Source organism: Phyllobates terribilis, unplaced genomic scaffold, assembly GCF_046119375.1.
Source record: "Phyllobates terribilis strain yellow unplaced genomic scaffold, ASM4611937v1 Scaffold_61__1_contigs__length_8056638, whole genome shotgun sequence".
In the NCBI taxonomy this organism is placed as follows: domain Eukaryota; kingdom Metazoa; phylum Chordata; class Amphibia; order Anura; family Dendrobatidae; genus Phyllobates; species Phyllobates terribilis.
The window spans coordinates 567076-639164 of NW_027362821.1; the positions used below are offsets into that span (position 1 = coordinate 567076).

Consider the following 72089-nt stretch of genomic DNA (forward strand, 5'->3'; position numbering starts at 1 on the left):
CGATAAAGGATAAGACAAAATTACTTGGAGGGTGAGGGCTTTTTAGCTCCTTTACTTTAACCGGACAAAACCATCGGTCTGGAGGGATTTTTATACCATATAGATGTTTTTTTAGACTTAGATGCTTTTTAAAAACAAATAACATAAATAATGATGTAAATATGTAAGGCGCTTTCATGAATCTCCAGTAGATTGACAATTGAGATCAGAAGCAAATATTTAGCTCTTTTGGTCAGAACGGAACATGCATTATGGTTGTAGGTTTATTTTCTCCCATTCGATTAAAACTTGTGAACATTCGTCTTTTTTCATTCGTATTAACTATGTAAATATGTCAGATATTATTATTGTGCGATAACATGGAGGTATACAGCCAAACAACAGAAGATTCCTAGGAGGATGGAAGGTCAGTGCTATGGGTGTCGAGAACGCTGCTCACCTTCCTTCTGCTGCAGATTTACTTCTGTTGAATCTGCTCAAAATATTCATCTGAAAGAGATTAAATGCTGGAAATATCTTCTGGTTTATCCAGCCTCAGAAAGCCTTTAATAATTAATAATAATAATAATTTTTATTTATATAGCGCCAGCATATTCCGCAGCACTGTACAATTAAGCGGGGACATGTACAGATACTAAATTCAATACAATTTAAGGACAGTTTAAACAGTTACATCAGGAGTGAGGTCCCTGCTCGCAAGCTTACATTCTACAAGGAAATGGTGGACACACTGGGTGAAAAGTGCTCGTTATTTCAGGTCTGGCAATTATAATAAATAGGGATATTCATGTAAAGCTGTATGATCCGGTCATCAGCCCATATGTTTAAGTGCAATACTCAAGTATTGAGTGCAGTTATCTTGTGCATGGAGGGTGTAGAGACAGATGAATAGTAGGGAGCAGATTCTGAATGATATTTAGAAGGAGGGAACAGGGGAAAGTTAATTTACTGAGTAGTTAAGGTGGTAGGATTGTTTAAAGAGATGGGTTTTTAATGCGCGCTTGAAGATGTGGTGGCTAGGCATCAGTCGGTTCGTCTGGGGTAGATTCCAGAGAACTAGCGCAGCATGGTAGAAGTCTTGGAGACGGAGATGCGAGGTTCTGATTATGGGGGATGTTAGTCTTAGGTCATTTGTAGAACGGAGGGCACGTGTAGGGCGATAGATAGAGACGAGAGAGGAGATATAAGACGGTGCAGAACTGTGGAGAGCTTTGTGGGTGAGAGCGATGAGTTTATATTGGACCCTGTAGTCAATGGGCAACCAGTGTAATGACTGCCACAAGATGGAGGCATCGGTGAAATGACTGGACAGAAATACGACCCTGGCTGCCGCATTCAGGACGGATTAGAGAGGAGAAAGTTTGGTAAGAGGGAGACCGATCAGAAGAGAGTTGCAGTAGTCCAAACGAGAGTGAATCAGAGCGACTGTAAGACTTTTAGCAGTTTCCGAAGGGGTCGGATTCTGGAGATGTTTTTAAGATGCAGTTGACAAGAGCGAGTGAGTGATCGGATATAGGGAGAAAAGGAAAGGTTAGTGTCGAATATGACCCCAAGGCATCGGGCGTGCTGCTTGGGAGTTATGGTTGAACCCTCCAAGGTAATTTCGATGTGAGGTAGAGTTGGGTTAGTAGAGGGGAGAAACACAAAAAGGTCAGTTTTGGTGAGATTCAGTTTAAAATAGAGAGAGGACATGATGTTAGAGACAGCAGACAGACAATCCTTGATATTTTGTATTAGGGTAGGGGTGATGTTAGGGGGAGAAGTGTATAATTGGGTGTCATCAGCATAGAGATGCTAATGAAACCCAAATCTGCTGATAGTTTGTCCAATAGGGGCAGTGTATAGAGTTAAGAGGAGGGGGCCTCTTCTCTCTGTACGTCTGTTTAAAGGGGGCTTTTAAACAGATGTATAGTGGGGAGAATAAGTATTTGATACACTACTAATTTTGCAAGTTTTCCCACCTACAAAGAATGGAGAGGTCTGTAATTTTTATCGTAGGTATACTTCACCTGTGAGAGACAGAATCTAAAAATAAAAACCAGAAAATCACATTGTATGATTTTTAAACAATTAAATTGCATTTTGTTGCATAAAACAAGTATTTGATCACCTACCAATAAGCTAGAATTCTGGCTCTCACAGACCTGTTAGTTTTTCTTTATGAAACTGCGCTCATTACCTGTATTAACTGCAGCTGTTTGAACTCGTTACCTGTATAAAAGACACCTGTCCACACACTCAACCAATCACACTCCAACCTCACCATCATGGCCAAGAATAAAGAGCAGTCTAAGGACACCAGGGACAAAATTTTAGATCTGCACAAGGCTGGGATGGGCTACAGGACAATAGGCAAGCAGCTTGGTGAGAAGGCAACAACTGTGGGTACAATTATTAGAAAATGGAAGAAACACAAGATGCCTTTCAATATTCCTTGATCTGGGCCTCCATACAAGATCTCGCCTCATGGGGTAAGAATGATTTTTAGAAAAGTCAGGAATCAGCTCAGAACTACAAGGGAGGACGTGATCAATGACCTGAAGAGAGCTGGGACCACAGTCTGAAACATTACCGTTAATAACACACTACGCCATCATGGATTAAAATCCTGCAGGCCACGCAAGATCCCCCTGCACATGCCAGCACATGTCTGGGAAACATCATTCTTTGGGGTTGCTTTTCTGCAGAGGGGACAGGACTGCACCGTATTGAAGGGAGGATGGATGGGGTTATGTATCGTGAGATTTTAGCCGACAACCTCCTTTCCTCAGTAAAAGCATTGAAGATGGGACGTGGTTGGGTCTGCCAGCATGACTTGATCTGAAACACACAGCCAGGGCAACTATGGAGTGGCTCCGTAAGAAACATTTCAATGTCCTGGAGTGTCCTAGCCAGTCTCCAGACCTGAACTCAATATAAAATCTTTGGAGGGAGCTGAAACTCATGTTGCCCAGCGACAGCCCCGAAACCAGAAAGATCTGGAGAAAATCTGAATGGAGGAGGGGGCCACAATCCCCGCTGCAGTGTGTGCAAACCTGGCCAAGAATTACAGGAAACGTCTGACCTCTGTAATTGCAAACAAAGGTTTCTGTACCAAATATTAAGTTCTGTTTTTCTATTGTATCAAATACTTATTTCATGTAATAAAATGCTAATTAATTATGTAAAAATCATACAATGTGATTTTCTGGATTTTTTTTTATATTCTGTCTCTCACAGGTGAAGTGTACCTGGGAAATACAAGGAGGCCTTGTGTAGTAAGGTTGTAAGTCCATACTCTCAGTTTTGCACCGATTACCGCTGACCAATTCTTATTATTCTCTCTTTTCATGTTGTGTACATTATAATATTTAAGCCATATGACAAGAGCCTTGGGGCAGGGCCTTCATAACCCTTATCCCTTTTGCTGTATGAGGAGAAATTACTGGAAACCTCCGAGTATGGACCACTACTTTCAGAATGAGTTCCATCATTTAGACTGAATATAATTAGTTTGTCTCCTCTCTTTGTGTTATCCAGCAAACAAATGCAGGACAATTGTGACCTCTCTGCACACAGGAGCGGCAGTTCAGTTTATTCAATAGTTTCATTAGGAAAGAAAATCCTCAGCTCTCACCGAATGTTGCAAATTATCCATTATTTTTTTAGTTAAAAGCCAGGAGTCGATTATAAGGGAAGGAAATATATGAAAAGTCCCCTTTTTATCCACTCCTAACTTTTTCTACATTCCCTTTTACAATTTTCCACTGAGGATTTAACTAGAAAAGACTGACGACGGCCAGCACTGATATATGAACCTACGAAAATAGTTTTGATTCATGAAAAATAAACTGCAGGAAAGTAGCATGGGGCGAAGTGTCATCTTCTGTTTTTGTTTTAAAGCCTACTGTTAGATTGTGGTCAGCGTTGCATCACTGTTTTTGTTAAAAAGCTAATTTTTCTGTATGCTTTGTAGTTTGGATGAAAACTTTTACATATTAAGGTTCTAAAATATCAGTAGCAGAGGCGTAGCTAGGGGTTTTGGTTCAGGGGGGGCGAAACTTCTGAGTAGGCCCCTAACCAGGTAATCCTGATTATAACTATGGTGGCGCACCCTAATAGTGGATGTAGGAGAACCTCAGCAGATGACAGCGCTGTTACTAAAAATAATCTCTGCACTGATATTACCACCATATGGTGACATATATTGATAGATGCCAGTCCTGCAGAACATATAAGAGATCACAGTACAGTTATATATGGTGACTTACAGCTGACGTTCTTTCTGATTAAATTGTTCACTTTTCTCGTCTTTTCCATCTGGTCCAGACTGACACGACGACTTCTTCATCCAGGACTCAGAGTCTCAGGTCTGCAGAGATCACAACAAAGATACATTTGACTCCTTACATTTCAGGCACCGTCCCCCATCTATTCCGAACCTGCACAAACACCTCTTCCTGCTGATACCCCAATACTGAACCGCTGCTGCTGTTTGTGTCCCTATAACTGCACCTACTGTGTGCTCTCTAGATGGTAAAACAAACCTCTAAAATATAGTAATGCCGTATGCAAGTGCCCTAGAAAACATTGCCAACATTTTGCCCCTAGAATGTTATAGTGCCCTTTGTGTGCCCCTCTCACTGTTATAATAACCTGAGTTCCCCTATAACGATAAGTGCCCACTTAAGATTTAATAATGTCCTGAGTCTCCCCCCATATACAGCTCCCTCTACACAGTATGATGCTCTCTTATACACAGTATAATTCCCCCTTACTGTATAGTACCCCCCACAGTATACTGACATCTTAGTAGCCTCCAAACTGATGTCTCCAACACTGTATGATGGCCCCCACACTGTGCAAAGACCCAACATTATCTCCCACACTGTATGATGGCCCCCACACTGTGCAAATACCCTACATGTACGACCCAAATGTAATCCCCACACTGTATAAATAGCCCTCACATAGTATAATGCCCCTCCCATAGGCAGAGTCTGTAGTATAATGTTCCCCCTCATAGGCAGAGTCTGTAGTATAATGTTCCCCCTCATAGGCAGAGTCTGTAGTATAGTGTTTCCCCCCCATAGGCAGAGTCTGTAGTATAATGTCCCCCCCCCCATAGGCAGAGTCTGTAGTATAATGTTTCCCCCCCATAGGCAGAGTCTGTAGTATAATGTTTCCCCCCCATAGGCAGAGTCTGTAGTATAATGTCCCACCCCCATAGGCAGAGTCTGTAGTATAATTCCCCCCCCCCCTCATAAGCTGAGTCTGTGGAATAATGTTTCTCCCCCCACCCCATAGGCAGAGTCTGTAGTATAGTGTTTCCCCCCCATAGGCAGAGTCTGTAGTATAATGTCCCCCCCCCCATAGGCAGAGTCTGTAGTATAATGTTTCCCCCCCATAGGCAGAGTCTGTAGTATAATGTTTCCCCCCCATAGGCAGAGTCTGTAGTATAATGTCCCACCCCCATAGGCAGAGTCTGTAGTATAATTCCCCCCCCTCATAAGCTGAGTCTGTGGAATAATGTTTCTCCCCCCACCCCATAGGCAGAGTCTGTAGTATAATGTTCCCCCTCATAGGCAGAGTCTGTAGTATAATGTCCCCCCCCCATAGGCAGAGTCTGTGGTATAATGTTTCTCCCCCCACCCCATAGGCAGAGTCTGTAGTATAATGTTCCCCCTCATAGGCAGAGTCTGTAGTATAATGTCCCCCCCCCATAGGCAGAGTCTGTAGTATAATGTTCCCCCTCATAGGCAGAGTCTGTAGTATAATGTCCCCCCCCCCCATAGGCAGAGTCTGTGGTATAATGTTTCTCCCCCCACCCCATAGGCAGAGTCTGTAGAATAATGTTGCCCCCCTCTCACCCCCCGGCAAAAAATGACTAAGCAAATACTCACCTCTCCTCCTCGTTCCTTCACTGCTCCGAGTGCCGCTCCTGGCACGCACATCTTCAGAACAGCGGCCGGACGCCAAGTGATGAAGTCACTGATGTCAGACGCAGAGGGGACTGATGAGAGAGGGAGCATCGTGAGAGGGAGCCATATACATGTTTGGAATGGGGAAAATGTTTTGACTGGAAATCAAAATTTATTCAACATAAGAGAAGTCACACAGGGGAGAAGACAATTTGTTGTGAAGATTGTGGGAAATGCTTTAGCGAAAGATCTTTTCTTTTTAGAGAAGCAACACAGGAGCAAAAACGTTTTCATTCTCACAATGTGGAAAATGCTTTAAATAGAAATGAGGCCTTGTAAAACATAAGAGAAGTCACACAGGGGAGAAGCCGTATTCATGTTCAGAATGTGATACATGCTATAGTGATAAATCGTTTGCATGGATTTATATAGTGTGACCTAGTTGTCAAGTACTTTCCAAGTGATGCTAAAATGCTTGGAAAAGCGCTTGATAACCCGCATGCAGAAATGCATGCAAAGACGCTGCAAAGACGCCTCATAAACGCTTCTACCTGGTGGGAAAAACACATGTAAAATCCGCATGCGTTTTTCCTGACAGGGAGAAGCGTAAAAAATATGCAGCATTCAACAGAACAGAATATTCACCTAGATTTGTTGACCCCACTGTAACCCCGTGGGAGTTTAATGGTTTTGCCTTTCAGTAAGTTTCAGTAATGTTTTTCATAGTCGGTTGGTTAGTCTTTTTTCCTGCAACGCAATTCTCAAAAGGAGTGTTAGTGTTCACGATGCTTAGCTGTCACTTTCCCCCTGAAGGGACACCGCCAGGCGATCGGGTACCCCCATACGCTTGGTTCTACTTAAAATGGTTACTTATACCCCGAACAGTAGTTCTTTACTTACTGTTTCTTTTGTTATGTTTGTTTCACCCTGTTGTCTTTTTCCCACAGTTGCTTCAAATGTCCATCGATGCTTGCAATCATTTCACTCTGAGGGGAGCGGACCGCCAAGAGATTCAACCCAATGGCGACACTTAAGTATGCCTCCTTCAATGTGAAGGGGTTTAACATCCCGGAAAAAAGGGCCCAAATTCTTAGACTACTTCACAAAAAAAAGGTACAGATTGCGTGCTTACAGGAAACACACTTTAAAGAACATCATACCCCTACCCCTAAAAACAAATATTATACCCACTGGCACCTGTGTAATAACACCCAATCTAAGAGTAAGGGAATTGCTATCCTCATTCACAAAAGCCTGACACACGAGTTTGTCGAATGCATTAAAGATCCAAATGCAAGGTATATGCTCCTAATTTTAAAAATTGAAGGCAGACTTTTCACAATCATCAATGCTTATACCCCTAACCAGGGTCAAACTCAGTTCATTCTCGACCTAATAGACAAAGCCATTCCCATTGTCCAGGGTACCGTCATTCTGTGTGGAGACCTCAATTTAACACTAGATCCTACATTATATAATTCAACAGGAAAAGCATCTCTATCTTATTCAGCTATCAAAAAAGTAAAGAGGGCATTTCTCCAACTACAGCTCTGTGACGTTTGACGCCTCACACACCCGACTGTCAAAGATTATACCTTTTATTCCTCCCCTCATGATTCTTACAGCAGAATTGACTTTATCCTGGTGCAACACCGAGCCCTATCTTGGCAGCTGGAGACGGAGATAGGGGCTATGCTTTGGTCTGACCATGCTCCCATATTTTGTTCTCTCGTTATTCCCAGTCTACCCAAGCTTTCAGGGTCGTGGAAACTAAACGAATCCTTGTTACTGGACCCGGTGTGCACCCAGGATGTAACCAACACAATATCAAACTTTAAGGAAGACCACAAATTTGACGTATCTCCCCCCACAATCAAATGGGAGGCACTGAAATGCGTTCTTAGGGGTCTATTTATTAAACATGGCTCCCGATTGAAGCGAGAGAAGGCACATAACCTCAATCTTGCTCTGCGTAAAGTAGAAACCCTTGAGGTAGCCCACAAACATGCCCTCTCCACAGCAACACTCCGAGACCTATTAGCAGCCAGACAGGAAGCCAAAAAACTATTAGACTTGGGATATAGACGCTATCTCCAGGTCTGTAGCAGTAAGTTCTATGAATATAGTAATAAATGTGGACGCATGCTAGCGAGAGCTCTAAAATCCCAACAAGCCCAAAATCACATCCCAAAAATAAAAGACAACTCGGGTCAAATGCTAAACAAAACGGAAGATATTACAACTGAATTCCATAAATATTATACTCAACTATACAATCTCGATGGTATACCAAACAACACATCCCCTGTTAATACTTCCTTGATTGGGACCGACACGCCTGAAACACAAGCACAGAACCCTTTAAAAATGTCTCCCGCCACATCTCTAGATGAACCCTTAACAGAGTCCGAATTGCAGTTAGCTACCCAGTCGTTAGCGAGTGGAAAAAGTCCAGGCCCAGATGGATATACAGTCAAATTCTATAAAACATTCCTTCCGCTCCTTTCACCTCTCCTGCTGGGAGGATTTAATCACGCATCCTGCACAAACCACTTCCCTCCCCAAACTACAGAGGCACATATCACTGTTCTCCCAAAAAAGGGTGGGGACCCACACTTATGTTCTAGCTATAGACCAATCTCTCTGCTGAACGTGGATCTGAAGATCTACGCGAAAATATTGGCGTATAGGCTGCAACCTTTCTTAACCGCACACATACACTTGGATCAGGTGGGATTCCTCCCTGGGCGGGAAGCTCGGGACAACACTTTAAAGACAATTGACATTATTCATCATGCCCAATCAAGAGGTATCCCTCTACTGATACTCTCTTTGGATGCTGAGAAAGCATTCGATAGAGTCTCCTGGCACACCATATATTACTCTCTTAAAAAGCTTAGGGTAGGGGACCCTTTTATAGCCAAAATCATGGCCCTGTATCGCAATCCGTCAGCTAGGCTGAAGATAAATGGAACATTATCATCACCTTTCATAATAACCAATGGGACAAGACAGGGATGTCCTCTGTCCCCTCTGTTATACATCCTAGTGATGGAGCACCTGCTCTCATCAATCCGCGATAATCCCAATATTAGGGGGATTGGGGTGGGAGGCACCGAATACAAGTGCTCTGCATTTGCTGATGATGTCCTGCTATATATCACTCAACCACATATATCCATCCCTGCTGTTATGGCTGAAATAGATCACTTTGGTACATGGTCAAATTTTAAAATCAATGCAGCGAAGTCTGAGGCCCTCGGTGTCTCCCTCCCCAAATCCATATAGGATTCCATCCAGTCCAACTTTCCCTTTGCCTGGCCCTCACAGGGTATCAAATACTTAGGAATTCGTATTCATAGAGACCTCTCCCGTCTATTTTATCTTAATTTTGGGCCCTTTATTGAACAACTCCATAGAGATCTTACTTCTTGGACGGTGAAGGATTTTTCCTGGTTCAGCAGAATAAATATACTAAAAATGAACGTCCTACCTAAACTCTTATACCTCTTCCAAACCATTCCCGTGGTAATTCCCTCAAATTTTTGGAAAAGACTGCGCAGTAGCTTTTGAAGATTTATCTGGGCAAGTGGGCGTCCACGCATTCGGGGAGATGTTCTGATCAGACACAAACAAAAGGGGGGCCTTAGCCTTCCGGATTGTAGAAGGTATTACATGGCAGCAGTACACGCTAGAATCCTGGACTTCTTCCATCATTCGGAGGGGAAGTTATGGGTCAAAATAGCTCAATCCATTTGTCCTAAAGCTCTTACCACTCTCCCATGGTGCGCCCATTTAACTGTCCCCTCTCTTGGCCTTATGTCATATAGTACTTATGCCACTGCTCTGGCTTTGAGATCCCATAAAAAAAGCTTATCCTTAATCGACCCCCAGGGCCCCTTGCTCCCGATTTCAGATAATCCGGATTTCCCACCAGGACTATCTGCAAATAGATTTCTCGGTTCAAACAAATCCCATCCGATATTCTTTTCTCATGTCATCTCCAACACTTCGCTGCTCCCCCTCAATGACTTGTTACAGGGAAGAGCCACTTCCCCGAAGGCTAATTTTGAATATAGTCAATTACAACACTTCTATTCAACTGTGAAGAAGCGCACACATCTTCATAGAGATCTCACAAACTTTGAAAAATTGTGCCTATCATTGTCACCCCCTACACACTCCATCTCCCTACTATATAATCTCCTCATTGCCCAGGTAGCTGACAATAGGCCAGGATTCTGCGGTGCATGGGAAAGGGAACTGGGGAAGTCCTTCTCTGACTCACAATGGGATAAATGTTTCTTCCTAACACATAAAACCTCAATAGGGTCCAAAGCTCAGGGAACCTCCTTCAAAATTATCTCTAGATGGTACCGGGTACCAGCAGTCCTTCATAGATGGTACCCAGTGGTCTCAGACAGATGTTGGAGATGTGGGGAGGGGGAAGGGACAATGTCACACATATGGTGGGGATGCCCTATAATAAATGCATTTTGGGCAAAGGTAGTTCCCATGATTGAGAAAATAACTGGTTTGACTATCCCTAATACGCCAGAAGCCCTCCTTTTATCAATGTTACCAATAAGTAAACGTAGTTATAAAAGGTCATCAATAGGCTACCTAATACAGGCGGCTAAGAATGTCATTTCACGACACTGTAAAAGCAGAGACCCACCCACTGTGGAGGAATGGTTTGCGGAGATCTCCCTCCTTAATAGGATGGAGCATCTGATTGCCATCTCACCGGCTGATGTTGATAGACACTGTGTGACTTGGAGGGATTGGATGGATTTCCAAAACTCTGACGCCTACCATCTAGCCCCCAACTAAAGTTATCCGGGATGTCGTCACAACAATGATCATAATCACACTCTATTGATTGGTGGTCTGCCCTGGTCCGCTCCCTCTCTCTCTATCTTTCATATGGAAAAATACATGCTTGATCTGGTTATTGATGGAAAACCCTCCCTGTACCCCCCCAATGTACTGTAGTTATGCATAGATTTATAGTTACGTTACCCCTTTTACTATGTATATTGTATTTTCTTGTACTTTTTCAACACAAAAAATAAAAAAAACTTGAATTTGAAAAAAATGTATATAAAAAAGTATTTGCCTTTTTGTAGTTTCTTTCAGTTTTACTTTTTTTGTCACATGTAAATGTTTGTGATCATCCAACTATTTTTACCATAAAATAAAGTTTAAACAAGTAACTACAAAATGCAGCTTCTAATAGATCATTCCATTTACTGAAGTTCAAAGATTTATACAAACCCTAAAAATCCACCTTGTAAAAAAAGAATAATTGCTTTTCTAAACAAATAATTGATCGTGCTATCCATTACAGTAACAGATGCAAACCATTAACTTGCGATAACCTGTGATGAATTTTTTTACATCAATGTGGAGGAATTTCGGCCACTTGTCTTTGCAGAATTGTTTTTATTCGGATACATTGGAAGGTTCTCAAGCATAAACTGCCCGTTGAAAGTCTTACCACAGCATCTCAATGAAGTTCAAGTTAGGACTTTGACTAAGCCACTCCAACACCTTAGTTTTGTTTCTTTTTAGTCATTCAGAGAGAGACCAATTTCTGTGAATTTGTGATAGGGTTCAGAATACATATTTCCGTCAATTCTGGTAACTCGGCAACTTCTTGTAGAAGCAGCTGCACACCATCACAGTACCTCATTTGTCTCATTTTCTCCAGGTGTTCTCTGTTCTGGAGATTGCCCAGCTACTTAACTGAGCTGTCTGCCATTGATCCCTGCCAGATGTAGTTTGTGCTTCCTGGTGAGTGTTTGCCTGGTTCTGTTGTGCTGAGTTCTGATCTTCCGCTGCCTGACCCTTTGTTATGACTATCCCTTCGTTTTGTCCATTTGCCTTGATCCGCTCTCTCCTGGTATTTTGACCCCGGACCATGACCTGACTTATGTCTTTGTCTACTCCCTATGGTTTTCTATGTGCTCTCTTGGTACTGACCCCGCGACGTCTGACTTCTCTACCTCACGGTCTGTCCGTAAGTAGTGACTAGCGTCACAAAACCTTTATGTTCTTTTTGGTCAGCCACGGTTTGAAACTCACCCATGCAATTTCTGCCCATCATCTTTCTTATTGTGAAATTAAGGACATTTTACATTAACTGAGGAGAGAAACGAGGCCTTTAGTTCTTCAGATGCTCATCTTGGTTGTTTTGTGACATTCTGGATAAGTTCTCTGTGAAATTTTGGTAGGTTGGATCCTCCAAGGAAAATTCAACATGGTTCCAATTTTTTTTTCCATCTCACCATCACTTTAATTCACTAGAATCCCCAGGGGCAGGCTGGGCCAGGTGGCAGAGGGGCAATTGCCCCCCTGACCGGTCCTCCAGCAGCGGTTTTGGGCCGCCCGGCCGTCAGCCATCACCTCAGCCAGGCGACCCAACCTGTGCCACCTGACTGCAATACTGCTGCGGCAACTCTCCTCTGCACGCACCCTCCCGCGTGGCCTGACAGGAGCCGCGGCGCTAGTGAAAGGGGGATGGCTCGTCGGCCCACAGGTAAGTAGAGATCAGCGCTGGAATGGCAGAGGTGAGTATTTATTTATTTTTTTTAATCTGGGGCCAATATAAAAATACACTATGCAGGGCCATATATCCAATACCGAGCACTCTGCAGCGGCATATATACAGTATGGAGAACTATGCCGGGCCATATATACAGTACAGAGCACTATGCAGGGCCATATATACAATACCGAGCACTTTGCAGCGGCATATGTACAGTATGGAGCACTATGCAGGACCATATATACAATACGGAGCACTATGCCGGGCCATATATACAGTACAGAGCACTATGCGGGGCCCTGTATACAGTATGAAGCCCTATGCAGGGCCATATATACAATACGGAGCACTATGCAGGGCCATATATACAATACCGAGCACTCTGCAGCGGCATATATACAGTATGGAGCACTATGCCGGGCCATATATACAGTACGGAGCACTATGCAGGGCCATATATACAATACGGAGCACTATGCAGGGCCATATATATAGTACGGAGCACTATGCAGGGCCATATATACAGTACAGAGCACTATGCGGGGCCATATATACAATACAGAGCACTATGTAGGGCCATATATACAGTATGAAGCACTATGCAGGGCCATATATACAGTACGGAGCACTATGCAGGGGCATATATAAAATATGCCGCACAATGCAGGGCCATATATACAGTATGAAGCACTATGCGGGGCCATGTATACAGTAAGGAGCACTATGCAGGGCCATATATACAGTACGGAGCACTATGCGGGGCCCTATATACAGTATGAAGCACTATGCAGGGCCATATGTACAATACGGAGCACTAAACAGGGCCATATATACAGTACAGAGCACCATGTAGAGCCATATATACAGTACGGAGCACTATGCAGGGGCATATATAAAATATGCCGCACAATGCAGGGCCATATATACAGTATGAAGCACTATGCGGGGCCATGTATACAGTAAGGAGCACTATGCAGGGCCATATATACAGTACGGAGCACTATGCAGGGCCATATATACAGTATGAAGCACTATGCAGGGCCATATATACAATACGGAGCACTAAACAGGGCCATATATACAGTACAGAGCACCATGTAGAGCCATATATACAGTACAGAGCACTATGTGGGGCCCTGTATACAGTACGGAGTAAATTTACTCAGCCTCAGAGCCAACACCTCGGCCAATATTTTGATGTCTGTGGGTAGTAAAAATATTGGCCTATAAGAATCAGGTACAAGTGGATCCTTTTTCTGCTTCAGTAATGCTACAATAATGGCTTCATGCAATGAGCTTGGTAAGCTATTGGCATCAGCAGCTTCATGGAAAGTGTGTAATACAAGTAAAATTCACTCGAGTGAGGCCCTGAATATTCTGTAACAACTCTTACTATGACAAAGCAATCTGATCTAAACAGATGCAATATGCACCTCAGTATATGGAGCTTCGAACAAGCCAGGATGCATTGAGGTAGAAGCTGTTGTAGCGTTTACCCTCCGTTTGCAACTTCCATCCATTGGTAAGGGACACGGCAGAAATTGAGTCCTTTTTCGGCAACAGTGTAATTGGCAATCACGGTTTCTGGATCCAACACCACCAGACTTCTTCCTTTTGGGGTATACTCAAAGGAAGTTTATCAGAACAAGCCTTGCACTTCGGAAGATTTGGAGGAAAATATCCAACGATAACTTACTGCTATACCCCCGATATTCTTGCCGATGCCTTCAGGAACATGAAACACATCTTTGAAATGTGTCTGGCGAAAAACGAGTATCACTTCCAGCATGGCAAGTGACGCAATCAATTATACATACGTCATGGCATGTAGCATATTTTTTTTGATTCAGATTACTTCATCCTAATGGGAATTACAACAGAATACACTGTTCTACATATTTTCAAAAGTTGTCAGGTTCATTTATGAAATGAGCCATTTGTTAATGATTTTGACCTCCTGAATTCAATTCTCACAATGAGAATTTTTAGTTGTCTCTTGTTTCTCTGAAATCAAAGAGTTTTCCTTTTATGGCTACATATAATGAAAGCATAAAAGTTTCAGTACTTTGAAACATTATTATTTTTGCAAATATAAAAATGCAGAATATTTTGCTATGCCAATCTTCTGATATTTATGTAGAGGAAACTTAGTAACAATTCAAATAACTAAAACCTGTCTAAACACTATTGCGAATTATTGACAGATACAGGAATTGCACTACAACATTTGCTCCTCATTCAGTGACCACTTTTTCTTGCTTGTCTCTTGTACTCCTACACTGGATCATCTCTTACAATTGTATTACAGTAATGTTCAAGCATTGATGGCTTCCATTTTTCTTGATATCTTTTCTCCATAGCCGTAATATCTTGGTGAAATCTCTCACCGTGCTCTTCAGTCACTGCTCCACAGTTTGGTGGAAAAAAATCTAGATGCGAATGTAAGAAATTAATCTTTAAGGGCATGTTATAGCCAAGATCATTATATGTTTTGAGGAGAATTTCTCCCAATTTTTCATAGTTATCTACTCTGGAGTTTCCCAAAAAATTAGTTACCACTAATGTGAATGCTACCCATGCAGTCTTTTCATTGTCCTGCAATGAACAAACTGCTCATCTTGAAGCTTACGAATCTGAGGTCCAATAAAGAGTCCTTCCTTTATCTTTGCTTCTCTCAACCTTAGAAATGTATCAATGAGATACTTTTATGCTTTTGCATTTTTATCTATTGCCTTTACAAAGTTCTTCATTAGGCCCAACGTAATATGCAATGGTGGCAACAAAATCTTATCTAGGTCAAGAAGTGCTGGATGCAGGACATTTTTACTCCCTGGCTGAAGTGACTGTTGGAAAGGCAAGTCTTTTATTGTAGTGATATTCTCTTGCACGACTATTTCACTCAGAAAGAAGCAGTACTTTGTGTATCCAACCTGGAGACCAAGTTAGAGGGCAACCACCTTTAAGTCACCACAGAGGGGCTGCAAATGTTGGTCATAGTTCAGGCACCTCAACAGCTGTTTCATGTTGTTATAGGTTTCTTTCATGTGGACTGCATAACCTAATGGAATTGAAGGTAGCGGATGTTTTGGACGTTCGATGAAGAGCCTCCACTCCTCTGAATTATGACTTATCTTCAGAGCTTCCATTAAACTGTTCATGTTGTTACATAGACTGAAAAAAGATAATTAGCTCATATCACCTGATACTCACAGGAATCCCAGGCTCACGGATTAGTGTCCAGCATACACTTGCAAGGATATATAAGGAAGATAAAATCCGGTGCCACATGCGATAAATCCTTTTATTCCAAAATTAAAAATCACAACATGTCACTAGGAGGGGAACAACTGGACGCGTTTCGACGACACAGCCCCTTATTCATCAGTATCTTTTTATTTGCTAGTGTTTGTCTGAGAACGACGCTTACCACATATATGGCAGCCTCAGGCCACAGGAGATTGCAGAAGGCATCCGATCTCATTTCCTATGCTGTGGCTGCCATAGCAGTAGGGGAGCAAGGCACCATTTAATTGTATTATCACTGTATGTTATAAAATGATACATAGCACTTCAATAACACTTGAAAGTTCATCAGTCTGTGACATAAAATGTCAAAGACAAAGAAAAGCTATATGATTATAATAAAATTTTAATTTTATTAAATTACATAATAAAAATTATAAAAGTGCAGACCATTAGATTGTGACTTTATCAGATTAGTAATATGCAGAAGTATATGTAAAATAAGAAAGAATTAATAAATTCTTAAATGCTAGTGCAATATATTATCCCTATATCTTAATAATCACCCGCAGTTTATATATCATTATTTAACCACTATTCCTATTTCATCACAGTTAAGCACCGCATAGGATCCTTATCAGGTAAACTTATTTCACTTGAATGAACATAGGGAATAGGAAATTTGTATACAAGTCAGTCCCCTTTTCCCCCCGACGCGCGTTTCAGCGCTCTGGCTTCTTCCTTGCGGGCATGGGGGGCATGGCCTGGTTAAATATGTCACTGGACCAATCAGCTACAGATACGTTTTTACTCAATCAACCAATAGAAAATGGCATCTGACGTCATGAAGTGGGTGGTGTCGTTGGCGCATAACACTCCTGTGCCGCCCTATAAGGAAGTGATCTCCTTCATGTGCGAGGTGAACCACAAGCAGGATATGCTAGTGGTTACTATGATACGCACTGAGTTTGGTCTATGAGGTCCTCAGGAGACGCATGCGCACTACCGCCCATTATTACTTAGATGGTTCTCTGCGCTGTTTTTATATATGTTTGGATATTGAAGGGAGTAGTAGGGGGAAATAAAATAATTATATGTAGGAAAATGTTTGAATTACCAAAATAATCCAGACTATTTAGTATTTTTTGAATACTATATATGTGTTCAGATTACTATAAATTTTATACATTGTTATAGCCTATACCTATCACTAGGAAAACTGTACAACAAAAAGAGCCCATGGGAGAAGAATATTATTATACTTATTGTTTGGATAAGTGAAATTAGTGTAGGAAAAATAATTTGCCCAAATGTGTGAAAAGAAATTGTGACTAAGCATGTATGATGGAAATGTCACGTGTTAAGCAGCAAATATGGAGAGGTGATGCTGAGAAATTGTAAGGAAAGAGCAAAAATATACAGACATGTAGAAGTGATGAAACGGGAATAGTGGATCAATAGAGAAAAGACTTTATATGATTTATAAACTGCGGGTAATTATTAACATCCAGGGAGAATATACAGTGCTGGCCAAAAGTATTGGCACCCCTGCAATTCTGTCAGATAATACTCAGTTTCTTCCTGAAAATGATTGCAATCACAAATTCTTTGGTGGTATTCTCTTCATTTAATTTGTCTTCAATGAAAAAAACACAAAAAGAATTGTCCTAAAGCCAAATTGGATATAATTCCACACCAAACCTAAAAAAGGGTGTGGACAAAAGTATTGGCACCCTTTGAAAAATCATGTGATGCTTCTCTAATTCGTGTAATTAACAGCACCTGTAACTTACCTGTGGCACCTAACAGGTGTTGGCAATAACTAAATCAAACTTGCAGCCAGTTAACATGGGTTAAAGTTGACTCAACCTCTGTCCTGTGTCCTTGTGTGTACCACATTGAGCATGGAGAAAAGAAAGAAGACCAAAGAACTGTCTCAGGACTTGAGAAACCAAATTGTGAGGAAGCATGAGCAATCTCAAGGCTACAAGTCCATCTCCAAAGACCTGAATGTTCCTGTGTCTTCCGTGCGCAGTGTCATCAAGAAGTTTAAAGCCCATGGCACTGTGGCTGACCTCCCAAGATGTGGACGGAAAAGAAAAATTTATGAGAGATTTCAACGCAAGATTGTGCGGATGGTGGTTAAAGAACCTCGACTAACATCCAAACAAGTTCAAGCTGCCCTGCAGTCCGAGGGTACAACAGTGTCAACCCGTACTATCCGTCGACGTCTGAATGAAAAGGGACTGTATGGTAGGATACCCAGGAAGACCCCACTTCTTACCCCAAGACATAAAAAAGCCAGGCTGGAGTTTGCCAAAACTTACCTGAGAAAGCCTAAAACATTTTGGAAGAATGTTCTCTGGTCAGATGAGACAAAAGTAGAGCTTTTTGGGAAAAAGCATCAACATAGAGTGTACAGGGAAAAAAAAGAGGCATTCAAAGAAAAGAACACGGTCCCTACAGTCAAACATGGCAGAGGTTCCCTGATGTTTTGGGGTTGCTTTGCTGCCTCTGGCACTGGACTGCTTGACCGTGTGCATGGCATTATGAAGTCTGAAGACTACCAACAAATTTTGCAGCATAAGGTAGGGCCCAGTGTGAGAAAGCTGGGTCTCCCTCAGAGGTCATGGGTCTTCCAGCAGGACAATGACCCAAAACACACTTCCAAAAGCACTATAAAATGGTTTTAGAGAAAGCACTGGAGACTTCTAAGGTGGCCAGCAGTGAGTCCAGACCTAAACCCCATAGAAGACCTGTGGAGAGATCTCAAAATGGCAGTTTGGAGAAGGCACCCTTCAAATATCAGGGACCTGGAGCAGTTTGCCAAAGAAGAATGGTCTACAATTCCAGCAGAGCATTGTAAGAAACTCATTGATGGTTACCGGAAGCGGTTGTTCGCAGTTATTTTGGCTAAAGGTTGTGTCAATACTTTTGTCCGGCCTTTTTTTGGAGGTTTTTTTTGGAGTTTTGTGTGAAATGATCAATGATTTGATTTTTGCTTCATTCTCTTTTGTGTTTTTTCCTTGCAAGCAAATTAAATGAAGAGAATTATACCAAAGAATTTGTGATTGCAATCATTTTCAGGAAGAAACTGAGTATTATCTGACAGAATTGCAGGGGTGCCAATACTTTTGGCCAGCACTGTATTACACTAGCACTTAATCAGTTATTAATTCTTTCCTATTACACATATACTTCGGTATATTACTAATCTGATAGTCACAATCTAATGCTCTGCACTTTCCTGAGGTTTCCTTGTTTTTACATGATTTTTTGTAATCTTTTAAAAATATTTAAATTTGAGAGTCCTCAGTGGTTGATACCTTTTAATGACTAACTGAAAAGATAGTAACAGGTTGAAAGCTGGCTAACACAGTACAAAAAAATATATATATATATATCGGGCCACCATCTAATGTGTGTGTGTATGTATGTATATATATATATATATATATATATATATATATATATATACAGTGCCTACAAGTAGTATTCAACCCCCTGCAGATTTAGCTGGTTGACACATGCGGAATTAACTTGGCATTGTGACATTTGTACTGTAGATCAGCCTGGAAGTGGGAAATGCACTGCAGCAAATTTTTTTTTTTTTTAAACGTAAAAAGTTAATTCAGAGTGTCATTTATTATTCAACCCCTCAAACCACAAGAATTAAAGTATTAAGAAGTAGTTCAGGCACCAAGAATAATGAGCTTCACATGTGTGGATTAAAGATCTCTTTTGCCAGCCTTTTCTGACTATTTAAGACCCTCCCCAAACTTGTGAAGAGCACTCAGACATGGTCAACATGGGAAAGACAAAGGAGCATTCCAAGGCCATCAGAGACAAGATCGTGGAGGGTCACAAGGCTGGCAAGGGGTACAAAACCCTTTTCAAGGAGTTGGGCCTACCTGTCTCCACTGTTGGGAGCATCATCCGTAAGTGGAAGGCTTATGGAACTACTGTTAGCCTTCCACGGCCAGGACAGCCTTTGAAAGTGTCCTCCCGTGCCGAGGCCAGGCTTGTCCGAAGAGTCAAGGCTAACCCAAGGACAACAAGGAAGGAGCTCCGGGAAGATCTCATGGCAGTGGGGACATTGGTTTCAGTCAATACCATAAGTAACGTACTCCACCGCAATGGTCTCCGTTCCAGACGAGCCCGTAAGGTACCTTTACTTTCAAAGCGTCATGTCAAGGCTCGTCTACAGTTTGCTCATGATCACTTGGAGGACTCTGAGACAGACTGGTTCAAGGTTCTATGGTCTGATGAGATCAAGATCGAGATCTTTGGTGCCAACCACACACGTGACCTTTGGAGACTGGATGGCACTGCATACGACCCCAAGAATACCATCCCTACAGTCAAGCATGGTGGTGGCAGCATCATGCTGTGGGGCTGTTTCTCTGCCAAGGGGCCTGGCCATCTGGTCCGCATCCATGGGAAGATGGATAGCACGGCCTACCTGGAGATTTTGGCCAAGAACCTCCGCTCCTCCATCAAGGATCTTAAGATGGGTCATAATTTCATCTTCCAACAAGACAACGTCCCAAAGCACACAGCCAAGAAAACCAAGGCCTGGTTCAATAGGGAAAAAGTCAAGGTGTTGGAGTGGCCTAGTCAGTCTCCTGACCTTAACCCAATTGAAAACTTGTGGAAGGAGCTCAAGAATAAAGTCCACATGAGACACCCAAAGACCCTAGATAACTTGGAGAAGATCTGCATGGAGGAGTGGGCCAAGATAACTCCACAGACCTGTGCCGGCCTGATCAGGTCTTATAAAAGACGATTATTAGCTGTAATTGCAAACAATGGTTATTCCACAAAATATTAAACATAGGTGTTGAATAATAATTGACCCACACTTTTATGTTTAAAATTTAATAAAATTCAACTGAGCAACATAACGTTTTGGTTTGTAAGATTTATGCTTCTGTTCATAAAATCTACTCTCGTTTGCAGTTTGAAGGCTCTAACTTATTTGCATCTTATCAAACCAGCTAAATCTGCAGGGGGTTGAATACTACTTGTAGGCACTGTGTATATATATATATATATATATATATATACAGTATATAATATATATTTTATACTAGATGGTGGCCCGATTCTAACTCATCGGGTATTCTAGAATATGTATGCGGCCTACCGGGCGCGACTAATCAGCGAAGCAGTATTTAAATGGGTTGTGCACTACTTTAAATTAACCCCCCAATGTATCCCCCCGGGGCCCCTAATGAATTTTGTAATTACGTCATGTTGTCAATACTGCTTGTGACAACATCGCTGACCACGCACAGCCAGGACGTAATTCCCCCGGCTGCAGCCAGCTCTTGCTTTCGCTTACATCACGACTATTTGCGGCTGCAGCCAGGGGTCTCCTGTTCCACGTACCACAGTGAATGACGGGCTGTGGGCGGGGTTATCCCCCATCGTGTCACACCCAGCATCCACCGCGCGCTCTGTCAATGAATGCGCGTGCGGTGGATGCCGGGTGTGACGGGATGGGGGATAACCCCGCCCACAGTCCATCACTCACCGTGGAAAGCGAAACAGGAGACCCCTTGGCTGCAGCTGCAAATAGTCGCGACCAATCAGCGAACCGTGTTAGTGAGGACCGGGTAGCGGCGCTGCCTGTTCGGGTACTTCCGCTGCGAGCAGCCGGGAGATGACTGGCTAGCACCCGGCTGCATCGCCGCTGACCTCCATGCGGCTACCGTCAGGAGATCAGCGGCTAGGACCGCTGATTTCCCGACGGCAAGTGTGAAGGGAGGACCGGGGAGCAAGGCCGCCGGTCGGTGTACTTCTGTTGCGAGCAGCCGGGAGATGACCGGCTAGCACCGGTCATCTCCCGGCTGCGTCGCCGCTGATCTCCCGACGGTGGCCTGCGTGTTTCAAATCCGGCGCCAATTCGCGGCCGGGCTGCGCCAGTCGCTGATTTGTCGCGGCCGCGACCATTCAGAGAAGCGGTGTTTTAAATTTCGCGCCAATCAGTAGAGCACTGTTTAAATTTGGCGGCAATATTGCTGATTGGTCGCGACCAATCAGTGAACCGTGTTAGTGTGGACCGGGGAGAGGCGCTGCCTGTGCGGGTACTTCCGCTGCTAGCGCCGGTCATCTCCCGGCTGCATCGCCGCTGACCTCCATGCGGCTACCGTCGGGAGCTCAGCGGCTAGGGTCTCTGATCTTCTGACGGCAAGTGTGAAGGGAGGACCGGGGAGCGGCGCTGCCTAGGCCGCCAGTCGGGGTACTTCTGCTGCGAGCAGCCGGGAGATGACCCGCTAGTGCCGGTCATCTCCCGGCTGCATCGCCGCTGACCTCCGTGCGGCAGATGAGCCGCTAACTGCCGCCATCTTGTTCTGAAATCCCGCATCACTGATTGGCCGCTGCCGGACCAATCAGCGACGCGGGATTTCCTGGACGGACAGACAGACGGGATAAGCCGATTATATAGTAGATATTTATTTTTCCCTGTATTGTAATTTAATAAAATTAGAATTTCATTGTAATCCTAAAGCTTTTCTTTGTGATATTTTATGTCCCAGACTTATGAACTTGTCATTTCATTGTAGCCCAGCGCTAATCAACACTGGGAAATCCTGGCAGCGGCACCGACTGACCGGACAAACCCTTCACAGCAGAGACGAGCCGACTCCATCTAGAAACCACGGACGATTCTCATCCCTATTGTTCTTCAGTCCATGTGTCGTCATTATGTCCGGATTTATCAGCAATGTACAAAAGGTAATAGGGTAAAGAATGTATATAGGGTCAGTATGTATATATTCTGTACTGTATGTATATAGGGTCAGTATGTATATATTTTGTACTGTATGTATATAGGGTCAGTATGTATATATTCTGTACTGTATGTGTATAGGGTCAGTATGTATATATTCTGTACTGTATGTATATAGGGTCAGTATGTATATATTCTGTACTGTATGTATATAGGATCAGTATGTACTGTATATAGTCTGTACTGTATGTGTATAGGGTCAGTATGTATATATTCTGTACTGTATGTGTATACGATCAGTATGTATATATTCTGTACTGTATGTGTATAGCGTCAGTATGTATATATTCTGTACTGTATGTGTATAGGGTCAGTATGTATACATTCTGTACTGTATGTATATAGGGTCAGTATGTATATATTCTGTACTGTATAGGATCAGTATGTATATATTCTGTACTGTATGTGTATAGTGTCAGTATGTATATATTCTGTACTGTATGTGTATAGGGTCAGTATGTATACATTCTGTACTGTATGTATATAGGGTCAGTATGTATATATTCTGTACTGTATAGGATCAGTATGTATATATTCTGTACTGTATGTATATAGGGTCAGTATGTATATATTCTGTACTGTATATATATATATATAGGGTCAGTATGTATATATTCTGTACTGTATGTGTATAGGGTCAGTATGTATATATTCTGTACTGTATGTATATAGGGTCAGTATGTATATATTCTGTACTGTATATATATAGGGTCAGTATGTATATATTCTGTACTGTATGTATATAGGGTCAGTATGTATACTATACTGTATGTGTATAGGGTCAGTATGTATATATTCTGTACTGCTTGTGTATAGGGTTAGTATGTATATATTCTGTACTGTATGTGTATAGGGTCAGTATGTACAGTACAGACCAAAAGTTTGGACACACCTTCTCATTTAAAGATTTTTCTATATTTTCATGAGTATGAAAATTGTACATTCACACTGAAGGCATCAAAACTATGAATTAACACATGTGGAATTATATACTTAACAAAAAAGTGTGAAACAACTGAAAATATGTCTTATATTCTAGGTTCTTCAAAGTAGCCACCTTTTGCTTTGATGACTGCTTTGCACACTCTTGGCATTCTCTTGATGAGCTTCAAGAGGTAGTCACCGGAAATGGTCTTCCAATAATCTTGAAGGAGTTCCCAGAGATGCTTAGCACTTGTTGGCCCTTTTCCTTCACTCTGCGGTCCAGCTCACTCCAAACCATCTCGATTGGGTTCAGGTCTGGTGACTCTGGAGGCCAGGTCATCTGGCGTAGCACCCCATCACTCTCCCTCTTGGTCAAATAGCCCTTACACAGCCTGGAGGTGTGTTTGGGATCATTGTCCTGTTGAAAAATAAATGATGGTCCAACTAAACGCAAACCGGATGGAATAGCATGCCGCTGCAAGATGCTGTGGTAGCCATGCTGGTTCAGTATGCCTTCAATTTTGAATAAATCCCCAACAGTGTCATCAGCAAAGCACCCCCACACCATCACACCTCCTCCTCCATGCTTCACGGTGGGAACCAGGCATGTAGAGTCCATCCGTTCACCTTTTCTGCGTCGCACAATGACACGGTGGTTGGAACCAAAGATCTCAAATTTGGACTCATCAGACCAAAGCACAGATTTTCACTGGTCTAATGTCCATTCCTTGTGTTCTTTAGCCCAAACAAGTCTCTTCTGCTTGTTGCCTGTCCTTAGCAGTGGTTTCCTAGCAGCTATTTTACCATGAAGGCCTGCTGCACAAAGTCTCCTCTTAACAGTTGTTGTAGAGATGTGTCTGCTGCTAGAACTCTGTGTGGCTTTGACCTGGTCTCTAATCTGAGCTGCTGTTAACCTGCAATTTCTGAGGTTGGTGACTCGGATAAACTTATCCTCAGAAGCAGAGGTGACTCTTCTTCTTCCTTTCCTGGGGCGGTCCTCATGTGAGCCAGTTTCTTTGTAGCGCTTGATGGTTTTTGCAACTGCACTTGGGGAAACTTTCAAAGTTTGCCCAATTTTTCGGACTGACTGACCTTCATTTCTTAAAGTAATGATGGCCACTCGTTTTTCTTTACTTAGCTGCTTTTTTCTTGCCATAATACAAATTCTAACAGTTTATTCAGTAGGACTATCAGCTGTGTATCCACCTGACTTCTGCACAACACAACTGATGGTCCCAACCCCATTTATAAGGCAAGAAATCCCACTTATTAAACCTGACAGGGCACACCTGTGAAGTGAAAACCATTTCCGGTGACTACCTCTTGAAGCTCATCAAGAGAATGCCAAGAGTGTGCAAACCAGTCATCAAAGCAAAAGGTGGCTACTTTGAAGAACCTAGAATATAAGACATATTTTCAGTTGTTTCACACTTTTTTGTTAAGTATATAATTCCACATGTGTTAATTCATAGTTTTGATGCCTTCAGTGTGAATGTACAATTTTCAAAGTCATGAAAATACAGAAAAATCTTTAAATGAGAAGGTGTGTCCAAACTTTTGGTCTGTACTGTATATATTCTGTACTGTATGTGTATAGGGTCAGTATGTATATATTCTGTACTGTATGTGTATAGGGTTAGTATGTATATATTCTGTGCTGTATGTGTATAGGGTCAGTATGTATATATTCTGTACTGTATGTATATAGGGTCAGTATGCATATATTCTGTACTGTATGTATATAGGGTCAGTATGTATATATTCTGTACTGTATAGGATCAGTATGTATATATTCTGTACTGTATGTGTATAGTGTCAGTATGTATATATTCTGTACTGTATGTGTATAGGGTCAGTATGTATACATTCTGTACTGTATGTATATAGGGTCAGTATGTATATATTCTGTACTGTATAGGATCAGTATGTATATATTCTGTACTGTATGTATATAGGGTCAGTATGTATATATTCTGTACTGTATATATATATATAGGGTCAGTATGTATATATTCTGTACTGTATGTATATAGGGTCAGTATGTATACTATACTGTATGTGTATAGGGTCAGTATGTATATATTCTGTACTGTATGTGTATAGGGTTAGTATGTATATATTCTGTACTGTATGTGTATAGGGTCAGTATGTATATATTCTGTACTGTATGTGTATAGGGTCAGTATGTATATATTCTGTACTGTATGTATATAGGGTCAGTATGTATATATTCTGTACTGTATGTATATAGGGTCAGTATGTATATATTCTGCACTGTATGTGTATAGGGTCAGTATGTATATATTCTGTACTGTATGTATATAGGGTCAGTATGTATATATTCTGTACTGTATGTACATTTATAGAGATAAGTACACGCGCGGCGGCTCCGCTCCGTACACCTCTCACACACAAGGCTCCGCTCCGTACACTTCGCACATGCGCGGCTCCGCTCCGTACACTTCGCACACGCGCGGCTCCGCTCCGTACACCTCGCACACGCGCGGCTCCGCTCCGTACGCCTCGCACACGCGCGGCTCCGCTCCGTACGCCTCGTACACGCGTGGCTCCGCTCCGTACGCCTCGTACACGTGCGGCTCCGCTCCGTACGCCTCGTACATGCGCGGCTCCGCTCCGCACGCCTCGTACACGCGCGACTCCGCTCCGCACGCCTCGTACACGCGCGGCTCCGCTCCGCACGCCTCGTACACGCGCGGCTCCGCTCCGTACGCCTCGTACACGCGCGTCTCCGCTCCGTAAGCCTCGTACACCTCGTACACGCGCGGCTCCGCTCCGTACGCCTCGTACACGCGCGGCTCCGCTCCGTACGCCTCGTACACGCGCGGCTCCGCTCCGTACGCCTCGTACACGTGTGGCTCCGCTCCGTACGCCTCGTACACGCGCGGCTCCGCTCCGTACGCCTCGTACACCTCGTACACGCGCGGCTCCGCTCCGTACGCCTCGTACGCGCGCGGCTCTGCTCCGTACGCCTCGTACACGCGCGGCTCCGCTCCGTAAGCCTCGTACACGCACGGCTCCGCTCCGTACACCTCGTACACGCGCGGCTCCGCTCCGTACACCTCGTACACACACGGCTCTGCTCCGCACGCCTCGTACACGCGCGGCTCTGCTCCGTACACCTCGTACACACACGGCTCTGCTCCGTACACCTCGTACACACGCGGCTCCGCTCCGTACACCTCGTACACGCGCGGCTCTGCTCCGTACACCTCGTACACACGCGGCTCTGCTCCGTACACCTCGTACATGCGCGGCTCTGCTCCGTAGACCTTGTACACGCGCGGCTCTGCTCCGTACACCTCGTACACATGCGGCTGTACTGTATGTGTATAGGGTCAGTATGTATATATTCTGTACTGTATGTGTATAGGGTCAGTATGTATATATTCTGTACTGTATGTATATAGGGTCAGTATGTATATATTCTGTACTGTATGTATATAGGGTCAGTATGTATATATTCTGCACTGTATGTGTATAGGGTCAGTATGTATATATTCTGTACTGTATGTATATAGGGTCAGTATGTATATATTCTGTACTGTATGTACATTTATAGAGATAAGTACACGCGCAGCGGCTCCGCTCCGTACACCTCTCACACACAAGGCTCCGCTCCGTACACTTCGCACACGCGCGGCTCCGCTCCGTACACTTCGCACACGCGCGGCTCCGCTCCGTACACCTCGCACACGCGCGGCTCCGCTCCGTACGCCTCGCACACGCGCGGCTCCGCTCCGTACGCCTCGTATACGCGTGGCTCCGCTCCGTACGCCTCGTACACGCGCGGCTCCGCTCCGTACGCCTCGTACACGCGCGGCTCCGCTCCGCACGCCTCGTACACGCGCGACTCCGCTCCGCACGCCTCGTACACGCGCGGCTCCGCTCCGCACGCCTCGTACACGCGCGGCTCCGCTCCGTACGCCTCGTACACGCGCGTCTCCGCTCCGTAAGCCTCGTACACGCGCGGCTCCGCTCCGTACGCCTCGTACACGCGCGGCTCCGCTCCGTACGCCTCGTACACGCGCGGCTCCGCTCCGTACGCCTCGTACACGTGTGGCTCCGCTCCGTACGCCTCGTACACGCGCGGCTCCGCTCCGTACGCCTCGTACACCTCGTACACGCGCGGCTCCGCTCCGTACGCCTCGTACACGCGCGGCTCCGCTCCGTACGCCTCGCACACGCGCGGCTCCACTCCGTACGCCTCGTACGCGCGCGGCTCCGCTCCGTACGCCTCGTACACGCGCGGCTCCGCTCCGTACGCCTCGTACACGCGCGGCTCCGCTCCGTACGCCTCGTACACGCGCGACTCCGCTCCGTACGCGTCGTACACGCGCGGCTCCGCTCCGTACGCCTCGTACACGCACGACTCCGCTCCGTACGCCTCGTACACGCACGACTCTGCTCCGTACGCCTCGTACACGCGCGACTCTGCTCCGTACGCCTCGTACACACACGGCTCCGCTCCGTACACCTCGTACACGCGCGGCTCCGCTCCGTACACCTCGTACACACGCGGCTCCGCTCCGTACACCTCGTACACACACGACTCCGCTCCGCACGCCTCGTACACGCGCGGCTCTGCTCCGTACACCTCGTACACACACGGCTCTGCTCCGTACACCTCGTACACACGCGGCTCCGCTCCGTACACCTCGTACACGCGCGGCTCTGCTCCGTACACCTCGTACACACGCGGCTCCGCTCCGTACACCTTGTACATGCGCGGCTCTGCTCCGTACACCTTGTACACACGCGGCTCTGCTCCGTACACCTCGTACACATGCGGCTCCGCTCCGTACACCTCGTACACACACGGCTCTGCTCCGTACACCTCGTACACACGCGGCTCCGCTCCGTACACCTCGTACACACGCGGCTCTGCTCCGTACACCTCGTACACACGCGGCTCTGCTACATCCACACTGTAAACCCCTCCTGACCCCACACATAAACTTCAGCTCATCCAGCACCATGACAACCAGCACAGCAGAGTCCTGCATCCACTGAGGCCCCTGATCATGTGACCCCTGACTCCTCCCCTCCTGTGACCTCATCACAGCTCCTGTGCGCACAGAGCAGCCATATATGTGGTGGCGGCTCTGCAGGTGGAGGTATGTGGAGACCCCATTACTGGGCGCAGGGAGCATTAACCCCTTCAGCACGGAGACTCTTTTGGGGTCTTGTGTTGCCCCTTTATAAGAATCATAAGGTTTTTGTTCTGTTTCCTGTAATAGATACATACGACCCAACTATGGAGACAGGAAGGGAGGAAACGTATTGTTCTCATAGTACAGGACCCCTTTACTGGCCCCACAGTGTAATGCCCCCATTATGCCCCTTATGCAGGATGTATGATGCCCCCCACACAGTGTAATGCCCCCATTATGCCCCTTATGCAGGATGTATGATGCCCCTTATGCAGTATGTATGATGCCCCCACACAGTGTAATGCCCCCATGATGCCTCTTATGCAGGATGTATGATGCCCCCCACACAGTGTAATGCCCCCATTATGCCCCTTATACAGTATGTATGATGCCCCCCACACAGTGTAATGCCCCCATGATGCCTCTTATGCAGGATGTATGATGCCCCCCACACAGTGTAATGCCCCCATGATGCCTCTTATGCAGGATGTATAATGCCCCCCACACAGTGTAATGCCCCCATTATGCCCCTTATACAGTATGTATGATGCCCCCCACACAGTGTAATGCCCCCATTATGCCCCTTATGCATGATGTATGATGCCCCCACACAGTGTAATGCCCCCATGATGCCTCTTATGCAGGATGTATGATGCCCCCACAGTGTAATGCCCCCATTATGCCCCTTATGCAGTATGTATGATGCCCCCACACAGTGTAATGCCCCCATTATGCCCCTTATGCAGTATGTATGATGCCCCCCACACAGTGTAATGCCCCCATTATGCCCCTTATGCAGTATGTATGATGCCCCCCACACAGTGTAATGCCCCTTATGCATGATGTATGATGCCCCCACACAGTGTAATGCCCCCATTATACCCCTTATGCAGTATGTATGATGCCCCCATGATGCCTCTTATGCAGGATGTATGATGCCCCCACAGTCTAATGCCCCCATTATGCCCCTTATGCAGTATGTATGATGCCCCCACACAGTGTGATGCCCCCATTATGCCCCTTATGTAGGATGTATGATGCCCCCCACACAGTGTAATGCCCCCATTTTGCCTCTTATGCAGTATGTATGATGCCCCCACACAGTGTAATGCCCCCATTATGCCCCTTATGCAGGATGTATGATGCCCCCCCACACAGGGTTTCGCCCCCATTATGCAGTGTGATGATGCCCCCCCACACAGTGTAATGCCCCCATTATGCCCCTTATGCAGTATGTATGATGCCCCCCACACAGTGTAATGCCCCCATTATGCCCCTTATGCAGTATGTATGATGCCCCCACAGTGTAATGCCCCCATTATGCCCCTTATGCAGGATGTATGATGCCCCCCCACACAGTGTAATGTCCCCATTATCCACCTTATGCAGGATGTATGATGCCCCCACGCAGTGTAATGCCCCCATTATGCCCTTTATGCAGGATGCATGATGCCCCCACACAGTGTAATGCCCCCATTATGCCCCTTATGCAGTGTGTATGATGCCCCCACACAGTTTAATGCCCCCATTATGCCCCTTATGCAGTGTGTATGACCCCCCCCCCCCCCCCACAGTATAATGTTCCCCCAGTACCGCCTGAGGTCCTGCAGTTGGAATAATCCCTCTGGAGAATGTTTTTTCCTTTCCCTGCTCCCCTCCATATAGACCCTCGAGCATGTACAGTCATGGCCAAAAGTTTTGAGAATGACACCAAAATTATATTTTCACATGATCTGCTGGCCTCTGGTTTTTATTAGTGTTTGTCTGATGTTTATATCATATACAGAAATATAATTGCAATCATATTATGAGTACCAATTGGTTATATTGACAGTTAGAATGAGTTAATGCAGCAAGTCAATATTTGCAGTGTTGCCCCTTCTTCTTCAAGACCTCTGTAATTCTCCCTGGCATGCTCTCAATCAACTTTTGGACCAAATCCTGACTGATAGCAGTCCATTCTTGCATAATCAATGCTTGCATTTTGCCAGAATTTGTTGGTTTTTGTTTGTCCACCTGTCTCTTGATGATTGACCACAAGTTCTCAATGGGATTAAGATCTGGGGAGTTTCCAGGCCATGGACCCAAAATCTCTATGTTTTGTTCCATGAGCCATTTAGTTATCACCTTTGCTTTATGGCAAGGTGCTCCATCATGCTGGAAAAGGCATTGTTGGGCGCCAAACTGCTCTTGGACGGTTGGGAGAAGTTGCTCTTGGAGGACATTCTAGTACCATTCTTTATTCATGGCTGTGTTTTTAGGCAAGACTGTGAGTGAGCCGATTCCCTTGGCTGAGAAGCAACCCCACACATGAATGGTTTCAGGATGCTTTACAGTTGGCATGAGACAAGACTGGTGGTAGCGCTCACCTCTTCTTCTCCGAATAAGCTGTTTTCCAGATGTCCCAAACAATCGAAAAGGGGATTCATCAGAGAAAATGACTTTGCCCCAGTCCTCAGCAGTCCACTCCCTGTACCTTTTGCAGAATATCAGTCGGTCCCTGATGTTTTTTCTGGAGAGAAGTGGCTTCTTTGCTGCCCTCCTTGAAACCAGCCCTTGCTCAAAGAGTCTCCGCCTCACAGTGCGTGCAGAAGCACTCACACCAGCCTGCTGCCATTCCTGAGCAAGCTCGGCACTGCTGGTAGTCCGATCCCGCAGCTGAAACAGTTTTAAGATACGGTCCTGGCGCTTGCTGGTCTTTTTTGGGTGCCCTGGAGCCTTTTTGACAACAATAGAAGCTCTCTCCTTGAAGTTCTTGATGATGCGATAGATTGTTGACTGAGGTGCAATCTTTGTAGCTGCGATACTCTTCCCTGTTAGGCCATTTTTGTGCAGTGCAATGATGGCTGCACGTGTTTCTTTAGAGATAACCATGGTTAACTGAAGAGAAACAATGATACCAAGAACCAGCCTCCTTTTAAAGTGTCCAGTGATGTCATTCTTACTTAATCATGACTGATTGATCGCCAGCCCTGTCCTCATCAACACCCACACCTGTGTTAATGGATCAATCACTAAAACGATGTTAGCTGCTCCTTTTAAGGCAGGACTGCAATGATGTTGAAATGTGTTTTGGGGGTTAAAGTTCATTTTCTGGGCAAATATTGACTTTGCAAGTACAGTAATTGCTGTTAAGCTGATCACTCTTTGACATTCAGGAGTATATGCAAATTGCCATTACAAAAATGAAGCAGTAAACTTTGGAAAAATTACTATTTGTCTCATTCTCAATACTTTTGGCCATGACTGTATACTTGCATGTAGGGGAGCAGGCCTTACTAGATATTGAGGCTTTGTACAGTAATATTCCGCATGAGGATGATATCAGAGGAGTAAGACATTTCTTGAATTGAGATCAATAGAGTGTAGCAGACATAATGACTTCATGGAGGATCTTCTAAAATTCACTCTTATTCATAACTTCTTTCTTTTTGATAGGAAGTATTTCCACCAGCTCAGGGGTACTGCGATGGGGAGCCTCTGTGCTCCCTTATATGCTAACCTATCCCTGGACTGGTGGGAGGAATCCTCAATATTCAGGGATGGCATCCATATATTGGGGTATGGTACAAATATATTGACTGCATTTTTATCACCTGGTCAGGGACGAGTGAACAATCTTTTTAATTTGTCGGGGAACTCAACATCAATAGAGTGGGCCTTAGATTTACATCTGAATTTATTATAATAATAATTTTTATAGCGACAACATATTCCACAGCACTTTACAATTTTAAGGGGGACTTACATTGACAATACAGACTTTACAGAATAAGCATAACTCAGATATTAAAAGGAGTGAGGGCCCTGCTCACAAGCTTACAGTCTATAAGGTAATAGGGGAGACACAAAAGGTAAAATGTACATATATTGTATAATACAGCCTTAATATACTAAATAGGGTAAGTACATAACACCACATGAACTGGTCGCCAGCCAGTATGTGTACAGTACAGACAGAGGCTATTCAGTGCATGAATGGTATGAGCATGATTTTGAAGAAAATTTTAATATGGGCCAAACTGGGACAGTTAGATAAGTGTGTTGAGGTGATAGGCCAGTATAAAGAAATGGTTTTTTAGGGCACGCTTTAAACTGTGGGTATTGGGAATTAATCAAATTGTCCTGGGTAGTGCATTCCAAAGAATTGGAGCAGCATGCGAGAAATCTTGGAGACTGGAGTGGGAGGTTCGGATTACGGAGGATTTTAGTTTTAAGTCATTAGCAGAACTGAGGGCACGGGTAGGGTGGTAGACTGAGACGAGGGAGGTGATGTAGGGCGTTGCTGAATCATCAAGAGTTTTGTGGGTAAGAGCGATAAGTTTATATTGAACTCTATTGGATGGGCAATCAGTGCAATGACTGGCACAGGGAAGAGACATCGTTGTATCGGTTGGTGAGGAATATGACCCTGACTCCTGCGTTCAGGACGGATTGGAGAGGGGAAAGTTTATAAAGGGGGAGATCGATAAGTAAAGAGTTGCAATAGTCCAGACGAGAATGAATAAGAGCTACATAAGAGTTTTTACAGAGTCAAAGGTAAGAAAATTTCTGATTCTAGAGATGTTTTTAAGGTGTAGATGACACGAGCGAGCGAGTGATTTGATGTGAGGAGTGAAGGAAAGATCTGAATCAAGCTTGACCCCAAGACAGCCGGCATGTTGCTGGCGAGTAATGATGGAGTCACAAACAGAAATGGCAATATCAGGCATAGATAGGTTAGTGGAGGGAGGAAATAGGAGTAGTTTAGTTTTTGACAGATTAAATTTTAGATAGAGGGAGGACATAGTGTTAGAGACAGCGGAAAGACAATCACTGGTATTTTGTAATAATGCAGGGGTGATGTCCGGAGAAGAGGTGTATAATTGGGTGTCATCAGCATAGAGATGGTACTAAAAACCGAATCTGCTGATTGTTTGTCCAATAGGAGCGATATATAAGTAGAAAAGAAGGGCTTCTAGGACTGATCCTTGAGGAACCCCGCCAATAAGGGGGAGGGGAGAAGAAGAGGAGCCAGCAAAAGACACAGTGAAGGAGCGGTCAGAGAGGTAGATCCACAGTGTCGAATGCTGCAGAGAGATCCAGGAGAATCAGCAGGGAGTAGTGACCATTAGATTTGGCTGTTAGTAGATCATTAGAAACTTTAGTGAGTTCAGTTTCAGTAGAATGTAAACAGCGGAAACCAGATTGTAAAGGGTCAAGAAGGGAGTTATCTGAGAGATAGCGTATTATACAAGAGTGGACCAGTCGTTCCAGGAGTTTAGATATAAAGGGAAGATTGGAAACAGGTCTGTAGTTAGCAGCACAGTTCTGGTCGAGGGATGTTTTTTTAAGTAATGGATGTATGCTGGAGTGTTTAAAAAAGGAGGGAAAAATACAAGATGAGAGGTAGAGGTTGAATATTTTAGTTAGGTGAGTGGTGACATCTGGAGAAAGGGACTGAAGGAGATGTGAAGGAATAGGGTCACTGGTGCAGGTGGTAGAGCGAGAGGAAGTAAGGAGCCTTGTCACTTCATCTTCCGTGACTGGTTCGAAGTCAGAAAATGATCAAGATACAATGTGGGAGGGAGGAGCATGCATTACATTTGGGGATTGAGAGAAAATTTCCTGTCGGATATGGTCAATTTTTTCTTTGAAATAATTGTCCAGATCGTCAGTGCTGAGGTTTTTGGTTGGGGCATGTGCTGTTTGATTAAGGAGAGAATGAAAAGTGTCAAACAGGTGTTTAGGATTATTGGGCCATGAGATGATGAGGTTGTTAGGCTGCGTGCACACAATGCTTTTTTCATGCGTTTCCGCTGCGGAAACGCATCAAAAACGCATGGTAATCCGCACCCCATGGTCCCCAATGGCATTCCGCAATGTCAATGCACATGCTGAGGATTTTTCCGCAACGTTTCTGCAGCGCTCATAAATCCACAGCATGTTCATTAATTTTGCGGAAGCGCAGCGGAAGCCATGCCATTGACTTGCATTGAGACGCATAGAATCCGTGTCTGTACATTTGTACAAGCGGATAATATGCGTTTCAATGTGCGGATGGTACCCAGTTCTGGAGGAGAGAAGACTCTCATCCAGACCTGGGTACCATTGTACCTGTAAAAAAAAGAATAAAATAAAAAATAAAGTTTATATTCACCTGTCCGGCGGCCCCTGCAGCGCTTCTCCTTCCAGGACCTGAGATGACGTTGCAGTCATGTGACCGCAGGCTGTCTCGCGAGATGCCGGCAAGCCAGGAAGGAACCAGGAAGGAGCGCGACAGCACACACGGCGGCATCGGAGGTAAGTATAGCTTTATTTTTTTATTTTTACGGTCACACTGTATAAATCCATGCCGTTTGCATGGATTTATACAGTGTGACCTAGTTGTCAAGCACTTTCCAAGTGATGCTATCGCCTGGAAAGTGCTTGTCAGTCCGCATGCGGAAACACATGCGTTAACGCATGTGAATCCGCATGTATTCCGCAGGAAAAACGCATGCACAATCTGCATGCATTTTTTCCGCCAGGGAGATGCATAAATGCTGCAGAAATTTTCTGCTTCATTTCTGCATCGTGGGCACATAGCCTCAAAGTAGGTTTGTTTGGAGAGGTGAAGGGCGGAGTTATAGGTTTTAAGCATAAATTTATAATGGAGGAAATCTTCAGCCAGATTAGATTTTGTCCACAGCCGTTCGGCACACCTGGAGCCCCGCTGGAGAAAACGTGTTTGCAGCGTGTTCCAAGGTTGTCGCCGTCTGTGCCGAGTTGTTCTCTGTGTAGAAGGTGCGCCTTCATCCAGGGCACATTGCAATGTTTCGTTATAATGCTTCAGTGCAGAGTCAGGGCATGAGAGGGTGGAGATTGGGGCCAATGATGATTGCAACGTTTTCATAAATTTCTGGGTGTTAGTGCCATGTATATTTCTATAAGTGTGGAAAGTGAGGGTGTCTTGAGCAGGGTGACAGTTCTTGACAGAGAATGAAAGAAGGTTGTGATCAGAGAGTGGAAGAGGAGAGTCAGTAAAGTCATGTATTGAACAGAGCCGGGTGAAGATCAGGTCAAAGAGTATTTCCATCTTCATGTGTAGGAGAATTAGTAAGCTGTGAAAGGCCGAAGGAGGAAGTTAGCGATAAAAGATGAGCGGCAGATGGGAAGAGGGAATCGCCTATTGGGATGTTAAAATCTCCCATGATGAGGGTGGGGATGTCATAGGATAGAAATTTTGGAAGCCAAGTGGCAAAGTGATCCACAAACTGAAGGGAGTGGCCCGGAGGGCGATACACAGCCGCCACTCGCAGGGAGAAGGGCCAGTAGAGTCTGACTGTGTGGGCCTCAAAAGAAGGGATGAAAAATGAGGGTACTGAGGATATAACCTGAAAAGTACATTTTATTTAAAGGAGCAGACCAACACCAATTATTACCAGTTGCCTTTCCTGCATGTACTGATCAAGAAGGATTGTAACGGGACCCTAGGGACACTCATCTACCAGAAACCTTCAAGCACTAATAAACTACTGAAGTGGGATAACCACCACCCCCATCCCCATAAAAAGAGGAAAATCCAAGGGACAATTTTTATGGTTGAGAAGGTACTGCTCAACTGTCACAGATTTTAATATACAGGCAACAGACCTGAACACCAGATTAAGGGATGAAGGGTACTCGTGGTACATTTTGGATTCCGCATCATCGTTTGCAGAAAAATGGTCTTATCCATCAGCTTATCTTTTCCTCATTCAGGTCTCTACAATACCGGATCCTCTCAGTGAAGATCGTCTATATAAGAAAATTTTCCTGATTTATCCAGGAAAATGATGGACAAGATGGTGGAGAGGATATTACACCTCACCCTAGAGATCCTCTTCCGGCTTACTGGAGAGGTGAGCGATTCTGATGACGTCACATTACAGCATTCTTGGAAATAACAGATGGACAGAACTAGAGAGGTGAGGACTCTGGAAATGTCTGTAGTGAGATTTATTAATGTGACTCTCCATAACCAGAGATTAATCACGGGGCCTCCACCTCACCCCCTAATACATGAGGACATCAATGACCAGAAGATCCTAGAACTCGCCTACAAGATAATTGAGCTGCTGACTGGAGAGGTGACACTGCTGGGAATGCTGGGACATTATACAGTAACGCTGTGAAGGGATCGGGGGGATGACGGTATCATTGTATGTGTCAGGTTCCTATAAGATGTCAGGATGTCGCCGTCTATTTCTCCATGGAGGAGTGGGAGTATTTAGAAGGACACAAAGATCTGTACAAGGACATCATGATGGAGGTTCCCCAGCCCCTCACATCACCAGGTAATAGACAGGACTAAATACACACGGCCTATAATTATCTGTATGTAAAGAATGAATTCCGTCCCTGTATGTGTTTCCTCCAGATCTATCCAGTAAGAGGACAAGACCAGAGAGATGTCCCCGTCGTCTTCTTCCACAGGACTGTAAACAAGAAAATCCAAATGTTCCTCAGGTAGATAGAGAGAAGGTGTCATGAGATCTCCCCTATGATGTGTAGACTGCTGTAAATGTCATGTCTTCAGTTCTGTTTTATCCATCATTATTATGTTTTATATTTGTGTAATGAGAATGGTGGAGATGGCAGGATTAGAGCTGATCATAGATGTGACTTCTCCATCTGTCAGTGACTTTTACAATATTTGTTTCAGGGTGAAGATCTGACCCATATTAATACTACAGAGACATATGTGAGGGGTGATGAGCGGTGTAAAGAGGAGATTCCTACATATGACTACACAGGTGAGCAGTAACCACTGAATACAGAGAAGTCCCTGTCTGTGGCTGCTTTATCAGTGGTGTAGTCGTATCACAATCGTGTGATCACCATTTTGCCGCTAGACTCCAACATTCTCCTCCGTTCGAAAATATTCAAATTACTTTGTGTAATTGTGAAAGACCTTTTCTATAGAACTTACAACCTGAAGGATCCACCTACCCCCTGGGATTAGGAGACGCTGACCGTTACCTGCCCATGTCTGTAAACTATAAAGCCAAATGACAGCGTACGTAGAATGTGCTGACAAATTAAAAAATCACTTGAAGAAAAATATGATGGGCCTGTAAGAGAAAGCGGAGGGTAATGATGCTGTTGGCTTCCTAGATCCCTGATATCTTATTAGATGAATCTACCTTCTCTCCCTTCTGTGCTGCTGAATGTGCTCATATGGTCCCTACAAGACCAGGTCCAGTCTTTCTGACCAAACTTCACTTTTATGATCAACAACATTAAATGTGCAGTGAGGGCCAAGTGTGAATTTCTGTACAATAAGAACAGAGTTTCCCTTTATCCTGACTTTTCAATTTCTTTTGAAACCAACTAACTTCAAACAGGATTGTCATAAACTACACAGAAAACATTACACCTGCGCCATGATATATCTCTAAGCTGTGCGTGGCTGATGGCTGTAATATACATTTGTTCATGCCTGCAGGAGATGTGTTGGCATGGCTCCAGCCCTGGTTTCATGGATCCACTCCACATCATAAATAGTACTGAGCGAATTTGTTCGGCATTTCAAATTCGGGTTAGTTTTCGGGGTTCCGGCTTGTTCGCGCCAAATGGTCCACCATAAATGAGTGCAACTCCAGTTTAGTGTTGGATTTCTCCCCTCATACATACGTGGTTGTTGGGGATGTTACATGTTTATATATTCTTTATTTTTTTTACATATTTTTATTTTTTTCACTCTCTATGATAGTTTCATTCTGGTGGGATCGGCCGGCCTCACTTATGTGAGTCTGTAACTCCCTGGTCGTCTTTCAAAAAGATCTCCATTACCTCTTCCAAATGCCTGAGATCTAAATTTAAAACACCTCAGCTCTTCAGTATTATAAAAAAGTTCTCTTTGAATGTCTAATATTTCTTCTTGACACTCATCTGCCAGAAAATATTGGCCCTTAGCGATAGTTTAGATTGAGAAGAGCCCCCGAGCCCCATACTCTAATTACCCCAGAGAGGTTTCACCACTAGTTACTCATTTTTCTCTGATGAAGACTGTTCAGTTTGGTCATTTCAGTAGATGTGTTATTGTCTATAGTCACAGTTTTTGACTTCAGTAATCCTCTGCTTTAACCCCTTCCCGCAGTCAGTATTATGTTTCTAATCAGGCCCCATTTTTCAAATTTGACTTGTGTCACTTTATGTGGTGATAATTTTGGAATTCTTCACAAAGGATAATAGGAAACAAATGGACCTTACAAATTATTTTCCAACTTCTTTTGAATCTGACAATACCCTATATACGGTTGTACACTACTGTCTGGGCACATGGGAGGTTGAGAAGGGAAGGAGCGCCATTTAGCTATTAGGAATGCTCAAAAGATGGCTACCACGAACAGGCTTATAACTATCTACCCTGTTTACAGATTTCACAAATTACTTTGCTCATCACCCTTTAACTCTTCTACATGGATCTGAACCTACACAGAGACCCCTAGGCTTGGGCCATGGTGTTACCTGCTATTCGGTGGAGTGAGATGGAAAGAAGAATAGTCAGGTAGCCGGGTCAGAACCAAGAGGATAGAGAAAATACAAAATCAGAAGACACCAGTAGTCAGTAAACGGGCCGAGGTCACAACAGGAAACAAATACACAGGCCGGGAGCTGAGCACAGAGGACTGAACCAGAGGAGAACAAGGCTGTATCTGGCAGCTTCCGGCAATATGCTTCCAGCTTTAGTAGGGTGCAGTGCTTTCCAAATTGCTGAAGCAGGGAGCAGATTACTCCAGCTGGACTGCACACACACACCCATACTGTCAGACTCGATGGTACTACAGGTACCAGCAAACCTAATCTTAGTAGCTGGACAGAGCCTGCGCCTTTTACTCCATATTTGGGAGGCAGAATGAACAAACAGTTGAACACCACGCTCCTGGTCCATCCTATGAGGTTTTCTATTAGACAGTCATTGTCCTGGTGAATAAGTGAATTTTTTAATATAACTTGCCTTTTTTACAGACAATTTAAGTAGAAATGTTCAAAAATATAAAATTCAAGGATTTTTTTATTAAAAAATAATAAATAGTTTTATTATTGGCAGATGTCTGTACCAGGAGATCAGAGGGACAGCTGATATCTTCAATTTTCAAATCGGATAATTTTCAGATCCCACAGCATACAATTGAAGTGAATGCCATTACTCCAGATATACCATCATCCCTTCACAGCAAAGATCTGTCATCTGATCCTTTGAAACAGATCCTGTCTTCTGATTCATTACCGACTACTATGGAAAATCAAAGTCACAAAATAAGCATTAAAAAACAAACTGCTCCCAATGCAAAGAAGACATTTTCACATTCAGAATATAGAAATAATTTTCCTCTCAAAAAGTCTTTTCTTAAACATCAAAAAATTCACACAGCGAAGAATAGATTTTCTTGCTCCAAGTGTGGGAGATGTTTTAATCAGAAAACAAGTCTCGTTAGGCACCAGAGAATTCACACAGGAGAGAAGCCATTTTCCTGTTCAGAATGTGAGAAATGCTTTATAGACAAATCAACTCTTATCAATCATCAGAGAACTCACACAGGAGAGAAGCCATTTTCATGTTCAGATTGTGGGAAATGTTTTGTACATAAATCAAATCTTTTCAAACATCAGAGAACTCACACCGGGGACAAGCCTTTTCCATGTTCAGAATGTGGAAAATGTTTTACAGAGAAATCAACTCTTATCAAACATCAGAGAACTCACACAGGAGAGAAGCCATTTTCATGTTCAGATTGTGGGAAATGTTTTGTACAGAAATCAAATCTTAATATACATCAGAGAACTCACACAGGGGAGAAGCCATTTTCATGTTCAGAATGTGGGAAATGTTTTGCAAAGAAATCAACTCTTATCAACCATCAGAGAACACACACAGGAGAGAAGCCATTTTCATGTTCAGAATGTGGGAAATATTTTACAGCGAAATCTACTCTTATCAAACATCAGAGAACTCACACAGGGGAGAAGCCTTTTCCATGTTCAGAATGTGGAAAATGTTTTAACCATAAATCTAGTTTTCTTAAGCACCAGAGAACCCACACAGTGGAGAAGCCTTTTTCATGTTCAGAATGTGAGAAATGCTTTATAGACAAATCAACTCTTATCAATCATCAGAGAACTCACACAGGAGAGAAGCCATTTTCATGTTCAGATTGTGGGAAATGTTTTGTACATAAATCAAATCTTTTCAAACATCAGAGAACTCACACAGGGGACAAGCCTTTTCCATGTTCAGAATGTGGAAAATGTTTTACAGAGAAATCAACTCTTATCAAACATCAGAGAACTCACACAGGAGAGAAGCCATTTTCATGTTCAGATTGTGGGAAATGTTTTGTACAGAAATCAAATCTTAATATACATCAGAGAACACACACAGGAGAGAAGCCATTTTCATGTTCAGAATGTGGGAAATATTTTACAGCGAAATCTACTCTTATCAAACATCAGAGAACTCACACAGGGGAGAAGCCTTTTCCATGTTCAGAATGTGGAAAATGTTTTAACCATAAATCTAGTTTTCTTAAGCACCAGAGAACCCACACAGTGGAGAAGCCTTTTTCATGTTCAGATTGTGGGAAATGTTTTGTACAGAAATCATATCTTAATAAACATCAGAGAACTCACACAGGGGAGAAGCCTGTTTTATGTTCAAAATGTGGGAAATGTTTTAAACAGAAAGCGCATCTTGATAACCACCGGAGAACCCACACAGGGGAGACTGCTGCAACTTCACCCAACTAGTCTCTGTACAGACAAGAAAGGCCCTATCTGTACAACTAAAAACGCCACCACAGACCTAACTCCCTAATAAGTCGTTGAGGAGTTTTTCATACCTCCTGAGGAACCAGAGGGGAGGCCGCAACACAGTATCCACAAGGGGAAAGGAAAGTATGAAGTAAAATACGAAAACCCTGAATGAGAAACAAAAACACATTCATATAGGGCAAAGAAGGCAAGCTAAGGAGAACCAAAAATAAAAGGAACAAGTATAATCTCCCAGAAACCTAACATTGTTAGAATGAAAAGATACTGGGAGGGAAAGCAAACTGACCGGGAGGATAGTTTCACCTTTGTGGTGAAACTTACAAAATTCATCCTCACCAACTGTATATGTCAAACCCGTCCATTTATAATGACCATGGACAAGATAAAGATTCCCAACTCACATCAGGACCACAAGATCCCAGCTACTTTCAGCTGCATCACATCTAATGTAATGTACTTAATTATATGTAGCAAATGTCCAACTGGGGGTCTGTATGTAGGGGAGGCAAGGCAAAAACTTAGATGAATTCTCATCGCCACACAAAAAAAGAAAAAAAGAATAGATCTACTTGTGGCCACACAGTTTTACGGCCACAACTGCTTATCCTTTTCCGAAACTGATAGTTCTGCTTCACGTCACTTGTCTTATCTATTGCATTATTCCTGTGCCCTGTTATGTATAAATATGTGACTCTTCAGATTTTGTGTTATACTTTGTCTGATGAAGAGACCTGAGTAGTCTCGAAAGCTTACTGACTAATGGCTAACTGAAGAGATTACCACTGAGGACTCTCAAATTTTAATATTTTTCTCCATACAGCAATTTTAAGATCTCTCCACAGGTGTTCAATGGGATTTAGATCCAGACTCATTGCTGGGCAGAACTATCCAGCACTTTGTTTCCATCCATTTTCTGGGTGCTTCTTGAAGTATGTTTGGGCTCATTTTCATGCTGGAAGACCCATGACCTAGGACGCAAACTCCGCTTTCTGACACTAGGCACTATGTTGTGACCCAAAATCCTTTGCTGATCTTCAGATTTCCTGATGCCTTGCACACAGTCAGAGGCAGCAAAGCAACCCCAAAATACCTTTGAACCTCCACCATATTTGACTGTATGGGTTGTAAATTTATTGATTATCTGTGCACCTTGGACAAAGGAACATGTGGATCTCTAAAGATGGACTTATAACCTTGAAATTGTTGATATTTTTCAACAATTTTGGTTCTCAAGTCCTCAGACAGTTCTCTTCTCCTTTTTCTGTTTTCTCCATGCTTAGTGTGCCACACATATGTACACAATGCAAAGATTGAATCCATTTCTCCCATTTTTATCTGGTTTTAGTTGTGATTTTCATATTGCCCACACCTGTTACTTGCCACAATTGCGTTTGAACAAGCTTCACATGCTTGAAACAAAGTTGTTTACCCACAATTTTGGCAAGATGCCAACAATTTTGTCCGCCCTATTTTGTGTGAAATTATGTTCAATTTCCCTTTTTTTCTCTGTTTTCTTGTGTTGTTCCAATGCATGCAAAGGAAATAAACGTGTATAACAAAACGTGTAATTTCAATAATTTTCTGGGAGAATTACTTCATTTTCTGGAACAATTTCAAGGGATCCTACACTTTTGACCATGACTTGTTTTTGTTGTCTTTTTAATTTGTTGCAGCATATTATCCTCTTCGTGTTCAGCTATATTAGGAGGCTTGTAGCAAAGTCCAATTAGCAGCTTTGCATTATTGCCATTTTCATGTACATTTACCCATACTGATTTTACATCAGGGATGTAAAGCTTAAAACATGCAGAGGGCCAAAATGAAAAACTTTGACAAAGTCGTGGGCCGACCAGAATACAGTATAATGGGCCCTACATAGTCCTCCATACAGAATAATGGGCCCTACATAGTCCTCCATACAGAATAATGGGCCCTGCATAGTCCTCCATACAGTATAATGGGCCCCACATAGTCCTCCATACAGTATAATGGGCCCCACATAGTCCTCCATACAGAATAATGGGCCCCACATAGTCCTCCATACATAAGAAACAAGAGGGAAAAACTTTGAGTCAGCGTCCCATATAATAGTGAAAAAATTACAAAATTGTATTAATTATAATTTATACAGGAAAAAAATATGAATTGCAGAAACAGAGACAGTTAATAGTAAAACAATAGAGGAGCACTAATGAGGAGCATGAGACAAATTAACATGATTATTTTCTGATGTAAATACATAATTGGGCTGCCAAAAAAATAAGAATATATTGTTAAAATGCAATGAAGCATTCAATAAAAGTGCAGGTGCTTATGAGGTAGGTCAGAAGCAGTTGCTATATAAGAGGTTAGTCATACCGCTGTCTATATATAGGTACTAATATAGATAGCTCATACCGAAGATAGCAGATCTTTATTAGTGGTATCAGTGCCCTGACCCCTTAGGCTACAGGGTAAAAGTATATCCTAATACATATTAAAGCCTAGAAAATGCACCTAAGTAGGAAAAAAGATTAAAGAACGGCAGCAAAAGATCCTAGTTACTTACCGGTAACGGGATTTTACAGAGCCCATGACAGCACCACCTGAGAGAGGGTATCCGCCCACCAAGGACAGGAACCTACTGAATAAAAAGGCGGTACCTCTCCTCCGCATTAGTTTTGTTTCAGAGCATGAGAGGGCCTCCGAAGACAGGTTAATACATAACCACCACCTCAATATTTGTACTAAACACCTTAAAAAGTGCACATCACAGTGATAAAGGGGAGGGAATTAATAGGGTGCTGTCATGGGCTCTGTAAAATCCCGTTACCAGTAAGTAACTAGGATCTTTTCCCCTTCTCCCATGACAGCACCACCTGAGAGATTTATAGAGATCAAATACCAGAGGGAGGGATCACCGTTTGCAACACCTTCCTACCAAAGGACAGATCAGTAGAAGAGGAAAGGTCAAGACGGTAATGTCTGTAAAATGTAGCGGGGGATGACCAAGTTGCCGCCTTACATATGATGTCGATGGGCACATCCGCCTTCTCAGCCCAGGAAGCAGCTACCGCTCTGGTGGAATGGGCCTTCAGGTTCTCTGGAACCGGCAGATTGCTAGAAGAGTAGGCTAAGGTAATAGTATCCCTGACCCATCTAGCTATGGTCCCCCTTGTAACCTTAAGTCCTTTCCTAGCCCCCTGAAAGGATATAAAAAAGGCGTCACTCTTTCTCCAGGCTTTTGTCACTTCCAAATACCGGACTAACACCCTCCTAACATCTAAGGTGTGAAGCTTATGTTCCTCAGAATCCCTAGGATTAGGATAGAAGGAAGGGAGAGTGATTACTTGCGTCCTATGGAATTTGGAGGCTACTTTTGGAAGATAGGCCGGGTCTGGTCTTAAGATTACTCTATCCGTACATACTTGAGTGAATGGATTGTTAACGGATAGTGCGTGCAAGTCACTGACTCTACGAGCTGATGTCAGGGCTACCAGTAGAGCAGTCTTTAAAGTTAAGATTTTTTCTGAAACCTTCTCTAAGGGCTCGAAGGGAGGTTTGGTTAATGCTTCCAGAACTAAATTAAGGTCCCAAGGAGGCATTCTTGGAATAGGAATAGGTCTGGATCTATGACAAGCTTTAATAAATCTAATGATCCATCTATTTGCTGCCAAGTCATAATTATACAGTGCCCCCAGAGCTGATACCTGCACCTTTAAGAGTACTGGTGGCTAGTCCCATATTTAACCCCTTCTGGAGGAATTCTAGTATGGCCTCAATAGGAATCCTCCCTTTGGCGGACTGACCCGAGGTAGACAAGAACTTAGCCCAGGTTCTACCATAGATTCTAGTTGTTATCGGCTTTCTACTTGCCAGAAGGGTAGTAACAAGATCCGGAGAAAACCCCTTTTGCGTCAATAGCGACCTCTCAAAATCCAGGCCGTCAAATGCAGGCCTGCTCTTTGGGGATGACAGACTGGGCCCTGCCTGAGGAGATCCGGGATGTCCGGAAGAACCCATGGATCTGCTTGGGACATTCTCTTCATCCAAGTGAACCATGGTCTCTTGGGCCAGAACGGGGCGATCACTATAACCCTCGCCCGTTCCTCTCGGATCTTCCTCAGGATAGTAGGGATCAGTACTAAAGGGGGAAAGGCATAAGCTAGAGTAAAATCCCATGGAATCTGCAGCGCGTCCACCGCAAACGCCCCCTCTTTTGGATTCAGGGAGCAAAAGGTTTCGGTCTTCCGATTGTGTCTGTTTGCAAATAGGTCTATCTGGGGCTGTCCCCACCGACCCACAATCTGCTGAAAAACAGCTGGATTCAACTCCCACTCTCCTTGTTTCAAGGTGTGACGACTCAAGAAATCGGCCTTTATGTTCTCTTCCCCTTTTATATGCAGCGCCGAGAGCATGACCAGCCGACTCTCGGCAAACCTGAAGATCTGATCCGCTACTAACATCAGAGGGAGAGACCTGGTACCCCCCTGATGATTGATGTAGGCGACTGTTGATCTGTTGTCTGACATTATCTTGACGTGAGGACTCTGAAGAGCAGAACTGAATTCTTTTAGAGCGTTTCTCGCTGCCAACAGCTCTTTCGTGTTGGAAGAGAGACTTGTCTCGCTGTCCGACCAGAGGCCTTGTACAGAACGATCCCTTAGGTGAGCTCCCCAACCTTCTGCACTTGCATCTGTTGTAATTGTATCCGACACCTGGAAGGTCCAAGGAACCCCCAAAGATAGGTTGACCGGAGATGTCCACCAGTCCAGGGAGTTGATCACGACATCTGGAAGAGACATCTTACCATTCAGACGACCTTTGAGCCGCCTGTCCGCTGCCAGAATCTCCTGTTGAAGACATCTGGAATGGTACTGGGCCCACTGAACCGCCGGGATGCAAGATGTCATTGTACCCAACAGAGACATTGCACTCCTCAGGGTCATGGTCGGATTGCTGATAACCTGAGATATTAGGGATCTGATCTTCAGCTTCTTTTCCTCTGGCAGAAGACAGGTTTGGTTTTCTGAGTCCAGAATGAGACCCAGGAAAGACTGAACCCTCTTTGGTTCCAGCCTTGACTTCTCCAGATTTAATAGCCAACCTAGGCGTCTTAGACTGGCCATGACGTCCGCCAGGGCTAGAGCACAGAGTTGACTTGATCTGCCCACTACTAAGAAGTCGTCCAGATAAGGGATGACCAGAATATCTCTTTCCCTCAAGTGCGCTGTGACCTCCAGAATAATTTTTGTGAAGACTCTTGGCGCCATGGAAATGCCAAAGGGAAGAGCTGCGAACTGAAAATGCCTTACGTGCCTGCCGACTTGTACAGCTACTCTTAGAAACTGTTGATGATGTGGCAAAATCGGGACGTGGTAGTAGGCGTCCTTCAGATCGAGGACGCACATAAAACAGTCCGGAAATAACATCTTTATGGCCGATTTTATTGTTTCCATCTTGAACGGCCTGTAGACTAAATGGTCGTTCAGCCTCTTTAAGTTCGCAATGGTCCTGAAGGAGCCGTCCGGCTTCTTTATTAGGAAGAGAGTCGAATAGAATCCTCTTCCTTGCTCGGGTGCAGGTGTTTCCACCAGAACTCCTTTCCTGAGCAGAGAGAGAACTTCCTGCTGTAAGGCTATCTGTTCCGCTAAACCCCTGGGGGCTGATATTTTGACAGTGTTCTTGGGCCTGCTTTTGAACTCTAATGTGAGCCCCCTCCTGATTATCCCTAAGTTCCAAGGATCCTGGGGGGAACTGTCACTTAGGGGCTTTCTTATTCTCGGAGGAGGGACCCCCGAACGTGAAGCCTCTGTTATACGGCTTTCTGTCTTTCCAGCTTCCTTGGTCTCTGGGAGCTTTACTGCGGCTGTATTTTCTCTTCCGAAAGGAGCTGTTAAACCGGGAACCAGACACCGTGGGAAATCCATGTTTTTTGTCTGCGGCTTTATCTAGGATGTCATCTAGACCTTTGCCAAACAAGAAGTCCCCCTCACAAGGGATTGAGCACAGTTTAGACTTTGACTGCACATCCCCTGGCCAGCTCTTGAGCCATAGCGCCCTACGGGCTGCATTAGAGAGGTTTGCAGACCGGGCAGCCAGCCTAACTGAATCTGCCGATGCATCTGCCAGGAATGCAGCCGCTCCCTGCACAAGAGGAAGGTCCGATAGAATTTTCTCCCTGGACACATTCCCCCTGATCTGGTCTTCCAATTGTTGAAGCCAGATCATCATAGATCTAGCGGTGCAGGTGGCTGCTACTGCCGGTTTAAGGGCCCCTGCTGACGAATCCCAGGCTTGTTTAAGGAAGGACTCCGCTTTTTTATCCAGCGGGTCTTTTAAGGCTCCTAAATCCTCAAAGGGCAGAGTGGATTTTTTTGAAGATTTTGAAATGGCCACGTCAATCTTAGGGGTTTTGTCCCATTTAGCCGCATCCTCATCCTCAAAGGGGTACCTCCGCTTGGAGGATGACGGCAGCTGACCCTTCCTCTCCGGTTTCTTCCATTCCCTTTCTATTAGTGATTTAATCCTGTCATTGACTGGGAATGAGCGTCTCCTCCTTTGGTCTAAGCCCCCGAACATAACATCCTGGACTGTTCTGGGCACCTTGGTATCGGTAATACCCATAGTCCCTCTGACGGCTTTAACTAGTCTCTCAGTATTATCAACCGAAAAACAAGGTCTGCCCCCCCCATCATCATCCGAAGACTCCGATGATTATGAGGAGAGATTAGAGGAGGAAGGCAGTTCTCTTGTAAAACGGGACTCCACTGATTCCTCTGATTCTGAAGAAACTAGTTTTCGTTTATTCTTTTTGCGTGAGGTTAAGCCTCTTAAAGACTCTCTGACCTCTGTTTGGATTAGATCCTTTAATTCTAAAGAAAACCTGGGGGACTCCTCTGCAATGGTTTTCTGAATACAGTCCGAGCAAAGGTTTTTGGCATAGGAGGTGGGAAGACCAATTTTGCATAAAGCACACTCCCTGTTTTTACTTTTAGCACTACACTTCTTCGCCTCCTGCCCCAAGAAATGAAAGGAGAAGAAGGAGGAAAAGAGAGAGAAGAGCACATTATTCAGGGTGAGACTTTCACGAAGATCACTCACCACACTGCCGTTCAGACTAGGGTACCGGAGGCGGTGGTTGCCGTTCACATGAGGGCTCCCATCTGGCGGAGGTGGACTGACGAAGTCTTTTCTGACCAGTCTTGCCGGAACTCGCACACCCTCCACTGCTGTGACTTTGTCGATGGGAAGATTCTCGATGCTCCATTTGCTTAAGCTGCTTGCGCTGCTTTGATGGCTGCGGCTGCTGCTGTACCTCCTGTGGCGGTGACAGCTGCTGCCCAGGTGACTGCGGCTCCTCATTCATCATGGCGGGGATGCAGACACCGCCATCTTGATTGCTCCCCATCCTTAAAAGCAGTAGGGCTCCACCTCCTTTAGGCTCCTCCCCTTCCGGCAGCGTGCTCATTCCAAAAAAAAAATGTATTTATTTATTTTTTTAAATTTAAATTCAGCCAGCTGGCGCGCTACACCGCAGATACACTCCCTTCTGCGCGCGCGCAGCCCAGCGGCACCTGGCATGCTTGCAGCGGGATAACGGCTTTCCACCCGCGCATGCGCAGACCCGGCTTCCGGAGCACTCCGTGATAGGGCGCTCCAGCACCCCGCACGTGCTCAGCCCGGACTTCCGGCGCGCTCCGTCACAGGGTGCGACGCGCCCCCACGTGCGCAGACCCGGAAGACCTGCCGGCCGGCGCGCTCAGCTCGTCTTGCGAGGCGCAGACCCGGCCGCAGGCCCCGGCGCACGCGGGGAGGAATTCAAAAAACAGCACCTCCTCCCCACACGCAGACCCGGGCAGCAGCCAGATGGGCTGGGAACAGGGACCATCTGCTGCTTCCACGGCCTCCAGGCCGCACCGTCCATAACCCAGGTACGTGAGGTACCACCTGGTGAGGCTCCCATCAGGGACAGAAACCAAAACTGATGCGGAGGAGAGGTACCGCCTTTTTATTCAGTAGGTTCCTGTCCTTGGTGGGCGGATACCCTCTCTCAGGTGGTGCTGTCATGGGAGAAGGGGAGAAAGAGTGTATCATGAATCCTATAGAATACTTACAGCCACAGTGGATGTGAACACGGTCCTCAATGGCACTCACCCTAATGCGCGTTTCAGCACGGCTGCCTTCGTCAGGAGGTGGCGTCAATGAAGGTGGGTAGGGTTTAGAAACCCTTGAGCCAATAGAAAAGGGGGTGTGTAGTCTCTCCGCCAATGGGTGTGGGGAGGGTGTGGCATGACACATGGCAATCACCACTACACCGCCGCATCCACGGCAAACGCGTCATGTGATCCATGACGCCGCAAGCAAATGGGGAACCACGTGACCGCGCATCATGTAGCACATATTGATACGGTCAGTGAGGACACCACAGAGAACAGTGAAGCCATGCGTACCGCCCAGTCCACAGACATATATAGTCAAATACAACCGGAGAGAAAAAGAAACTAGCATAATGGGGTAAACTGTCAATAGCATATCCCAAATGTGTATATATATATCTAAGGGGTATAGGCGATAGCCAATTATATATAAGTCAGAGTTATATATAAATAAGTTAATTGACCATGACAAAATAAATATAGTATATCTTTAAGAAAAGCATGAAGTATAACATGATTATATGAGATCATAGTATAAATGAATAATCAGATATAAGAAAATATCTCTCAAAATATTGATCTATAAATGCGAAATATATACAATAATAACTGTATGGACAAAAAATGCGCACACAGAAAAAAGTTACAGATCTTGAGAGACAATACAGCGCCAGCAATTATGTCCATGTTATCCAATAGCAGAATGGAAGTCCTCAACATCATTGACGGATAGAAATGGAGATACAGTATCACGTATACAAACATGCCAATCGCCATGTAATGCCTTTATGAATATTTGGTAGAAAAAGACGACGAACTCTCATGGAGGAACACTAAAGAAATAGAAAAAAGTTAAAATACAAACAAACTACCCAACCATACTAGATAAAAAGGTAAGACGAAATAGCTAAAACAATGTGGATATAGGTGATCAGAGAAATGGGGCATAACTAATATTTTCGTTCAAGCCCAATGGGTGGAGTGTTTTTAAAGTCCAAAACCATGTGCTCTCTTTCTGGGCTAATAGTTGGCTCATTCTGCCAACCCTAATATTAGTGGTGATCATGTCAATAATAGAGATAAGCGGTGTTCGACTCGAACTGTTCGCCAATCTCAAATTCGAGCTGTTTTGGGCGGTGTTCGAGCCTTTCGGCGAACACGAACAATTTGAAAAAAATTCGGCTGTTCGAGTTTATGTTCGATAACTGTTCGTGCACCAAAATCATAACTGGATTTTTTCTCAGTAATGCTGAAAATTAATGTTAATACGCAGTTTGAGTGTACAGCGGGGCGGGGATGGATCTCTGCAGAAATAATGAAGATCTTCGCCACCATTTTCTCACTGCTGCAGCTGCATGTTAGACGGTACCGCTGTTGCTGTGTGCGCTATACTTTGTTAATTTCAAGCCAATTTTCGCACAAATCTACAGATAGCTTGGGAGTAGGGAATAGTTGTGATTGCAGTCCTTTTGAGGACTAGGTTACATCATTTCCTACGACTTTTATCAGGCAGGTCTGTGCTCTTAAATAGATAGGTTGGGAGTAAAGACTAATTGTAATTGCAGTCCTTTTGAGGGCTAGGTTACATCAGTTCCTATCACTTTTTGCCAGGCAGGTCTGTGCCAGTGCTGTGCAAGTTTTTTTCACAGCATTTGGCTAAATCTAGCAAAGCAAATCCTTTTTGGCCTTTTGCAGTGTGTGTTAGTCAGTGGAGTAGCCTATCTCTGTTGCAAGCAAACCACCTGTGTATAGAATACAAATTTTTTTACTGCACCTAGTGAAGTAAAACCTTTTGGGCATAGCATCATTCTATTAGTCCATGTATACTAACCTCCACCAGGTTGCAAATTCAAAATAATTTTTATCTGCATCTAGCTCTGAAAAACTATTTCGGCTTGTAGCAGTGTGTGGGACTTGTTCTATTAGTCCATCTATACTAATCTCCACCAGGTTGCAAATTCAATATAATTTTTATCTGCATCTAGCTCTGAAAAAATATTTCGGCTTGTAGCAGTGTGTGGGACTTGTTCTATTAGTCCATCTATACTAACCTCCACCAGGTTGCAAATTCAAAATAATTTTTATCTGCATCTAGCTCTAAAAAAATATTTCGGCTTGTAGCAGTGTGTGGGACTTGTTCTATTAGTCCATCTATACTAACCTCCACCAGGTGCAAATTTAATATAATTTTTATCTGCATCTAGCTCTGAAAAAATATTTCGGCTTGTAGCAGTGTGTGGGACTTGTTCTATTAGTCCATCTATACTAACCTCCACCAGGTTGCAAATTCAATATAATTTTTATCTGCATCTAGCTCTGAAAAAATATTTCGGCTTGTAGCAGTGTGTGGGACTTGTTCTATTAGTCCATCTATACTAACCTCCACCAGGTTGCAAATTCAATATAATTTTTATCTGCATCTAGCTCTGAAAAAATATTTCGGCTTGTAGCAGTGTGTGGGACTTGTTCTATTAGTCCATCTATACTAACCTCCACCAGGTTGCAAATTCAAAATAATTTTTATCTGCATCTAACCCAGCCAATACTTTTGGGCTAATACCACAGTTTGGCCACTCAACTCTGCTCGGTTCCCATCTATTGTTTTTTGTGCAAACAACTCCAGAGTTGTCAATTAGTTAACCACCAAAATGAGTGGAAAAAGGCCTGCTGCTGGTGGAAAGGGGAATAGGCGTGTTGGGAAGGGAAAAAAGGTTGTGTCCGTGGGGTAGGTGTTAAAGCAACAGTAACATCGGCAGAAGAAAGACCATCTTCCAGCCAAACTAAGATGTCTACTTCTTTTAGGGACAATGTGATAAGATCCCTTTCTTACGGCCACGCCAATCGCTACAAATTCCAGATGAGGCACAAAAACAGCAGGTGCTTCAACGGATATCAAGCGCTCCTTTAACCCCTTAATAACATCTGACGTACTAATACGCGTCTGTGCCCTGGGACTTAAGAGCCAGACCCGTATTAGTACGCGATCGCGCGCGCACACAGGCTGTGCGGGCGCGATCGCCGCCGGGTGTCAGCTGATTGTCACAGCTGACACCCGGTACTATGTGCAGGGAGCGGTCCTGCACCGTTCCCAGCACATTAACCCCCGCGATGCTGCGATCGAAGTCGATCGCGGCATTGCGGGGGCAAGGGGAGGTGATCGGCGATACTCACCTCCTCTTCCGGCTTCCAGCGCAGTCTGCAAAGGCTTCCCGGGTGTTGCCATCCAGCTCAATCAGCCGAAAAATAAAAAACTTATAGCTCTCAGAATAAAGCGATACAAAAAAATATTTTTTTCTATAAAATAGCTTTTATTGTGTATAAGCGCCAAAACATAGAAAAATGATACAAATGTGGTACCGCTGTAAACGTACTGACCCGAAGAATAAAGCTACCTCATCAATTTTACCACACGCGGAACAGAATAAAAAAACAAAAAAAAAACAATTCCTGAATTGTTGGTTTTTGTTTATTCTGCCTCCCAAAAATCGGAATAGAAAGCGATCAAAAAATGTCACGTGCCTGAAAATGGCACCAATAACAACGTCAAGTCATCCCGCAAAAAACGAGCCGTCACATGACTGCCAAAATCTGGAAAATTATAGCTCTCAAAATATGGCGATGCAAAAACTAGATTTTACAAAAAATGCGTCTTTTAGTGTGTGACAGCTGTCAGTCATAAAAACCCCATATGATTCTGGCATTGCTGTAATCACACCGACCCGAAGAATAAAGTCGTCTAATCACTTATACCGCACAAGGAACGGCGTCAAAAATAAACTCTTGGGTTAGGATTGGGCTAGGGTTAGGGCTGGGTTTGGGGCTAGGGTTGTGCTGGGGCTAGGGTTGTGCTGGGGCTAGGGTTGTGCTAGGGTTAGGGCTGGGGTTGGGATTTTTTTCAAAAGTAAGAAAAAATGATGAAGATATGGCGACTAGTGTTGAGAGCAAGTGCTCGCTACTTGACTTTGCATCGGGTGCTCTGGTATGCATTGAGTATCGTGGGTATTTGAGTGACATGCTCGAGTCTCTGCCCCATATGCTTCGCAGTCAAAAACTTTACGGGGATTGCCTGCCATGCACGAGCGATCCCCGCATGTTTTTTTTGGGTGTCTAATAACCGTGAAACATGCGGAGCAGGGACTCGAGCATGTCACTCGAGCACACGCTGTACATGGTGCATACCTGAGTACCCGATGCAAACTCAAGTAGCGAGCACTTGCGCTCAAGAATAATGACAACTTATTCAATATGATGACCTAATGTAAACAAATTCTGTGCCGTACCTCTGGGTTCAAAATGTTCACTATACACCTTAATAAAATCCTTTAGGGGTATAGTTTCCAAAATGGGGACACTTGTGGGGGAGCTCCACTGTTTAGGCACATCACGGGCTCTCCAAACGCGACATGGTGTCCGCTAACAAATTGAATGGAAAATTGGCTCAAATTGTTAGCGGACACCACATTGCGTTTGGAGAGCCCCTCTGTGCCCAAACTTTGGAGCTCCCCCACAAGTGACCCCATTTTGGAAACTAGACCCCCCAAGGCACCTATCTAGATGCATAGTGAGCACTTGGAATCCCCAGGTGCTTCACAAATTGATTCGTAAAAATGAAAAAGTGAAAAAAAAAACACTTTTTCATTTTTATGAATCAATTTGTGAAGCACCTGGGGTTCCAAGTGCTCACTATGAATCTAGATAGGTGCCTTGGGGGGTCTAGTTTCCAAAATGGGGTCACTTGTGGGGGAGCTCCAATGTTTGGGCACGCAGGGACTCTCTAAATGCAACATGGTATCCGCTAACAAATTGAATGGAAAATCGGCTCAAATTGTTAGCGGACACCACATTGCGTTTGGAGAGCCGCTCTGTGCCCAAACTTTGGAGCTCCCCCACAAGTGACCCCATTTTGGAAACTAGACCCCCCAAGGCACCTTTCTAGATGCATAGTGAGCACTTGGAACCCCCAGGTGCTTCACAAATTGATTCGTAATAATGAAAAAGTGAAAAAAAAAACACTTTTTCATTTTTATGAATCAATTTGTGAAGCACCTGGGTTTCCAAGTGCTCACTATGAATCTAGATAGGTGCCTTGGGGGGTCTAGTTTCCAAAATGGGGTCACTTGTGGGGGAGCTCCAATGTTTGGGCACACAGGGACTCTCCAAATGCAACATGATATCCGCTAACAAATTGTCGGCTCAAATTGTTAGCGGATATCATGTTGCATTTGGAGAGTCCCTGTGTGCCCAAACATTGGAGCTCCCCCACAAGTGACCCCATTTTGGAAACTAGACCCCCCAAGGCACCTATCTAGATGAATAGTGAGCACTTGGAACCCCAGGTGCTTCACAAATTGATTCATAAAAATGAAAAAGTGTTTTTTTTTTCACTTTTTCATTATTACGAATCAATTTGTGAAGCACCTGGGGGTTCCAAGTGCTCACTATGCATCTAGAAAGGTGCCTTGGCGGGTCTAGTTTCCAAAATGGGGTCACTTGTGGGGGGGCTCCAAAGTTTGGGCACAGAGGGGCTCTCCAAACGCAATGTGGTGTCCGCTAACAATTTGAGCCGATTTTCCATTCAATTTGTTAGCGGATACCATGTTGCATTTAGAGAGTCCCTGTGTGCCCAAACATTGGAGCTCCCCCACAAGTGACCCCATTTTGGAAACTAGACCCCCCAAGGCACCTATCTAGATGCATAGTGAGCACTTGGAACCCCTAGGTGCTTCACAAATTGATTCGTAAAAATGAAAAAGTGTTTTTTTTTTCACTTTTTCATTATTACGAATCAATTTGTGAAGCACCTGGGGGTTCCAAGTGCTCACTATGCATCTAGAAAGGTGCCTTGGGGGGTCTAGTTTCCAAAATGGGGTCACTTGTGGGGGAGCTCCAAAGTTTGGGCACAGAGGGGCTCTCCAAACGCAATGTGGTGTCCGCTAACAATTTGAGCCGATTTTCCATTCAATTTGTTAGCGGATACCATGTTGCGTTTAGAGAGTCCCTGTGTGCCCAAACATTGGAGCTCCCCCACAAGTGACCCCATTTTGGAAACTAGACCCCCCAAGGCACCTATCTAGATGTATAGTGAGCACTTGGAACCCCTAGGTGCTTCACAAATTGATTCGTAAAAATGAAAAAGTGTTTTTTTTTTCACTTTTTCATTATTACGAATCAATTTGTGAAGCACCTGGGGGTTCCAAGTGCTCACTATGCATCTAGAAAGGTGCCTTGGGGGGGTCTAGTTTCCAAAATGGGGTCACTTGTGGGGGAGCTCCAAAATTTGGTCACAGAGGGGCTCTCCAAACGCAATGTGGTGTCCGCTAACAATTTGAGCCGATTTTCCATTCAATTTGTTAGCGGATACCATGTTGCGTTTAGAGAGTCCCTGTGTGCCCAAACATTGGAGCTCCCCCACAAGTGACCCCATTTTGGAAACTAGACCCCCCAAGGCACCTATCTAGATGCATAGTGAGCACTTGGAACCCCTAGGTGCTTCACAAATTGATTCGTAACAATGAAAAAGTGTTTTTTTTTCACTTTTTCATTTTTACGAATCAATTTGTGAAGCACCTGGGGGTTGCAACTGCTCACTATGCATCTAGATAGGTGCCTTGGGGGGTCTAGTTTCCAAAATGGGGTAACTTGTGGGGGAGCTCCAATGTTTGGGCACACAGGGGCTCTCTAAACGCAACATGGTGTCCGCTAATTATTCAAGCAAATTTTACAATCAAAAAGTCAAATGGCGCTCCTTCCCTTCCGAGCCCTACAGTGCGCCCAAACAGTGTTTTTTCCCCAAATATTGGGTACCTGCGTGCCCAGGGGAAATTGCACAACAAATTTTGCGGTCCATTTTTTCTTGTTACCCCTGTGAAAATAAAAAAAATTGGGTCTAAAGTAACATTTTTGTGAAAAAAGTTAAATGTTCATTTTTTTCTTCCACATTCAAAAAATTCCTGTGAAGCACCTGAAGGGTTAATAAAGTTCTTGAATGTGGTTTTGAGCACCTTGAGGGGTGCAGTTTTTAGAATGGTGTCACTTTTGGGTATTTTCTGTCATAAAGACCTCTCAAAGTGACTTCAAATGTGATGTGGTCCCTAAAAAAATGGTTTTGTAAATTTTGTTGGAAAAATGAGAAATCGCTGGTCAACTTTTAACCCTTATAGCTCCCTAACAAAAAAAAATTTTGGTTCCAAAATTGTGCTGATGTAAAGTAGACATGTGGGAAATGTTATTTATTAACTCTTTTGTGTGACATATCGCTCTGATTTCAGGGCTTAAAAATTCAAATTTTGAAAATTGCAAAATTTTCAAAATTTTCGCCAAATTTCCGTTTTTTTCACAAATAAACGAAAGTGATATCGAAGAAATTTTTCCACAATCATGAAGTACAATATGTCACGAAAAAACAGTCTCAGAATCAGGGGGATCCGTTGAAGCGTTCCAGAGTAATTACCTCATAAAGTGACAGTGGTCAGAATTGTAAAAATTGGCCCGGTCATTAACGTGCAAACCACTCGCGGGGCTTAAGGGGTTAAGTGGGCTCTCCTCCACCTCAACTTCAACATCACAAATACTCCAGTCCTCAGAGGTGTCACCCCAATCGCACTTGCTTCCTCACAGCTCCCAAGTCTCTAGCTGCCCGTCTGAGTATGGGGTAGAACAGATGGTTGAGTCTGCAGAGCTGTTTACTCATACTATAGCCTGGGAATCAGAGGTCGGCTCCAGAGCTTCTGTGAATCCAGACGAGGAAATGATCTGCACTGATGCCCAGAATCTTTATGAGTCGGATCCAGGACCAGACGCAGAAGGTTCTGACCATAATCTAGACCCTCGTTCCCAAACTGTAACTCCTGTTGGTGGAGACAATGAGGAAGACGATGATTAGACTCAAATACCTGATTGGAGCGACAACTTTAGTTTTTTGTCAGGGCAGGAACAGGTTGGCTCTGAGGATGACGGGTGTGATAACACACAGGGTGATGATGATGAGGTTGGAGATCCCACTTACTGTCAACCCACAGTCAGCCAGTCGATGAGGTCAGCAGAGGAGGTGGAGGAGGATGCTAGTGACGACGAGGTCAGGTTGCGCCTTCCTGGACAGAGACGTAGTACTGGAAGCACGTCAACAACTGCATCCTCAAACACAACTCTGCCTCTGACCACAAGTCGTGGTGGCTCTTCAGGTCGCATGGGTGCTAAGCATTGCATAGCCTGGGTATTTTTTCAGATCGATAAGGATGACCCAACTCGTGTTATCTGTAACATTTGTCAGCAAAAGCTAAGTAGAGGCCAAAAAATACATAGTTTGAGTACTTCATGCATGAACCGGCACATGGATATGAAGCATAAGTTGCAGTGGGAAGCTCACTGTGCTACAATACGGCCTAACCGGCCAGGCCAACCACCGTCTGCCACATCTTGTGCATCCACGGCCTCTTCATCCACTGTGACTGGGGGGACAGCAGTCACACCTGTTTTGGGACGCAGACCTGCCACCTCTTTACCCGCAACAGCCAGCGTGATTGGCAGGTCATCATTTTCTTTGGAGGTGGAAACACCAGCTGGTGTTCAGCGCTGTCCGACATCGATAGCACCACCTCTGGATAGGCAACCTAACGTGTCCGCCTGCATCTTCCTCACAGACCGGCAGTTTGCCGGGGACACCCTTCTCAACCCCGTCTAAGCACAACAGCCAGCCCTCGGTCCCTCAGATGTGGACAAGTAAAAGACCATTTCCTCCTAGCCATGAGAAAGCTAAGAGGTTGAATTTCACCATCTGCAAGCTCTTGGCTACAGAAATGCTGCCTTTCCGCCTGGTGGACACAGAGGATTTTCGAGACCTTATGTCCATCGCAGTGCCCCAGTACCAGATGCCTAGTCGGCACTACTTCTCAAAGAAAGGTGTGCCTGCTCTCCACCAGCATGTCGCACACAACATCACCGCTTCTTTGAGAAACTCTGTGTGTGACAGGGTGCATTTCACCACAGACACTTGGATGAGTAGGCATGGACAGGGGCGTTACATGTCGCTGACTGGGCACTGGGTAACTATGGTGACAGCAGGACAAGGGGATGCTGTCCAAGTCTTGCAGTCCCCACGAGTTGTGCGTCAATCCTCTTTATCTTGAAGTTCCTCCACTGCTTCTGCCTCCTCAACCTCCTCTCGGTCCTCCACCTGCACCCAAAGCCTGTCTGGTCATGCCACAAGCTTTCTAACTGTGCAGAAGTGATCCTGCACACCTCCTTACTATGCTGGCAGCAGGGCTCAACGTCATCAGGCGGTTTTTACTTTGAAATGTCTGGGAAATGTGAGTCACACAGCTGAGGAGTTGTGGTCAGCTCTGGAGAACCAGTTTCATGAATGGTTGTCTCCACTGGACCTGAAACCAGGGAAGGCCGTGCGCGACAATGCTGCAAACCTGGGTGCGGCCCTTCGCCGGGGCAATGTCACACACGTGCCTTGTATGGCTCACGTGTTGAACCTGGTTGTCCAGCAATTTGTAGCCCACTATCCCGGACTAGATGGCCTTCTGCAGAGGGCACGGTCGCTGTGTGCTCACTTCCGCCGTTCGCATCCCGCAGCTCAGCGACTTACATCTCTACAGAAGTCGTTGGGCCTGCCACTTCACCGGCTAAAATGCGATGTGCCTACCCGGTGGAATTCAACTCTGCACATGTTGCAGTGACTGTGGCAGCACCGACAAGCCCTGGTGCAATACGTTCTGACGTATAGCCTGGGCCAACGAGATCCAGAGGTGGGGCAAATCACGCTGGAGGAGTGGTCTCAGATCAGGGACCTATGCACCCTTCTGCACAGTTTTGAAATGGCGACGAAGATGTTTAGTGCTGACGATGCCATTATCAGCATGACTATTCCGGTGATTTACATGCTGCAGCACATGTTAAACAGAATTCGGAGTCAGGTGGTGGCACAAGAGGAGGTGGAGGAAGTAGAGGAGGAGGAGTTGTATGCGGAAGGGCTAACATCTGCAAGGTCCAGACGGTCGGCAGCACCAAGGCGGCAGGCATGTGAGGGTGGGGGAGATGGATTTACCAGGGAGCATGGTAGCAGCCAAACTAGTGAGGAAGGTGCAGGAGCCCAGGAAGAAGTGGAGGACGAACTGATAGAAGACTCATCAGATGAGGGAGACCTTGATCACATTTCTGTTGTGCGAGGTTGGGGGGAGAGGGCAGAGGAAGGAAGCATGATTGTTACCTCGCCACCAACACAACAGGGACTTGGTGCTCCTGGATGCGCAAGACACATGAGTGCCTTCTTGCTGCACTACCTGCAACATGACCCTCGAATTGTGAGAATTAGAAATAATCCTGACTACTGGGTTGCCACACTGTTAGATCCCCGGTACAAAAGTAAATTTGCAGAAATTATTCCTGCCATAGAAAGAGATGCACGCATGCAGGAGTATCAGCAGAGACTGTTGCAGAATCTTACATGTGCTTTTCCCCAAAACACTAGTGGTGCACGTAGTGAATCTCACAGTTCCAACTTGCCAACCGTGGGACCGTCGAGTGTTCAGCACTCAAAACGTAACAGAACCACAGTATCTGCTGGTAACATAAATTTTGCGGAATAATTTCACCACTTTTTTAGCCCATCCTTTGCAAGGCCACAGGAGACAAGAAGTCTGACACATAGTCAACGCCTAGAGACGATGGTACAGGAGTATCTCCAAGTAAACATTGAAGCCATGACTGTGTCACTGGACCCTTGCTCTTTTTGGGCTTCCAATCTGGATAAATGGCCGGAGCTCGCCACTTACGCCTTGGAGATCTTGTCATGCCCCGCAGCCAGCGTTCTGTCTGAACGTGTGTTCAGCGCTGCTGGTGGTGTGCTGACAGATAAGCGCACGCGGCTCTCCACTGATAATGTAGACAGACTCACGTTCATAAAGATGAACAAATCATGGATCCGAAATGACTTTTCTACCTCTGTGTCATCCTGGGGAGAGTAAAAGCTTGATGATTTGTTAAAATCACCTCACCAACCGTTTTAAGCTTTCAAATTACTAATCTTGTTTATCTGTATCTTGGCTGGAAAATAATTTGGGCCTTGTAGCAGTTTGCAGTACTGATTCTATTAGGCCATCTATACTAAACTCCACCAGATTTAAAATTACTAATCATGTTTATTTGTATCTTGGCTGGAAAATAGTTTGGGCCTTGTAGCAGTGTGCAGTACTGATTCTATTAGGCCATCTATACTAAACTCCACCAGATTTAAAATTACTAATCATGTTTATCTGTATCTTGGCTGGAAAATAATTTGGGCCTTGTAGCAGTTTGCAGTACTGATTCTATTAGGCCATCTATACTAAACTCCACCAGATTTAAAATTACTAATCATGTTTATCTGTATCTTGGCTGGAAAATAATTTGGGCCTTGTAGCAGTTTGCAGTACTGATTCTATTAGGCCATCTATACTAAGCTCCACCAGCTTTCAAATTAATAATAATTTTTAGCTGCATCTAGCCCGGAAAATAATTTTGGGGCTCCTAGATGCGTAAGACACATGAGTGCCTTCTTGCTGCACTACCTGCAACATGACCCTCAGATTGTCAGAATTCGAAGTAATCCTGACTACTGGGTTGCCACACTCTTAGATCCCCCACACTCTTCGATCAACCTTTTCATTTTAATAAAGACAAAAAAAATGGTCATTTTTTAAATTATAAGCATTAGCAGGTTATTAGAATCTGAAATCAAACAGTTTTCAACTCAAAACTTTATTCTAGGTGATATTACATTTGCACCTAGGACCCCTTGTTCGAAAGGAGCTTCTGAACTCTCTCGTCCATTGAATTTGTCAGGTTTTGGATGGTTTCTGCTTCAATTGTTTTGCATGAGGACAGAATACCCTCCCAGAGCTGTTGCTTAGATGTGAACTGCCTCCCGCCATCATAGACACTCCTTTTGATGATGCTCCAGAGGTTCTCAATGGGGTTGAGGTCAGGGGAGCATGGGGGTCACACCATAAGTTTGTCCCCTTTTATGCACATATCAGCCAGAGATGCAGATGTGTTATGTGCAGCATGAGACGGTGCATTATCATGCATGAAAATGATCTTGCTGCGGAATACACGGTTCTTCTTCTTGAACCATGGCAGGAAGTGCTGTTTGAGAAACTCCACATACTTTATGGAGTTCATCTTTACCCCTTCATGGATCCTAAAGGGGCCAACAATCTCTCTCCCCATGATTCCAGCCCGAATCATTACTCCACCTCCTCCTTGTTGGCGCTGTAGCCGTGTTTGCATGGGGTGTCCATCAACCAGCCATCCTCCACTCCATCCATCTGGACCATCGAGCTTTGCACGGCACTCATCGGTGAACAAAACAGTTTTGAAGTCAGTCTTCATGTATTGTTTGGCCCACTGGAGCCGTTTCTGCTTGTGTACAGTGGATAGAGGAGGTTGACAGGATGGCTTACGCACAGCTGCAAACCTCTGAAGGACCCTGCATCTTGTTGTTCGGGGGACGTTGGAGGCACCAGCAGCTTCAAAAACTTGTCTGCTGCTATGACAAGGCTTTTTTGCCGCTGCTCTTTTAACCTGACGTAATTGCCTGTAGGAAAGAGTCCTCAATTTTCCCTTATCAGCACGCACACGTGTGTACTGTGAATCAGCTACATTCTTCTTGATTGTGCGATGATCAGGATGAAGTGTCTTGGCAATGTTGATTGTAGTCATGCCTTGACCTAAACACTCCACAATTTGTTGCTTCTCAGCAGCCGACACATCCTTTTTCTTTCCCATTTTGCCAGAAAATTTAGGCTGCTTAATAATGTGGGACAGCCTTCTTAAGTAGTCTTGCCTTTCATTGGACACACCTGCCAAACTAATTAGCACAGGTGTCTGCAATTGCTTACAGTGATATAAAGAGCCCTGACACACATCACCATCAATGAGTTTAACTGACGAACAAAAAAATTCTTACCTTATCACTCTTAAACACTTTTTGCATAATAATTTGTAACACAGTGTACATGTGCTTTTCCACAAAACACCAGTGGTTCACGTAGTGAATCTTACAGTTCTAACTTGCCAACCGTGGTCTGTATGGAGTTGTTCAATAAAGGGCCCAAAATTAAGATAACATAGACGGGAGAGGTCTCTATGAATACGAATTCCTAAGTATTTGATACCCTGTGAGGGCCAGGCAAAGGGAAAGTTGGACTGGATGGAATTCTGTATGGATTTGGGGAGGGAGACATCGAGGGCCTCAGACTTCGCTGCATTGATTTTAAAATTTGACCATGTAACAAAGTGATCTATTTCCGCCATAACAGCAGGGATGGATATATGTGATTGAGTGATATATACTAGGACATCATCAGCAAATGCAGAGCACTTGTACTCTGTGCTTCCCACCTCAATCCACCTAATATTGGGGTTATGGCAAATTGATGAGAGCAGGTGCTCCGTCACTAGGATGTATAAGAGAGGCGACAGAGGACATCCCTGCCTTGTCCCATTGGTGATTATGAAAGGTGATGAAAATGTTCCATTTATCTTCAGCCTAGGTGACGTATTGCGATACAGGGCTGTGATTTTGGCTATAAAAGGGTCCCCTAGACCCCTACACCAAGCTTTTTAAGAGAATAATATATGGCGCGCCAGGAGACTCTATGGAATGCTTTCTCAGCATTCAACGAGAGTATCTAATTACAAATTTTTAACTGCATCTAGCCCAGGAAATACTTTGTGCCTAGTAGCAGTGTCTGCTAGTCAGCGGATTATCCCAGCTGTTAAGCAAGCTACACCACCTGTAGTTTGGACACTTAATTTTTTCAAAGGAAATGGTTCGGGCCCCCGGGACACTCAGTGAAGTGCATCGGGGAGGCACCCCAAGGCACAGGGGCTGGGACTGGCGGTAGGACGCCTTGCGGTGGACCGCCAAGCTCGATCCTTATAAAATCTTTTTAACTGCAGCAGCTTTAGTGGATGCTACTGGAGCTGGAATTACGCTGCTGCTGGCATGAGACTTGCCCTCCAATAGATCCTTGTAAAAGGGTTTAAAGTGTACTCATTCAAATTAGAGAGACAATTTAAATTAAAAAGATTTGACCTGCCTCCACCGCAGGGGGGCTCGCTCGACCCACCAGTGGACAGGCACCAGTATTGGGAGAGGGGGGCTGGTCGTCAGGGTCCACCGCGGCTTTGGCACAAACCCGGCGACACGGAGGTCACACGGGCAGGAACGGATTGGCCGTGTCGGCTTCGCACTTTTTTGGTTTTAGAAGGGCATGACATGCCTATATCTGTGTCTCCCCCTCCTTTTACTCCTCCACCTCTTTTCTTTTCGCATGACTATATGTACTTGTCACTTTTCCATGTGTTAGTTGTGTCTTCTGAGCAGTTTGTCAGCCTTTGGACACCTTTGAAGGTGTTTTCTATGTGTTTCTATGTGTTTTTGTTTGCCTGCCATTGGTTTTAACGGTGTTCGATGAACATTTCGACGAACAGTTCGGCGAACATACGGGTGTTCGACGAACCGAACCGAACTCGAACACTATGGGGGTGGCTCAACACTAGTCAATAACCCTAACTTTAAGTTTAGATGCGTCACACTTATGGTGTATTCTAAAATGGTTGGGAATAGTTTTTAACGTAGAAATATCAGTTTAATTTACCGCCTCTTCAATACCTAGGACGTGTTCACGTATTCTTGTCTTAAGTTGTCTAGTTGTGAGGCTTACATAGATTTTAGTACACAGGCATGTCGGATAATAGACCACCTCTTTAGAGGTGCAAGTTATCGGTTTGGTGATGTAATAGGTCCTAGAGCCCTGGGAATCTGTGAAAGAGTTAGCATGTTCAGCATTATGACACGCCACACATCTACCACATGGTACACATCCATTTACTGGAGGTAGTCTTTTCAAAAAATTAGGGGGAGTGGTAGGATAACAGTGGCTTCTCATAAGATGATCACAGAGATTTTTTGCTTTTCTGAAGGTGATTTGCTGTCTCTCTGGTACATATTTTGCCAATATGGGGTCAGCCATTAAGATGGGCCATGATTTGTTAAGACAGTCACGTAATTAAGTCACTTTAGAGTGGAATGTTGTAGTGAACCGTAACTAGTGATGAGCGAGCATGCTCGCTACTGCTCGGTGCTCGCCCGAGCATCTCACTGCTTGAGATTCTTGGCACTCGCCGAGTATTTCCGGGGTTGCTCGGCGAGAGCTCGGGTCCCCTCCCTGCATGTTAGAGCGTTAGAGCGCCAATCAACATGCAGGGATTGTCTGCCACACACTAATGCTGCAGCCATGTTGGTTGTGGCATTACAGTGATTGGCTGGCCGCACAGCGGCATCAGGTCTACATCAGACCTGGCACCGCCATGCTAGGCAGGCAGGCAGGCAGGGTATATAGCGGACTGCAGTGCACATAGCAAGAGGGTCCATTCCACTTCTGTCTGCTGGTGCTTTTACATATATTTGAAGAAATAGGCCCAGGTATCAGGGGCAGGAATATTTTTTTTTTTATCTTAATCCTGATTATTTGCTTAAAAAGCAATCCAGAGAACACCGTTTATCTGCGCCATTTGCTTGTTGGCACTGCAGAATACAGCCAGGTCCTTTCCATATTAAAGCGCTAAAAATCCAGCTATTTAAAACTGTGGTTTGTCCGTCACACTGATCACATACAGTGCCTATAAGTAGTATTCAACCCCCTGCAGATTTAGCTGGTTGACACATGCGGAATTAACTTGGCATTGTGACATTTGTACTGTAGATCAGCCTGGAAGTGGGAAATGCACTGCAGCAAATATTGTTTTTTTTTTTTTTAAAAAAACGTTAAAAGTTAATTCAGAGTGTCATTTATTATTCAACCCCTCAAACCACAAGAATTCTGTTTGGTCCCCCTAAAGTATTAAGAAGTAGTTCAGGCACCAAGAATAATGAGCTTCACATGTGTGGATTAAAGATCTCTTTTGCCAGCCTTTTCTGACTATTTAAGACCCTCCCCAAACTTGTGAACAGCACTCAGACATGGTCAACATGGGAAAGACAGAGGAGCATTCCAAGGCCATCAGAGACAAGATCGTGGAGGGTCACAAGGCTGGCAAGGGGTACAAAACCCTTTCCAAGGAGTTGGGCCTACCTGTCTCCACTGTTGGGAGCATCATCCGTAAGTGGAAGGCTTATGGAACTACTGTTAGCCTTCCACGGCCTGGACAGCCTTTGAAAGTGTCCTCCCGTGCCGAGGCCAGGCTTGTCCGAAGAGTCAAGGCTAACCCAAGGACAAAAAGGAAGGAGCTCCGGGAAGATCTCATGGCAGTGGGGACATTGGTTTCAGTCAATACCATAAGTAACGTACTCCACCGCAATGGTCTCCGTTCCAGACGAGCCCGTAAGGTACCTTTACTTTCAAAGCGTCATGTCAAGGCTCGTCTATAGTTTGCTCATGATCACTTGGAGGACTCTGAGACAGACTGGTTCAAGGTTCTATGGTCTGATGAGACCAAGATCGAGATCTTTGGTGCCAACCACACATGTGACGTTTGGAGACTGGATGGCACTGCATACGACCCCAAGAATACCATCCCTACAGTCAAGCATGGTGGTGGCAGCATCATGCTGTGGGGCTGTTTCTCAGCCAAGGGGCCTGGCCATCTGGTCAGCATCCATGGGAAGATGGATAGCACGGCCTACCTGGAGATTTTGGCCAAGAACCTCCTCTCCTCCATCAAAGATCTTAAGATGGGTCGTAATTTCATCTTCCAACAAGACAACGACCCAAAGCACACAGCCAAGAAAATCAAGGCCTGGTTCAAGAGGGAAAAAGTCAAGGTGTTGGAGTGGCCTAGTCAGTCTCCTGACCTTAACCCAATTGAAAACTTGTGGAAGGAGCTCAAGAATAAAGTCCACATGAGACACCCAAAGAACCTAGATAACTTGGAGAAGATCTGCATGGAGGAGTGGGCCAAGATAACTCCACAGACCTGTGCCGGCCTGATCAGGTCTTATAAAAGATGATTATTAGCTGTAATTTCAAACAAGGGTTATTCCGCAAAATATTAAACATAGGGGTTGTATAATAATTGACCCACACTTTTATGTTTAAAATTTAATCAAATTCAACTGAGCAACATAACTTTTTGGTTTGTAAGATTTATGCTTCTGTTCATCAATCCTACTCTCGTTTGCAGTTTGAAGGCTCTAACTTATTTGCATCTTATCAAACCAGCTAAATCTGCAGGGGGTTGAATACTACTTGTAGGCACTGTATAAGTTCGCTCCAAATTCAGCCATTTGTAGTGAGCGTGGAAGATATTGTCCTCCATTTAGAATGGGCAAGGGACGGGGAACTGGACGTGATGGTGATGGTGTATGCAGAGGCCGAGGCCATGGGCAAGCTGAAATTGTGCCACAACAAACACCCACATATTCTCGCTCGACCTTCCTGTCCCAATTAATAGGGGACTGCAGTACCCCACTATTGAACACAGAGCAATGTGAAAAGGTTATTGGTTGGATAGCAGATAATGCTTCCAGTCACTTAGCCACCACCACCCTGTCTTCCACACGGTCAAGTCTCAGTAGCCGTGAGTCTGGACTGCATATTCCTCACCCTGATCCTCCTTCCTCCCACCATGCCAAGTGCCCAGAGACAACTGATCCCACACTTGGGCACTCCGAAGAGCTGTTCACTTTTCCATTTATAGATTTGGGCATCTCGCCTGGTCCACTTGAAGCGGCACCAGAGGAGATCGCATGTGGCAAGGCCCAAATATTTGAGCAGCCTTGGTCATATGAAGGCGACGGTGGGAAAGTGTCACAAGAGGTGGACGATGATGAGACACAATTGCCAGAAAGTCAGGAGGAGGACCAGGATTCGGAAGTGGAAGATGAGGTGGTGGATGATATAGTAACTGACCCAACCTGGCAGGAGGACATGCAGAGCGAGGACAGCAGCACACAGGGGGAGGGAGGCAGAGCACTCCAACAGGCAGGAAGACGCAGTGTGGTGGCCATAGACAGAAGGTGGGCAACCGTTCCCCGTAACACTAGCACAACGGAAGTTGCCAGTGCAACTGCTAGGTCTTCCCAAGTCTGGTTGTTTTTTAACGACTCTGCCAATGACCCCAAAAAAGGCCATTTGCACCACATGCCAGGCCAGCATCAGCAGGAGTAGGATAACTACCAGCCTGACCACCACCAGAATGATCAGGCACATGGCAGCAAAGCACCTGACTTTGTGGCCAAACCCCAGGGTCCAGGAACAGTGTCTGAGGGTGACACCACTGCTTCTTCTGCTGTTGTGCGTGCAAGCCAATACCCTGTCCATAGTGCATGTGAAGATGCCTCCTGCCCTGCCAACGCCCCACAGGCCACACCCCTAAATTCCCACATTTCACGACTGCTTGCGCTCGAAATGTTGCCTTTCAGTCTCGTGGGGATGGAAGCTTTCTGCAACCTGATGGCGGCGGCCGTGCCTCAGTACTCGGTCCCCAGCTGCCACTATTTCTCCCGGTGTGCCATCCCCGCATTACACAAGCACGTGTCCCACAACATTAGCAGTGCCCTCAACAATGCAGTTACAGGGAAAGTCCACCTAACCACAGACACGTGGACAAGTGCTTGTGGGCAGGAATGGTACATCTCGCTGACGGCACACTGGGTTAACATAATGGAACCCGGGACCCAGTTAGACCTTGGGATGGAACACATCCTCCCGACACAGAGGATTGCGGGCCCTAGGTCAATCAGGGGTGCCCCCACAGTCTACAGCTCCTGAACCTCATCCTCCTCAGTCTCCTCCTACTCTTCAGCCTCTATCTCTGAAATGACCACATCAGTCACAAGCTGGAAGCACTGCCTCGGCCAAGCAACAACAGGCTGTGCTGAAGCTAATATGCTTAGGTGACAAAGCGCACAATGCTGAAGAGTTGTGGACAGCTCTGAAAGAGCAAGCAGATCTGTGGCTGACACTGCTGAACCTACAGCCAGGTATGGTCCTGTGTGACAATGGCCGGAAGCTGGTGGCGGCTCTGAGGCGAGGCGGGCTCACATATGTACCGTGCCTGGCCCATGTGCTTAAACTCGTGGTTTCTCAAATCCTACCTGGAGCTGCCGGATCTGCTTGTACGCCGCCTGTGTGCCCATTTTAGAAAGTCAGCTACAGCTTCCGCCGCCCTTGCCTTACTTCAGCAGCATTTGCAGCTTCCAGCTCACTGACTGGTGTATGATGTCCAAACGCATTGGAACTCTACATTGCAGATCTTGGGAATTATTTGTGAGCAGAAGAGGGCAGTTGTTGACTACCAGTATCAACATGGCCATCGATATTCAGTTCAGACTTCACACAAGACCTCAGGAGTGTACATGGATGTTAGAAATCTGTATCATCCTCCAAAACTTTGAGGGCTCCACCAAGATGGTAAGCGGTGATGACGCCATAATTAGCGTCACCATCCCGGTTCTCTGTCTTATGAAATGCTCTCTGCTCATAATCAAAGAGGATGCATTCCAGGGGAAGCACGATGAGATGGAGCAAGGAACCATACAGGGTGATTACACACAGCCCAGCCTCATCTCATCCCAACGTGGATTAGGTGACAATGAGGAAGAGGAGGAGGAACAGGAGCTAGTTTCCTGCGCTATAGATGGTACTACCTGTACAAGTACAGGGAGGAGGAGGAGGAGAGCATGGCCAGTCTTGCCTGTTAGCAATTTGGCAAGCATGCCTGAGTTTATGTTACGCTGCCTTTCCCATGACCCTCGCATTCTAAAAATTTTGGGTGACAGTCATTACTGGTTGGTGACAATTCTAGACCCACGATACAAGGAGAACTTGATATCTCTTATTCCTGAGGCAGACAGGTCTACAAAAATGGGGCAGTACCAGAAGGCCCTTGTTGCAGAACTATTAAAAAAATTCCCATCTGAAAACGCTGGCGGCAGAGGTCACAGTTCGTTGGACAACCAAGGAGTACAACTGAGAGAAACACAATTCCAATCCAGCAGAGGCAGAGGAACACTGTCAAAGTTCTGGGAGAGTTTTCTCAGCCCCTCCCATCGCACAGGCCCTGAGGAGCGGGTTACGCTCACAAGGAGTGCAAAGTTTGGGAAGATGGTGAGGGAGTACCTTGCTGACCATACCAACGTCCTCCGTGATTCCTCTGTGCCTTATATTTATTGGGTATCCAAGCTGGACACGTAGAATGAACTGGCTCTCTACGTCTTGAAGGTCCTGGCCTGCCTGCCACTAGCGTTTTATCAGAGACCGGTTTTTAGTGCAGCTGGTCGAATTATAACTGATCAGTGCATCTGCCTGTCAACTGAAAATGCTGACAGGCTGATTCTTATAAAAATGAACAAAGGCTGGATTGGGCCAGACTTGTCAACACCACCGAATGATAGCAGCGTAACATAAACTCAAATCCAGTGTCTTTTTTTGGGAAGTGTATTCCTATGCATCTCTTCACACCCACACATGGGTATATGCTTCCTGATTTTGGCTATTTGCTCTTGTCCTCATCCTCCACCTCATCCTCATCCTCCACCACCATATCACCAGGTTGACTGTTGTCCGTGATGCAACACCCACATAATTTTTTTAAAGGGTGTTTATGATGTCCGTAAAAAAAATTTTTTATACAGTATGTTCATGTATACCCCTCCAGGGATAAATGTTTGTTAACCCATACACTTAGTGCATGGGCATTACAAGTATAGGAGACCCGCTCCTTTCTAATGGGAACATTTTTTTATGAGACCCTCCGCCACATCTTTTCCAAGGTGCATTGGAGTGCCTCCCAATTTTTGACAGACCTTGCATTCACTGCATATGCTAACAGTATGGGAGACTCACTTCCTAATAATGGAAAAAAAATTTCATGAGGCCCTCTTTGTCTATTCCAAGGGGCATTGGAGTGCCTCTCAATTTTTGGCAGCCCTTGCATTCACTGCATAGGCCAATGCTATGAGAGACCCACTTCCTAATAATGGGAACATTTTTTCATGAGGCCCTCTACGTCTCTTCCAAGGGGCATTGGAGTGCCTCCCAATTTTTGTCAGCCCTTGCATTCACTGCATAAGCCAACATTATGGGAGACCCACTTCCTAATAATGGAAACATTTTTTCATGAGGCCCTCTACGTCTCTCCATGGGGCATTTTATTGCCTCCCAATTTTTGGCAGCCCTTGCATTCACTGCATAGGCCAAAACTTTGGGAGACCCACTTCCTAATAATGGGACCATTTTTTCATGAGGCCCTCAACGTCTCTTCCAAGGGGCATTTTATTGACTCCCAATTTTTGGCAGCCCTTGCATTCACTGCATAGGCCAAAACTTTGGGAGATCCACTTCCTAATAATGGGAACATTTTTTCATGAGGCCCTCTACGTTTTTTCCAAGGGGCATTGGATTGCCTCCCAGTTTTTGGCAGCCCTTGCATTCACTGCATAGGCAAACAGTATAGGAGACCCACTTCCTAATAATCGGAACATTGTTTTCAGGAGACCCTCTGACCTCCACGTCTCTTCCAAGGGGCATTGGAGTGCCTCCAAATTTTTGGCAACCCTTGCATTCACTGCATAGGCAAACACAATGGGAGACCCACTTCCTAATAATGGGAACATTTTTTTTTTCAGGAGGCCCTCCTCTACATCTCTTCCAAGGGGCATTGGAGTAGGTCCAAATTTTTTTTCGGCAGCCCTTGCATTCACTGCATAGGCAAACAGTATGGGAGACCCACTTCCTAATGATGGGAACATTGTTTTCAAGAGGCCCTCCTCTAAGTCTCTTCAAAGGGGTATTCGGGTGTGTCCTAATTTTGGGCAGCCCTGCCACTCACTATGTAGAAAATTAGCGTGCACACTGTCTAATTTAGTTGAGATGCAGATGCAATGGACTGGTAGTGTCCGTAGATTGCATAGAAATTAATTCATCGCACACTCTTTGAAATTTGCTATTTGATGTAAGTTTATTCACACAGGAAAAAAAGAAGAAACAATACAATGGTGAAGGCAACAATAAGTAGACGTTTTGGCCACACAGGCCTTATTGATTACGTCGCTACTGCAAGAAAGACAATAACAAGATGAGGATATAGAATTGATAAAATAAGCCATACATAAAAAATACAATTCAAATGGACAAAAGATTCCAAATAATGGGAAAGTAGGTATCGGAATGGGTGGTATAGGTAAAAAAGGGAAAGGAGGGATAGTAGGGGAGGGAGGGGAGGGAAGAGGGGGGAGGAGGGGGAGGGGGAGCGGAATTACAGATATACACACAAATAGTTAAAACATTTATAGGCAGTCATGGAGTACCAGGGGGAGCCCAGATGTTATCTACAGGGGTAGGGGGTTTCCTTACTTGTATCTGATTTAGACCATAGGTCAAAGGAAAACACCAGAGTATACGGATAGATGATCCAGTTAGAAGCTGTAATGATGAGGGGATACGTGTCAGTGTCATTAAGCACTTGGTTGGGCACATAAGTTCATGGATATGAATACCTTCACAGTAGTACCAGAATTCATCAGCCTGTGGAGAGCTGGAATAGAGGTAGTATCTGTTATTCATAATGCCAATAGTGGAAAAACTGAAGGCGTTGGCT

General features: G+C 44.8%; 1 protein-coding gene across 4 annotated transcripts; it reads left to right on the forward strand.

Annotated features, from left to right (window-relative positions):
• The first annotated feature begins 22266 nt into the window (after window positions 1-22266).
• Window positions 22267-42922, forward strand: LOC141192419 (uncharacterized). 4 transcript variants are annotated; one of them, XM_073661936.1, is made up of 7 exons: window positions 22267-22434; window positions 36307-36446; window positions 36570-36674; window positions 36758-36881; window positions 36965-37053; window positions 37250-37340; window positions 39641-42922. In XM_073661936.1, exons 2-7 carry the CDS (start codon window positions 36378-36380, stop codon window positions 41335-41337), a joined length of 2175 nt encoding a protein of 724 aa, XP_073518037.1. In that variant the 5' UTR covers window positions 22267-22434; window positions 36307-36377; the 3' UTR covers window positions 41338-42922. The 4 variants fall into 4 exon arrangements, with proteins under 4 accessions (XP_073518037.1, XP_073518036.1, XP_073518035.1 ...); XM_073661935.1 differs by lacking the exon at window positions 22267-22434 and adding an exon at window positions 28487-28548; XM_073661934.1 differs by lacking the exon at window positions 22267-22434 and having other exon boundaries at window positions 36311-36674.
• Window positions 42923-72089: the final 29167 nt, after the last annotated feature.

Excerpts from the sequence above, each read along its gene's own strand:
- LOC141192419 (XM_073661934.1), top strand. The coding sequence starts at position 36,495 with ATGGACAGAACTAGAGAGGTGAGGACTCTGGAAATGTCTGTAGTGAGA. Across the intron at positions 36,675-36,757 it reads TTGAGCTGCTGACTGGAGAG|GTTCCTATAAGATGTCAGGA; the intron begins GTGACACTGCTG and ends TGTATGTGTCAG. Across the intron at positions 36,882-36,964 it reads CCAGCCCCTCACATCACCAG|ATCTATCCAGTAAGAGGACA; the intron begins GTAATAGACAGG and ends TGTTTCCTCCAG.